Raw genomic sequence first — 72,089 nt, 5'->3', positions numbered from 1 at the left:
ATTCGTCCATAGATGATTGAATTGGTCTGATTTGTGAGTTATAATTTGTCACTCTAAGCTTTTAAGCATGAGTGTGTGTCTACTTGATTGAAGTTGTTAAGAAAGATCAAGTTTGTGTCCACTTGATTGAAGCTGCTAAGTAAAATCAAGTGTGTGTCTTTGAAGAGTGTCTTCTTTTCATAAGTAATTGTTGTTTAAAATCACAGGTGTGATTGAGGGGGAATGAGTGGGTTGTCATATCTAAGAGTTCTTAGGTAGAAATCACACGGGTAGAGATTAGGTGAAAAAGACTGTAACTTGTGGAGTGTACTGAGAGTCTTTGAACTGATTCTATTTAGTGGATTTTCTTCCTGGCTTGGTAGCCCCCAGACGTAGGTGAGTTGCACCGAACTGGGTTAACAATTGCTTGTGTTTCTTGCATTACTATTCTTTATCTTTATCTTGTTTGTTTTACTTAGATATTAGTGTCGTGACATTACCTTCGACATCTCATATCTGATACCAGAATTTCAAAACCATTTTGGAAAGAGTTAGATGCATGTTGACTAGTGTTGGGTTAAAGAATGTGTTTTGGGCAGAGGTTGTTTCGAAGGAAACATGTCTGGTAAACAGATGTCCTTCGATTGCGTTAGATATGAAGATACCTGAAGAAGTTTGGTCGGGACATCCACCAGATCTCAGAAAACTTAGATTATTTGGTTGCATAGCCCATTCTCATATTAGGAAAGACAAGGTCGAACCTAGAGCTCTCAGATGCATGTTCATGGGATACCTTGAAGGAGTCAAAGCTTATAGGTTATGGTGCTTAGAGCCAAGTCACAAGAGGTGTATCACCAGTTGAGATGTAGTTTTCAATGAAGCTGAGATGGATATCAAGAAAACTGATGACGTTAGTCGAAGTGCATAGATATCTGAAGAATAGCTGGAATAGGAAGAGATTCATGTTGTGGTGGAGCATATCGATGTTGAATTGTGTATCCCAGATCAAGTTGAAGAAGAAGCACAAGATGTTGAAGATACTGAGGAAGTTGAAGAGATTGTCGATGACTACCTATTGGCAATAGATAGGCAGAGATGAGTCATAAAGCCACCTCAAAGACTCGGGTATGCAGATCTCATAGCTTATGCATTAATCTCTGCAAGTGAGGTTCTAGATGAAGAAACTAGAGACTATAAGGAAGACATGAGGAGTCGAAATAAAACCGAATGGATAAAGGCCATGGAGGATGAGATGAAGTCTCTTCATGATAACCACACTTGGGAACTGATCAAGAAACCTGTTGTAGCCAGGTTAGTCAGCTGTAAGTGGATTCTAAGGTACTTAAATGAGTCTCTAAGCAGAGTCCTGATTTATGGTGGAACATGTGATGAAAATAGTAAGACAGAAATTAAAGGGTATGTCGACTCTGATTATGCAGGTTGTATGGATTCTAGAAAATCTATTTTTGGATATGTGTCCACTATGTTTAGCACAATAATTAGTTGGAAATCAACACTTCAGAAGGTTGTTTCCTTATCAACCACTGAAGTGGAATATATCTCCCTCACTGAAGCTGTGAAAGAAGCATTGTGGCTTGACGGTTTTGCTAAGGAGCTGAAACTTTAAGGCCAGGTTATCGCTGTTAAATGTGATAGTCAAAGTGCTATACATATGTCGAAGAATTCAGCCTATCATGAGAGAACCAAGCACATTGATGTGAGGCTGCATTTTGTCAGAGGGGTAATCGAGCATGGAGAATTCCAAGTGCTGAAGGTTTTGAAAGATCATAATGCTGCTAATACCAAGACATTATCAAGTTGCAAGTTTTTCCACTATATGCAGTTGATATAGTTTCATGAAGAAAGCTAGTGTGTTCCCTTGATGTTATATAGATTGTTCAAAGGTGGAGATTTGTGAGATATTATATCAAACTCTAGTATGGTCGAAGATAGCTTCTTGGTTCGACAATTCGACAGGATCTTAGCATGACGTCAAAGTCTGTTCACATGCGGTGGTCGAGATATGGTAGGATTGTTAGCATGTTGAATTAGGCATGCTTGTTATGCCTAATTATTTAAGTTAGTTTGTTCTCTAAGTTAGCTTGTGTAATGGACCCGTGTCTAAAATCCCATTAGTTTAGTATGTTAGCTTTCTTATAAATAACATACTAGTCTCTCATCATTGCATAATGCAAATCCTAATTAGGGGGAGAGAGGTTATTTGCTACTCTGTAACACTTGTAATCTTATTTCCAAGAAAGAGTAAAGAATATCAATTTATAACCAATTTCATTGTGCTCTTCTTGCTTCCCTCTTTTCTACCCTTGTGGGTTTCTTGTTGACCAATGAATCGATCAACATAATTTTTCACAATAAATTCGAAGTAAATAATATGAAAATAATGTCAACTAACATTTATCAACAACAACAACCAAAAAAACCCCATAAATTCTCGAACAAGAAGAAAATCACGTGAAACATAACAACAACAAAAACATACACGAAAATAAGAGAATAAGGAAGGAGAAGAATACCTTTATGTATGAAGAACCAAATTGAGGCTATACTGTAGAATATGAACGCTAATGACGAAGAAGAAGGGAGAAAATATATGATAGAGTTTTGCTGTGAGAGATATGACAATACTATCAAGAAGCAAAAGCTAATTCACTTATGTATGGGTAAACAATTTCACCACGGTCGTATTCAAAAATCGTGATGAAATGTAATGCCTTTCACAACAGTTGACATTATCAACCGTGATAATATATATATATATATATATATATATATATATATATATATATATATATATATATATAATATATATATATATATATATATATATATATATATATATATATATATATATAAGGACAACATTCATTATAATAAAAAAGTAGAAAATTGTTGAAGTTGAGATTCGAACTCTGTGACTCCATGAATGTATAATCACGGTTAATTGTTTTGATCATAATGCAATATCTTTTCGTAAATATAAAAAAAGTAAAACGCATCCAAAAATGAGGTATTACCACATTAGCTTGTCAGTCTCTTGTAATTTAGTGTTACCAAAGGTATATTTTATTGGACTGAATGCACCATGTACTAATACAATCTTAAATGTTGCAAACTTCGTGCATTTTTTAATGTTGTCTATTTACTGATTTGTCTGTGTGCTAATTTCATTTTTTCAAATGTGTTGATGTATTTATATTTTTGTCCAAGTTTAAAAATGGACATACCCAGTCCTATTAGAGGTAACAAAGTATCAACCATTTTCTCTATTAGGTAGGAGCATCACAAAAAATTTAAAGTGGACAAATCCAGACTATTTGAGCAACAACCTCATCCTAAACATAAGCCACAACTCGAAGAGCTTGAGATGTGGTAACTTGAGATTCAATATGATTCATATCCTAAAGGTGTGTATGACCTGCCAATGTTAAAATTATACAGGGATCATATGGATAGACATTTTCTCTATGTGTGTGTGTGTATGTGTGTGTGTGTGTGTGTGTGTGTGTGTGTGTGTGTGTGTGTGTGTGTGTGTGTGTGTGTGTGTGTGTGAGAGAGAGAGAGAGAGAGAGAGAGAGAGAGAGAGAGGTACAATACGCCTATCCATTTACTATTTTTTACAATACTTTTTCATTTCTTGTATTATATAAATTCTAATTTATTATATTTTTTTTAATTCCATAATGTAGCGGGGTATTCGTTACCATTAGAAATATTGGCTAAATCTAAGGTAAACCATACAAGTCGAGTCGCCACCGCACTTCTATTTATCCAAAGGAATGGTTAGAAAGCGAACAAAAACCTAAAAAAGTTTTATCGAGTCAAAAACTAGTAAAAATGTCAGAGATCGGGGTAAGGGGGTTGGTTATGCAATGGGAAGGTTTTAAGCACCCAAAACATCCTAGGTACTCCTAGGGAGCCCTTTTCAAATTTGTTGTAAGGTTGGTATTTTTGTGAAAATTTATTTGTGCAAACATGATTGAAGAGATGAAAAGAGAATATACAAGTTATTTACAATCTTGTGTTTGGATGGATAAACCCATTGCCTACGTACCATCTTAAAAAAGATCGGGATCAAAACCTCGTAGTTCGGGGTAAAAATCTCAAAACAAATTGGTGAATTGATTGGTTCAAAAGCCTTAAGGTCTTTTATTATCCAAGGGAGAAAACTCAGTCTAAAACCACAAATCCACCATGTGAGGATAGCTTCAACATGCTAGTGAGGGGTTAACCCTATAATAAGCATGGAAGTCTCATTGTCCATCACTAAGGATATAGGTGAGTATTACATCTACCTCAAGGATAACTCAAACCTAATAGCTAAAGGTTATGAAAAAGTTTTTAATAAGAAGTGGCCATTGAAACCACAAAAGTATTTGAATTAGTTATATTTACCAATGAAAAGTATGTACAAAATATGGTCAAAGTTGATTTAAAAGTTCAATTCAAAATAAGTGTTATGAAAAGAAAGTTTGAAAATCAAAAGCATAAGGCTTAGGTTTCTAATGTTTGAAAAGAAGTGTTAAATGTTTGCACAAAAGTTTTGGCTTGGGTTAGAGTGGAGGGAAGAAGAAGAATGACTAAAGTTTTAATCATACAAGAGATGAGAGATAAGAAACAAGACCACAAATGGAGTTCCTCTCTTGAGATCATATTGATGATCCAAGTAGCTCCCATCCTTTGGAATATGCAAGCAAAATAATTGTAAGCTCAAGCAATCAACATAATCAAACAAGCTCTTAGAAGATCTCCAATGTCTCTTGTATCTTTCACTTTGGATGAACATGGCAATGGTTCTTCAATTTGGCTCACATAGGATCCCCTAGCACAAAAGCACACACATCAAAGAATTTTATGAAGTAAATCAAGAATGGACAAGAGTGAGTTTAGAGGTTTGGTCCTTCTAATCCATCTTCAACATTGAGGTCCTTTTACTCCAATTTTTGCATAGGGAATGTCCTAGAAACTAAGTCCATTTGTCCATTTCTTTGCATTTGGTCCACAACAATCACAACAAAACACAAGCACAATAATATATATACACAATTATGTGATCAAGTGAGCAAAAGGCAAATTGCATTAACATAAACATGTGCTCAAATGAGCAAAGGAAAAAGCAAATGAATAATATGTACAAGAATAGTAAATTGCATAAATGTAAAGTGCAAGAAATAAATGTTAATGGTTAATAGTTAGTGTTAATAGTTAGTGTTAATACTTAGTGTGCCATAAGGCAAATTTAGCGCTATGTTAAGCAATCGTAATTGGACTTATCTAGAAGTCACAACTATCTGAGACCGGTCAATAATAATGTAGGCAACAACACAAGTTAGAGGTCTTGATTAGTGAATCAAACTCCAACAACTTGCCATGCCAAAAAGAAGATGAGAAATGATCTTGCATTGATTTAGGTTCTTTGCATGATTTATGAAGCAATCTATCCTTAATGCAAAGCCATTCACTTGATCCATGATCAAGATGAATTAGATTTGAATCAAGAAAGATTAAACCTCCATGTATCAATGCTAACCACCAATCTTTAACTCATTGATCAAAAAAAGAAAAGAAAAAAGAAGAAGAAGAAGATGAAGAATTAAAGTGCATTAATGGAAATAGTATGTATTAATCAACAAGCATTGACCAAAGATAGAGAAGATCAAGGTCAAACAATAGAAAACAGAAGCAAAATGAGAATTAGAAGTCAAGAAACAAATAAAATATTTTTGGCATTTTTTAATATAAAAATAAAACTTGAATTAAAATAATAAAGAAAGGTCAAACTTCAAACTCACTTCAAATCAACTTTGAAAAGTCCAGGTGAATTATCCCAAGTTCAACAAGGTCAAACAAAGTTTGACAAAAAATTTCAGCATTTTTAGAAGTCAGAAACTATTTTAAATCAATTAAAAATGCATAAAAATAACCTAATTGAACTAAAATCTCAAATGAATCTCAAATCAATTAATAAATTGATGAGAATATTTTTCATAGATCTATCATCATTCAAAGAGGTTGGAAAAATATTTTTGTATTTTTTGAATATCCAAAACTATTTTAAATGAATTAAAAATAACCAAAAAAGAGAAAATTGCTAAAAAATATCAAATGATAAAATAAAAAATATTAAAAATCATTTTTAGAAAGTAGAAATTAAAAGGAGAAGAATGAAATTGGTCCCATAATTTTTGGGCCAATAATGAGAGAGATATGAATTTTTTAAAATGAAATGGAATTAAAATAATAAAATGAAAATAAAATCAGAAAATAAAAATGAGGAAAAACGTGGAGCGTTGGATCCAGGCTCATTAATTGAGCTGGCACATCAGAGAGTCCACATGCGCGCGTCCACCAAACACCAAGGTCAATGAGATACACACAGCCTTTAAAACAGTCATAACATTGGACGCGTGAGATTCAATCTAGAAAACACAATGGACGCTCTTGATTGAATCTGGAGACCAGACGGTGGCCAGCGCCACCGTCTTCTCCGGCCAAACTCCGGCCACATCAAAAACTGCAGAACTTAAAATGGCAACCAAAATGCACGATCCAGGCATCATTCGAGAGCTGGGTGATGTACATCACCCCTGTACCACTCAATTCCATTCTAGATCTCTAGATTGAGAGAAATCAGAAGTGGAAATTTTATGGTGTTCATATGAACTTCATGATTTTCAAAAATTAAAAGCATAGCAAGGTTGCCTTTATGCAGAGGACTTCAGATCACACAACAACAATAATAGAACACTATACAAGCTGATTCGAAGCAATTAATAGTTGAAGTAAACCTTTGAATTGCAAGGCTTTAAGTCACAATCTTTGGATGCTTTTGCTTACAGTAGGCACTATGGATCAAGGAGAGAAGGTTTAGGAACTTTGAGATTTGAAGATTGATCAATGAAATCAAAATTCAGATCTAAAAAATTTGAAGAGAAATGAATTAGTTCCTTTAGTGATGGCTAGGATTTCAGTTCAGCAGCAACTGGGGCGCCTTAAGGTTGAGAAATTATGAAGCCAAGGCATTGTGTTTATAGCTGAGCAAAGCTGAGTTGCATGAACAAATCATGTGCATGGATGGAAAGGGCCTCCATGCATGGGCCTGTACAGGCGCATGGAGGGCCCAATTCCACTTGGAATTGCAAGCTTATGACAAAGGGAATGAGAATGGACGTGCAGAATGGACCGTGTTAGCTCATGCATGGCAATTGAAATGATTTTCCAAAAATGCACTATTACATTTAAGTCTTCGAAAATGCCATGTCCCAACTTGAAATGCAACCTTATGAGTAATGGTTGGAAATCTTATTGCATAAGGAACAAATGTTATGTTGATCAAAACTCCATTTGGGCCTTGAAAATTAATGAAAATTGAACTTGAAGTGTAGGGTGCAAAACATGCATATGTGAGATTTTCAAAATTAGCCAAAGTTCATGCCCTTCTTTCTCAGTGATGCAAGCTCCAAATGACAAAATCTTCAACATGAAAGTTTTAGATATTTTCAAGGAACTCAATTTGGACCTAAATTTTGCATCATTTGGATTTTTAATGAAGAAGTTATGGGCACTTGAAGTTGGACTTTTTCACATTTCAATGCATTTGGTCCAAAGTGACCTATAATGTTTTGCATTATCACATGTATTTATTTTGAGATTTTGAAATTTTGCTCAACATAAAATTTGAATTAGACATCTTATGCTTTCCAATGCATTTGATCTCACCTCAAAATCATTAAAAAAGAAGGAGTTATGTCCTTGGGAAGTTGACCCAAAATTAGGGTTTCAGTCAAAATGACCTATAATGTCTTGGAATGGATGATGACCTTCCAAGCTTCAAATAAATATTTGATAAAAATGAAAGTTGTTCATATGGTCCTTAAGAAATATTTTTCTCTTGGGGTCATCTCCATTTGACAAACACATAAAAAATTAGGTCTCAGTGTATTTCAAAATGGTCAGATGAATTGACTGATCAACTTCTCAAGTCCAAACTTCATATCTTGATGATTGATGATTGAGGACACTAAAATAATTTCAAATATGCATGAAATGATGAATTAAAGAACTTCCTTTGATTGTAATTGACCATGGGTCGAGGTTGCTTCATGAGCAAGGCACAATTGATGAACATATGGATTAGGGTTTCCTTGGGAAACAAGCCTCAAGCCCTTTGGTTTGCTCTGATCAAATTGACAAATTGAGATACTTGGGAGGCATTTTTTGATGGATGAGAGCTTTGGGAACCATTTCCATGCTTGCTTTCACCTTCTCTTGGCCATATCAATGCACATAGAGTCTCCTAGAAGCTTTAAACCTTGTGACTGCTCAAGCTACAAACAAAAGATGTTAGTGACATATTTTTGTGCTTTTGGTTAGCAAATAAAATGATACAAGCAATAATATACAATTAAATTATGCTTGGTGATCTCAAACCAAATCTCAAAAGTTCCCACCCAAAGGTTAGGAGCCAAGATGCTATGATCCTTGAGGCAAGATGCAAATGTTATGATGCCATGAGGGATCTTAGGGTCAAAATTGGGGTCTTACACATAACATGTCACTTAAACGTATCAGTAACAGTATAAGAAGGGCATTTATTTGATCATCTACCATCATAAATTACACTATAGTTAATGATGACATACTCATAATTTCCATGAAGAGACGACTGACTTTCATGTATTGATAGAAGAGATAACAATGCCATTGGATGAAGTGCCATGTATGCTACATCTATCCATCTAGGATCGTCTTCCTAACACTGTGGTATTGATCAAACATGATGGTTGAGTTGATGAGATCAAACCCAAAAGTTGCTTAGCGGGAAGTTGAAAAGATCAAGGGGTTCATGTATGATTCGACTTCAAGAAAGATGATTTTTAGAAACATATGAAAGTTGCAAGTGCAAATGATGATGATAGTGACATGGATAACCACACACATAATATGTCATCAGAGTGTGCCTCTTTTATTTGATAGGCTCAATCATATTCATAGACAAGATATCCTCCTACACATGTGATGTACTTTTAGTGTTTTAGGAATCTCAATATGACTGATGACTTTACTTAGTGCATTGTTACCCTAACTTACTTATATAGTGAACTTAGTGCTACCACAAAGTTTAAGACGAAGTAGATGACATGATATAAGACACTGCATAAGATAATACATTCATGTAAATATTAAATTATTTATAAAATTATATTTAATGTTATTTATTGATTAATATACGTTGATGCAAGCATAGATGTTTCAACATTTTTCTAGTATTATAGAAAAATATTATGAGGAGACCTACATGAAGACGACGCCGCGTTCTAATTACTTATATATGATTAAATGTTGTCTTATTCTAGAACCGTATAAAGAGTGTTTGGATCAGCCACTATCGTAACATGTGTTATTTTACTCCCACGCCATTGACGAGACACATGCCCGCTTGTTGAAATAATTTGTTAGATCATATGTCGATTGCATATGGTTTGGTACCTTCTAGAGCAAGTCTTATGTCAATTCAGATATATGCAAAGCATTCTCAGACATCTGACAGTCTCTATTAGGCATATGATTTGTCGGAAGCAGGTTGATTTGAAGTATGTTGAGTACCTAGACTACATGTTCTCTACAGAGAACCGAGGGAGTTGTACCAGGGACAGTTAAAAGACAAAGATGAGATACAATATGTTATTTTTTGAGATATCACATTTCTACCTGATTCTCACGCCAGAACAAGAGCTGTTTTGTACCAAGTGAGGGGAAACACTTGTAAAATAAATGCTAGAATAGGAGGGCGACAATACATGGTTGAATCCGATAAAATAAATAGTTTGTCTCTTGCATGATCACATATGTATTTAATTGATGTTTTTAATTTAAATTGATATATTATCATTGTTGTTGATGTATTATGTTGTTTATTGTAATTTAATTTTACATAGTGTTTATGTTCAATATGTTTGTTTAGAGTGTTTATCAAATTCAAATTTCAGAATCTAAATACTTGAAAAATATGTTACAAATTTTAGAAGTTGAGGGACAATCTGAATACTTGAAAGATATATTGCAAATTTTAGAAGTCGAAGGACGTTTTTAACAATATAAAGAACAACCGAGAAGATTGGAACAAACAATTTCAAAGACCATTTCTAATTTAACTCTTATGAGTGTATTTGGCCCAAACCAAAACTCAAATACCAAATTTAAATAAATAATGTCGAACTAATTTTGAAGTTCTAAACACTATCCAAACAAATTTGTAGTCTCTTTTAACTAAATTTAATGTTTTTTTTGAAAGAAAAAAAAACATTTCTATCAAAAAAAAATCAAACAAATCCCTCCTAACTTTTTTGTCCCATTGGAAAAACTTGTTTAGGGAAAAGGAGCAAGACATCATAAAGGCCAATAGTACTGCTATTCAAATCAAGTTCCACAATTCACCACAAGGGGAAAAAAGAGTTGGATGAAATGAAGAAAGAAAAAAGTGAGTGTAACTTTTACTACATCAATGAAGCAAAAAGTTGAAAGAAAGTTTGTGGTTCCATAATGGCACCAAACATTATTCTTATAAAAAAAACAAGCTTTAGTAAAAGTACAAAACCACCTCAATTTTGAATCTCATGATTCCCTTGTGTTTGTATAAGTTCCAAACACAAGCTTTTGGCATTTGGCTTTTAGCACAAACTTATTATTCCTTACCTTATATTTCAAACCTATCACAAAAACATTATAAAGAATGTGACATTCAGACCTTAAATAATTATGAAAAAAATCCAAAGTATTGTCTTGAATATGGTACACAGCGTGCCATACTATTTTCACGCAGATGCAGCTGGCTCTTTAATTATTTGTCCATATAAATATAACTCAAACCAAAAAGGGGGCATTACTCATTGCTTATTCAATCATGATATATATATATATATATATAATATATATATATATAGATATATATATATATATATATATATATATATATATATATATATATATATATATATATATAATAATATATATAATATATATATATATATATTATATATATATTAGATATAATATATATATATTATATATATAATATATATATATATATATATATATATATATATATATATATATATATATATATATATATATATATATATATATATATATATATATATATATATATATATATATATATATATATATATATATATATATATAATATATATATATATATATATATATATATATATATATATATATATATATATATATATATATATATATATATATATATATATATATATACACCACACGAACCGTTTGTTTCAGTGTTTTTTAAAATAATTTTTATATTATTACATATTTTTGGATAAAAAGCTTTTCATAAAAACTTAAAATATTAATTTAATTTAAATAGTTATTTTAAAATATTATTTTATTGAAACATTTTTAAATATCAAAATTTTTAAAATTACTTAATTTTGAAATTATTTTAAATAATTTTAAAAAAAAAATATTTTTCAGATACTACTTTTTTAAAAATTGGAATTTTAACCGTGTTTTATTTTTTAATAATATATATTTATGTTATAGAGTATCAAAAATAATTTTTTAATTTAAAAAAAAAATTTAAATTTTTTTTTGTTAAAATCATTTTAAAATATATATTTTTTTTAAAGATAAAGGCCTTCGTCATAAAAAAGAATGATGTTTGTTAGTGGACCTGGATTTTCAGTCTGGTGAATATTGTTAGAATTGGAAATGATGTTTGTTTCATTGTTGGGAAATAAGAAGCTATTGTCTCTTTATTTAATAGCTAGCCAAGCACATATTGGGGGGTGCAATCATTTGTGCTCTATCTTGGAGTATTTTGTTTTGTTACATAAAGGTTTAAGTGAGTTAAGCTCCAAGCTAATAGATCCTCACAACAATAGTATGAGAATTGAATATACAAACCTCTTGATGTATAAATAACTCTTTATTATCCTTATTAAGTGAGTCGATCTTTCTTAGCAATTTTAGTTTCATTTCATTCACCAAAAAGAAAGTGCAATTGGTAATGATTTTTTTTTAATTGTTTGGATGCATTAAACCAATTTTGATTTCTAGAATTGAGTTTACTTAAAAGCAGAAAATCTTAGTTTTCGAAATGATAAAAATCAATCCTGTGTATTATTTGTATATCAATTGGCACCAAGTCTTTCCTCTATTGTTCTTTTCTTTATTAAAAAGAATAGTTCTCTTTTAATAATTAAAATATTTTTTAATCTTAAATTTGTGAGACATTGTCAATATAATTTCTGAATACATTATAATTACAAACGTAAATTTAAATTTGTAGTTGTTGATACATTCATCGATAAGATGCCAAAATGATTGTTTGACATACATATTATATATAAAACCTATTTTTATAGTTATATGTTCAAAAACAATTTTAATAAAAACTAATCATACAACTGGCCCATTTATTAGTTTTAAAAAATTAAATTCATTTTTTTTGTATTTTTAATATTTTATAAATATATTAAAAAATTAAATATGTTTTTTTATAAATTAAAATACTAATTTTGACATCATGTAACAAATATATACATTATTAAAAATTAAAATATAATCGAAATCATAATTTAAAAAAATCTTTAAAATGATTTTTGTAAAAAACTATTTAAAATAACTCTAAACTTGAATAATTTTTCTGAAATTTTGATATCTAAAAAAGTTATAATATAAGGATAAAATATCTAAATAAATTTTTTAGAATAATTATTTAAACTAATTTAAAATTTAAAATTAAAAAAATATAGTAAAATTAAAAAAAATGTAATATTATAAAAATTATTTTAAAAAACAGAAATAAGCCCCATTAATAAAAACCATTCAAAAAATAAATTAATTTATATTCAATTCATATTCAATAAAAATTAATTCAAATAAAATTAATTTATTCAAAATCAATTCTTATAGTCACATAACTAAATACACACTCGGTATGAAACATGGATGTCAATGAATGACGGAGGCGAGAGATACATTTTCATCTAAAAACTTTACTCCATACCCTTACATTTATCTTCCACCCTTGTATTCTATGAAAAATTCTAACTTTTTTTCTTGTTTGATTTTAACTAATTTATCATTTTCTCTTTTACTATTAAATCAAGTTTTTCTAAAATTTGAAAGAGTTTATACCCTCACAAATATTTACCGGATAACTTTTAAAAATATCATCCGATATATATTTATTGTTTATCGGATAACTTGAAGTTGTGTTATCCAATTTACTTTTTGATTTTATTGAATAATTAAATTAGTAGTTATTTGGTTTGTATTTTTTTTAACTGGACCGAATATTTTTTATAATACTATTGGTGTATTCCAATTGTGTACCAGAATAGTTATTATTAAGTTACCTGGTGAATAACATTTTGTTAACTAGAAAACTTAAAAAGTAAGTTATCGTATAGTTGTTTTTCTAATATTTTTAAACTTTTTTTTTCATGTTGCAGTTATGGAAATTTCTTTAGAGATATGGGATAAAAAATCAAATAAGTGTAGATATCTTTGATGCATTATACATTAAGATTTGATACACGAGAAAATGTGATAAATGGATTAAAGAGATTGGAATTAGAAATGGAGATGTCGATGTTTTAACTAATCCCCGACACTCGTTGTGTACGTCGGGTCCTCCGGCTCTTGGGCTCTTGGCGAGACCCGGTCCACGTACTCCAAAAGAGCACTAAGCATCTACTTCGGAAGAAGATTTCTCTTACATTGCCAACGTGGACGGTGAGGCTCTCGAGGAGAAGTTATCAAATCTAACATATTATACCTGATTTGCTTCTTTTGTTCTAGACATTGGTAGGGCTGATCATTTGAGTGTTTTCTTGATTGATCAATGACGCAAGGAGACATGACTTCTAGGGGAGAGTATTCATAGTCTGGTGCTCCAACGGGATACGTACTTGTAAGAAATATAGAAAGCTTTTGTTTCTCTTACTAGGATATGCCTTGAATGCCATTGATCTTCCTGGCTCATCATTCGACCGGGTAACGCTCTTGGCTTGGGGCATAACAAGGAATGATAAAGCTCTGGATTTTCCACGACCTACTTTAGCTACAAAGAAGGTGTCCCTCTCTTTCGCTCATGGAGACCTTGAAAACTTGCATCTTGAGAATTCATATTGGCTCAAACATTAATTGAATCATCCACTGCTAGTATCACAACCATTTTGGAGTCCTTTGAGAATGCCTTATAATAGGTAGAGCTTTTCCACTCTCTTTTGTGTATTTTGAGGGAGCAAGTATGACCGGACCAGATGCTTAAGGATGGAAAAATCGTCTCCCTTAGGGATTAGCTATTCTTTTTTTAATTTTTTAAAAAAAAATTGTAATGTAATACCCTGCATTGTGAAGTGTGAGTCAAATTAAATTGACTTTGTGATATTGCTTTTACATGTTTAAGGAATATGTATTTGATCCTAAGTTAACTGCTCCAAATTTTGCGCGACGAGGTATTTCCTCGAAGTTTATTGGACGTCTCTAGGGCTGTATCCAACCAAGGGTCAGTACCCCTTCCTCTCAGGTGAAACCTGGTTTAAGGTTGACATGTGGCAGTCCCACAGACCCTCTAGAGAGGCTAGATGCAAATAAGGGGTGGCTGATTATATTCGTTTTTAGTGGTTTTTCCACTTTCTTTCTGTGTGTGCTTTTTGTTGTGGAGTTTTGATTATTGTAGCTATACACTTGTGGAATTTGTGATAACACCACTGAGTCTTTGTGTTGGGGTTTTGATCCCTTTGATCGAACCTCATACTTGTTGTTATAGATCTATGTGCTTGCAAGTATAAATCTGAAAATCTTGCAAAAGATCCTCTCTGATGTTTTAATGACAACAACATCAACAATTGTGATGAAGTCGATGACAATAGCTTTTAACTCTCTGAGGATGGTGCCCTAAATAGAGAAATATCTCAAGCCTTATCAATAAAAGAGACTTAAGATTGAAGTTCTTATATGATCGAGGTATCTTAAAAAGAATCTTATAAGCCTCAGAATAATGAAAGAAAGAAAGTGTGGAAGCTCGCCAGGTCGTGTCTATCTGAGTGACCCGAGTTTTGTAAAAGTAAGGAAGCAACTTCTAAGTGATAAGGCAACTCTCTCTCTCTCTCACACACACACACACACGCACGCACGCACACACACACACACACGCACACACACACATAAGCACATACGCACACACGCACACACGCACACATGCACATACACATACACACACACACACACACACTCACACACACAACACACACACACACACGCACACACACACACCTTTTAAATATTTTATCTTGAAAACTGTTTTCCAAACTAATCTAAGTGATTAATAAACTGTTTAATCTCTTTTCAAATCTTTTTTTAACTAACTAATCGATTTGATACTTAAGCAAATCGATTGGCGAAATTTTTCTGAGCCAACTATACGATTGGAGCATTAAAATAATCGATTGGAAAAGGAATAAACGATTAACCAAAAAATTAGGATAACACCTTAATAAATTAACACGACTCTATATCTGATATTTTCTTTATGGGCATGGTAATCGATTGGTCGATGGATTCGAGCATTATGCCAAAAGATTGGCTCATCAATTATTCCCATGGATCATTTCCTTTTCTTACTTTTCCAAATCCTATATAATGATGCTCGCCTCCAGATCATCTCACGTCACTTTCCAATTTTTTTTTTCATTTTCTTTGGAATTTTTCTCTCTAACTTCTCTCCCCGTCTCTCTCTAGAAAATATTTCTTTCACTCAAAGTTGTTGAAGTACATGTGAGTAAAGCTTGGCTTCCAAGGAAGAATTTTGTCAGTGGTCGTGTTGTTTGTTTAGTTCTTGGGAGTGTGATACTCTTGAGAAGAATTACTTTGGTTCTTAAGATAAACTAATCATAAAATGTCTACTTTGGTTTATTGAGGTTTGCCGGAAAAAGTTCTATTTTTAGTTATTGAGATCAACATGAAAATCTCTAAGAGGGTTTGTTAGCTTAGCCTGTGGTAAAATCTATCTTTGGTTGAGGATAAGCCTATAAAAATATCAAGCTCATATTGTATAAAGGTTCGTGGACATAACCTTTTAAACCTCAAAGTTTATAGTCAAACTCTCAAGAAGATCTCTTGGGGGCAGGACTAGTCCAACGTTCAGCCAAACCTGTATAAGTATCTAGTGCAATCTCTCTAACCCCATCCTTTTAATTTTTGTTGTTTATCGTTTTAATTTCCGCTACTATTTACTCTTAAGAAAATACTAACACAAATTTAAGTTTAATCGAGAAAAATATAAAAGTAATCGTAAATTTTAAATACCATAATTCACCCCTCCCTCTCTTGTACTTGAACTCACTTGTTCAACAGTTGTTACCTTACACGATCACAAAGAAAACAATATATTTAGGAACTTGTGGTTTGTTCATTAGTAGTGGAGAGATCTCACCGCACTTGTGAAGTGGTTAGTAGTACAAGAAATAATATCGAAGATAAATTGTAAATATAACTACTTGGGGTTTGCCACCTCTTATTCTCTATAGTCTATAGTGTGTCGGGTCAACCACTTCAGGCTATTAGGCTGGTATGATTTTCTCTTCTCGTAATAGGCTGGATGTTCACAGTCCTTAGTTGGCTTATGAGGAAATATATATATTGATCTCCATGGCCTTGTAATCCATTTGGTCATGATGTTGTTCTTGGTAGATTCTTCGAGCTCATTCGAGGTCAGCATTGATCTTGGTTGACTCACCATGAAGATTATGGAATTTGATCTTGAGGTGGACTGGTGACACCCCTATGTCAACAACCACTGCGAAGGGTCTACTGAGCATGCAATTTTAGACAATTTTGCAAGGGACTACAAGGAATTATGAGTCCACAGTTTTGACTTATTTTCTTTTCCCCGCAAATATCATTAGCTCTGTGTATCTGCACATACTAGTGGTCATGTTTTTGAATGCTTGCAAGTCTGACTCTTCATACGCCCATAAATTTTCTTTCTTGAGACCCATCTTCTCAAACAACTCTGAATACATTCTATTGTAGGAGCTTTCACCATTAATAAGTATTTTTGACTCCTCACAATGCCTGACTGTGGTCATTATGACCAAAGGGGAGATTTCTTTCGGGGTCCGTCCAACCTTTTCACTTTCCCAGAACCCGTGCATCATACTATCCAGAGTTTTGGCCGAGGCGCTCCTGTCTTTCTTATGGATGACCATCAATTCCAAAATCTTCCTCTTCATTATCCTCTTTGACAAGACGTTTTCTCGGGGTGCTCCACCAGTGATGGCCGCAATATGTTGGAGCTTCACCCTACTAACTTCTTTATCTCCACCGTTGGTCCCTTCACCATTATTAATGACTTCCACAGACTTGGATGGGGATTTTTTCTTCAGGGATTCTTCCATGTCTCTCTTTCCTCCCTTGGTATATTCGGACTAGCGGCCCCTTTTTGTCAAACCTTCGATGGGATCCTTCAATTGGATGCATTCATTGGTGGTATGGCCATATCCCTTGTGAAAGAGGCGGTATTTCGTCTTGTCAGTTTTAGAAGATTCTCTAATAGGAAAAGGGTTTATGATCCCGACCTTCTAGAATTCTATTTTGGCACACTCTTGGTATATCTTCTCTCTTGAAGTGTTCATATGGGGGTGTACTTATTGTACCGGCCACGAGTTCCATGGTCAGACTCATGTCTCCGCTTGTTGAAATGGGCGTCCAGTTTCTCCTCCAAATGGATAAAGGGTTTCACTCTTTTAGCAACTCTTTCATAGTACAAGCCTTTCCGCGCCCCACTTTCTGTCTGAATAAGTTATCTCGTAATAGGTCATTCTCAAATATCCAGCACTTGATGCCTTCTTGAGCTCCTTCTACTTCCACAACGACTTACGTGAAACGGTAGATGTATGATCATAAGCTCCATTTCTTCCCTTGTGTTATTCCGTTGAGGGAAGCTATTGTCACTAACTGCCTTTACTAGGTTGTGAAATGAGTGGTGAAGCTCTCGCACTAGACGATCCATGACTCAACGCTCCCATATGACAAAGATTTGAACTAAAGTATGGCATATCTCGTTGGAGTTAGTGAAAATAGCTTGCACTTGGCATTTTCATCAGCGTGGAAGTAGTTCAAACATTCATCGACTAGTTATTCGTGCTCATCGGAATCTCCTTTCCCACGATACGGGCGCAAAAAGAATGCTTTTGTAGATTCTTTGTCGGTAGTTTCTCTACTTCGCTGTTTGTTTAGATATTTCATCATTTTATAGAAAAAAATTGGATATCAAAATTTTAAAAAAAAATTACTTAATTTTGAAGCTATTTCAAATACCTTTTCATAAAAATCTTTTTTGAAATATAAGTATTTGAAAAAATTGCAATTTCGACTATGTTTTGATCTTCAACAATGTATGTTTATGTTATAGGATGTCAAAATTAGCCTTTCAATTTAGAAAAAAAAAAAAAATTATTATATTTTGAAAAACGGTTTTATAAAATTCATTTTTGAAAATACAAAGAAAAAAATCCATTTTTTTAAAAACTAAAACAAACATGCCCTAATTCTCGAACACATGAACTTGATCTTATTGTTCCTAGATAAACACCTTATGAAATCCTTAACTCCACAAGAAATCCATCAAAACATAATTATCCACCGCCACACTTAAAAAACTATATCTTTAACACATTCCATGATTCACGTAATCAGGCTCATCAATGAGTATGAGTTATCTATTCTCCAGTTCTATGTCTTTTTCTAATTGGTCCTCTTGGAACAAGTTTGGTTCTACATCTATAATCCTTGAGTTTTAATGATAACAAAGTATAAAGAACAATTTTGTAATCTAATAGCGTTGTTGAATGTGCAGAATTTAAACAAGCCAAATGCTGGATAAATCAGACTCTGAACAAGCTAGATGTTGGTTAAGCAGAATTTGAACAAGTCAAATACTGGATAAAGCAGTCTCTGAACAAGCTAGATGTTGGATAAAGCAGACTCTAAATAAGCCATATACTGGATAAAGAAAACTATGAACAAGTCAGAAGCTAGACAAATTAAGACTATGAACTCTGGATAAAACGACTTTGGACTCTGGATAGAGAGACTATGGACTATGAATAAATAGACTTTATACACCATCGAATTTTGAACCAAGGTTAGAATACGAAGAATTTCTCAACTAAAGTCATCTCTGTATATCTTAGTCAATGCTTCTGAAGCAAACAATCCAGACTTACTCTGATGAATTCAAGCCTCATTTTAACTAGACTCTGAACTCTATCATCAAGGCTCTAAATGTCGATCAAGCTTCAAATCATCTTTAATACAAAGCCAATGATTTATGATTGAAAGAATATTCTTGTTAATTACTTTGTGTATTTGCTTATTTATAAGCAATATTGTAAACACAAACCTTGTATTTAATAGTTGTTAAATTTCTTAAGGGACTAGGTTTTAGTCAGAATCCTTGAGAAGTTATTGATGAGTATTATTTGAGTTGTAATTCCTCAAGGGACTAAGTTTAGTCAGAATCCTTGAGAAGTATTTGACGGTTAGTCATTAAGATTTTAATCTATTTAATTATTAGATTAAGCCATGTTGAGAAGGCAAAATCACTTTGACGAGTTGACTGGACTGACCTAGTTAACGGTGAACTAGGATAAAAATATTTTTTCATTTTTATCATTTTGTTGTTATTGTTTTTGGGTCGCAAAATACTATCATATTTGAAACCCAATTCAGTCTCCCCTTTCTTGTGTTTCCTAAACCTTCAATTAACATTAGAGCTCTGATTTCGGTATTGACTACTTTGTTTCAAACACTTAATCGTGTAAGATAAAGATACATATTTTGAAACACATAATGGCACATCTAAACAATGATAAAGATAATTGTTCTTCCAAACCTCCAAATTTGATGGAGAAAAGTTTGACTATTGGAAAAATATAATTGAAAGTTTCTTCATAGGTTATGATGCAGATCTATGGGATATGGTAATAGATGGTTACACACATCATATAGATGCAAATGGTACAAATCTAGCTTGAAAGAAGCATAATACATGAGCAGCAAAAGAAGCTTCACAAGAATCATCATAGATCCAGAACTATATTGTTGAATGATATTTCCTATTCAGAGTATGAAAAGATTACAAATAGAGACTCTACTAAGTCTATATTTGATTCCTTAAGAATAACTCATGAAGGAATTGAGCAAGTAAAGGAATCAAAAGCCCTGGCTTTAATCTAAAATTATGAATCCTTCAGAATGGAAGAAGATGAAATGATTGAGGAGATGTTATCAAGATTTAAAACTCTTGTAGCTGGATTAAAAGTTCTGAATAAGAGCTATACCACTTTAGATCACGTAATGAAAATCCCTAGAAGTCTGCCAAAGAAATGGAAGGCAATGATGATAACATTTAAGGTGCCAAAGATCTGAACAACATGACTCTGGAAGAACTTATAAGTTCTCTAAGGAGCCACTAGATTGAGCTTTAAGAATATGAGCCCCAAAAGATAGTAAAGTGTGTGCCTCTGAAGTAAAAAGGCAAGCCTGAGAAGCCTAAATCTCTTTAAGTTAAGTAGAAGAGTTTGAAGAAAGCTTTAAATAAGAAGAAAAGTGGGTCTACTCTCTAAAGGGTCAATAAACTCTGGAAGCGAAGACACATGAAGTTGAGAGGCTACAAAAGAACATGTGGACACTCTGAGTCAACCTATGGGCAGAGAAAGTCTGGAGCTGACAAAGAGGTTATTTACTTTGAGTGCAAAGAGATAGGTCACTACAAAAATGAGTTTCCTAAAGACAAGTCTAATAATAAATTCTTCAGAGAGAAGAAGAAAGGGCTAATGGAAGCATGGGATGAATCTGACTCTTTTTGAGGAGGACTCTGAAGAAGAGCAAGCTAACATGACTCAGATGGATCACACTGAAGCATCTGAATCAAAACCCGAACCAGAATCAGACTCATACTCTAAAGAGGTATTTTCTCATCTCACTTGTTCTGAATTAGAATTATCCTTAGCAGAGATTCTTGAAAATAGTTAGAAGCTTGGGCAGAGATACAAGAATCTAAAACAGATTCATGTAGTCGATTATAAAGCCCATAGTGAACTGCTAAAAGAAAACTCTATTTTAAAAGAAAGAATTAATAGTTTAGAAAAATAAAACTCTACCCTAAAAAACAAGCGTGAAAAACTTGAAAAATAAATTCTTTCAGAAGCTCCTATGGACTCTGAATGTGCTTCCAAGAGATATGAAGCATCTTTTCAAAAATTCATAGCAAATAATAGAGATATAATCAAAATGACTTTGATGATCTATGGAGTAAGTGAAAATGGGAAAAGAGGCATTGGTTATGTTAAACCAAAGAACTTTAGGTTCAAGCCTAAACCCAAAGAGATTGTTATAAAGCCAAAAGCTTTATACTCTCATTTCACCTATAGTCATACACATAATATATATTATGCACATAGCACATAATATATATTCTTCACGTAAACACTGGGTTTATAGAACCTCTAGGATAACTAACCACAAAGGACCTAAAAAGACATGGGTACCTAAAAACAAAATGATATATGTTACAAATATCCTTATCAGCCAAGTTGAGACACCAGTCATGGTACCTGGACTCTGGGTGCTCTCGACACATGATGGAAAGAAGACATATGTTCCAAGAGCTGGAACTTAAGCCTGGAGGTTTTATAGGCTTTGGAGGAAATCAGAAGGGTAAGATCATTCATACAGGAACTATTGGTAATAGTTCCCTCTCCTATATCACTAATGTTTTATTAGTTAAAGTTATGATGCATAACCTCTTGTCCAAAACTCAATTAAGTGACAATGGTTATGACATTATTTTTAATCAACAATTCTACAGAGTTGTAAGCCAAAAGGATGGTTGTGTACTTTTCAGTGGCAAAAGGAAAAATAACATCTATAAAATCGGACTTTCATATTTATTAAAAAAAAGTTAAATGCTTTATGTTAGTGAACAAAGAGAAATGTACTTGGCATAAACAATTGTGCCATGTTAGCATGAGAAGAATCTCTAAGCTAAACAAACTCAATTTAGTCAGAGTCCTTCCAAATCTGAAGTTTGATTCAGATACTCTTTGTGAGGATTTCAAAAATATATTTCAAAGCAAAGAATGTTGTTTCTACCTCTAGGCCTCTGGAACTCTTGCACACTTATTAATTTGGACCAGTTAAAATTGTTTGTGTCAATGGAAAGAAGTAGAGGTTAGCTATTGTAAATGCCTTCAGCAGATGGACTTGGGTAATATTGTTAAAACACAAGGATGACTCATATTCTGTGTTTACTATCTTCTGCACACAAATGAAAAATAAAAGAATTTTAAAATTTTAAAAGTCAGAAGTGATCATGGAGGTGAATTTGAAAATAAATATTTTAAAAACATTTTTGAAAACAATGGCATTTTTCATGATTTCTCCTGTACCAGAACTCCTTAACAGAATGGAGTTGTTGAACGAAAAAATCGTACTTTGCAAGAAATGGTCAAAACCATGATCAATGAGACTAATATGGAAAAGAACTTTTGGGCAGAAGTAGTAAATGTTACATGTTATATTCATAATAGGATCTCGATAATACCGATTCTGGAGAAGACTCCATATGAATTATGGAAGAACAAAAAGCCCAACATGTCATATTTCCATCCATTTGGATGTACTTATTATATGTTTAACACTAAAGATAACTTGAAAAAGTTTTATTCCAAAGCTCAAAAGTTTATCATGTTAGGATACTCGGAACACTCAAAAGGCTACATAGTGTATAACACTGAAACCAAAATTGTTGCAGAATCAATACATGTTAAATTTGATGATAAGCTTGATTCTGAAAAGTCAAACCTAGTTGATAAATTTGCAGATTTAGAAATTGCATATTCAGACCATGAGGATAAAGCTTCTGGAGATGCTCAACAGGAAGCTAAACCATCAGAACCAGAAGTTTCTGATGTAACACCCTAAACCCCGGATAATAGATTTTAAATAAAAATAACAGGAAAAGGATGTTACTCTATCATAAATACTTCATAAATCATGAAACAACAGATGTTGCATAACATAAATTTATTTAGAAACACAATAAAACATGTTTGAATAGAACTATATCAATACATCATAATAAAAATCTCACAATAGTTGATTGCAAACAAATCAAAGTAATGAAAACAAACGCCCTTATCCCCAATGTTGCAGATCAGAGCATTCTTATTCGAAAACTAGAATATACGAAAGATAAAAGTCTTCTGAGAGGCAACAACCATCTCACTGCAACAACGAACATCAGTCATGCTAATCACCTGTGCAAAGCACACCACAAAACCAAGCAAACAAGAAAGGAGTGAGAATACACTTACATATAGTAATGGTGAAAGTTTCGGCAAATAATATGATAATCAAGAAACGATAATTCACTCAAAACATGAATGATAATCACGTAATCACAAACATAAAACACAACATCAAAACAATCATTCATCATAAGATACATCAATGTATGAAAGACTAATGTTCACCAACTTCATCATCTAAATGCACGTGATACCAAAAATATATTATGGAATCAGAGGAATGTTACTGATTTTATTCCACTAGTCCCTGGTCCTTCCCACCTAGACCAACGATCCCCATCAATGGATCTGAGCCTCGCCCTTGGTCTTTTCCACCAAGACCTACGATCCCCACCAATGGATATGAGACCACCAAAATAGACTGAAGTCTCACTTAACTCTGAAATAGTATGAATGCATGACATGTTATAAGGATTCAAACCAACATCCACAGAAAATCACCCAAACATCATCAAAGGTTGTATATTCACCAAAACTTGATATTTCATCATTATCGTCATAACAGGTTCCAAGTATGAACTCAAATATCACTCATAGGCATGAAGAATAACATCAGAACATCGTTAATTCCTCAAAAGGGTTTAATTAAATTAAATATAATATTTTTACTTAATTTAATTTTATTACGAAAAGTTAAATTTATCAAAACTAACATCATTAATTTTCCAACAAAAAGACTTATTTCAACTAAGAACAAAGATTTTGTTAGCTTTTGCTTTATTTATAAAAATTATTATTATTTACCTAAAAGATTAAACAAAACTTTGAAATTTATTATAATCAAAAGGTTAATCCATATGGCATTGTCAAATTTCTTTAAATACATAAAACAAAGAAACTCTAATGAGTCTTATGAGCTTTTAATCATAAACAAAATAAATAAATAAATAAAATAAAACATAAATTGCTAAAATTTCAGAAAATAGTAAAATATTGTTTTCGGAACTTAAACGAGCTTAAACAACTTAAAAACGAATAATCATTGCATAGTAGTGAGTTTGACTTCTAGGACGATTCCCTTTCCGAAAAGATATAATAAGAGTTATTCTAACATCGGACGCCAAATTTTCCCAAAATTCTGCTGAACGGCTCTGAAGCGCAACTTCTATACATGCAACCAACCCTCATACCTCAGATTTTCCAAGTTTTTTTCCATCTAAGGAGGTCAAATTCTTACAACATACAATTCTCATTGACAAATTCACAAAAGTTATGATTTTCCCCAAAAATTAATTTTTTGAGTTTTTAGATTTTCCCCAAAAGGGATTACGATTAACAGAACCATGAAAAGGACAAAGATTGACCAAATGAGATTATCCATATAAACACTTGTGAGATATTATCATATAGAATTGACCAAACGGGTTTTGAGAAAATCCAAATTCATATTATAGTGTGATTTAACATCAAAATTCAATTTTATTAACAAATCACCAAAAACAATTTTATTGATCCAAAAATCATATTGATCACCAAAAGTGACCATCCCATTTGGGCTCTCAAAAACCAAAATTTCAATATAAAATATATTATTCCTACAAAATCATACAATATGTGACCAAAGGGCTGTGCCAAACTCCATATGGTTAGAGCAAATCAGTACAATGAAATACTTGTGTTTTGATTCGATACATTTCATAGAGATAAAAATAACAATAATATGTCGTTGATGAGAGGGTAAGAGAACCACCACGATTATGTTACCTAAAACCCACCCTATAGTAAGAAATCTCCCCCTTACCTTATCGATTGAACTTTCAAGGTCTTGATGTTCTTCCCTCTCCAAATGGTCTTCCTAGACTCAGATGCGCCGTTTAGCGATATGCCTCAAACCTTAATTTTTTCCTAACTCTCATACTCCCCTTTACGATATATATTATGTTTAATCCAACTTTAAGATTAATTCTCAAATATTTAATCCCAAAAGAAATATTTATTTAATTGATAAATAAAATAAAATAAATCTTAAATTAAATAATTTTCAATTAAGCGTCCCACCTTTAATATTTAAACAAAATATTTATTTGATTTTAAAAGGAAAATATATTTTTAACATAATGTGTCACACTATATTTAAATAATTAAATTATTATTATTATAAATCTCAAATAATTATTGTTATTTTAAATTAAAATCTACCGCTCTCATTCAAATATTTTAATAATTATTAAATTATTAAAATACCCTCGAATACTCTAAAACATCATAAAACATCCAAAAATACACCAATATCACATAAATAATTTATCAAATAATTCATACAATGTTATAATTAAATAAAAACAATTAAATAAGTTGGGGGCGTTACAACTGACACATCAGAACCTCTGAGGAAGTTCATGCAGAGATCGTCTCATCCTAAATATCTGATTCTGGGTGACAAAACAAAACCTATCAGAAGCAGATCCTCATTTAGAAGAGACGAAGAAACGACTATGGAATTGGTGTTTGTTACAAAACTAACATCAATCGATGAAGCTCTTCAAGACTCTGGATGGATTCTAAAAATGCAAGAAGAACTAATCAATTCTCTAGAAATGAAGTGGGGACTCTGGTTCCCAGACCAAAAGGAAAACATGTCATTGAAACTAATTGGATCTTTAGAAACAAGATGAATGAGCAAGGTAAAGTGGTAAGAAACAAATTCAGGCTGGTTGCACAATTAGGCTATAATCAAAAAGAAGGAATTGACTACACTAATACCTTTGCACCGATGGCCATGTTAGAATTTATTCGTCTTTTAATATCCTTTGCAATTAAGCATAATATTATTCTATATAAAATGGACATTAAAAGTGCGTTCTTGAATGGATATATAATAGAGGGACTATATGTTCTTCAACCTATGGGTTTGAAAATCACAAAAATCCTGAATTTGTTTATAAACTTAAAAAATCTTTGTATGGTCTGAAACAAGCTCCTAGAGCTTGGTATGAATGGCTTAGAAACTATCTTATGCATAATCATTTTTTGAGAGGAAAATTTGACACAACCCTGTTATGTAAATCATTCAATAATGACATTTTAATAGTTCAAATTTATGTTGATAACATCATATTTGACTCTGCTAATTCTTCTCTTTGTCTAGATTTTTCTAAGTCAATGCACAGTGAATTCGAAATGAGCATGATGGGTGAATTGAAGTTCGTTTTGGGAATTCAAATTAATCAAGGTCCAAAGAGAACTTACATTCATTAGAGCAAGTATGCAAGATAACTTTTGAAGAAGTTCAAAATGGCCGAAAGTAAATATGCCAAGACTCCAATGCATTCAATGTGAATTCTGGAGAAGGAAGAAGAAAATAAAAAGGTAGAAAAAAAGGTATACAGAGGTATGATTATCTCTTATTTTTATTTAACTGCCTCTAAACCTGACATTTTGTTCAGTATGTTTGTGTACCAAATTCTAGTTAGATCCTAAAGAATCTCACTTAACAGTTGTTAAGAGAATCTTTAGGTATATGAAAAATAGTGGAAAATACTACTAATCTTGGTTTGTTTTATAAGAAATCATTAGATTACAAGTTAGTCAGTTATTAACACTGGCTACATTGGAGATATAATTGAAAGAAAAAATACAAATGGAAGTTGTCAGTTTCTGGGTGACAATCTAATCTCATGGTCCAGAAAAAGATAGTTAATGATTGCACTACCAACAACAAAGGTTGAATATATTGCAACATCTGGATGTAGCACGCATATTCTCTAGATGAAGAGTTAGATAGAAAACGATCAACATTATAAGAGTAACATTCTTATCCTTTGTGATAATACCTCTGTTATATGTTTATCTAAGAATTCCATTTTACACTCTAGAGCTAAACACATCGAGATAAAACATCATTTTATAAGAGACTATATTCAGAAGGGTATTATCATTTAAAATTTATTGGTACGGACCATCAATGAGCTGATATCTTTGCAAAACCAATTGCTGAAGACAAATTTGTTTTAATTTTGAATAATTTAAAAATGGAAATCTGCCTTGAGTAAAAATACAAGTCTCAATGTGTGCTGCCTATGGAAAGTCAAAATGAGAATCTGAGGAAACATGACTCTGAACCAACACAAGTGAAGTTGCAGATTTGAATAAACTCTCAGTTTGATAGCAGAGAGTTACTCTGCATAAATTCTTCTTCTTCCTCTATTTTGATAGAACCCTAATTCCCTTTCTTCCAAAAATTTCATCTTTTTATTTCTTCTTCCATTAAGAATTGTGTAGTGCAATCTTGCAACCAAAGCTGGTTGATTCACTTGAGTGAATAGTGAAGAACAAGAGGAATTAAATTGGTGTGATTGAATCTTGTTCATAAAGATTGCAGCGAAATTCTCCATAGGTTTTGGTGAATTTCCAACATATGGTATCTAGAGCACTGACTGAGCGATTCTTGGAAGCATAAAATGATGAATCATCTGAATGGATATTTTCTGACGAGTCTCCAAATTCTGAAGAATCATGATTACGAGAATTGGTGCAAGCAGATAAAGGTTGTCTTTTTCTATCAAGATCTTTGGTCTTGTGAAGGAGGGAGTGATGCCGCTTGTAGCAAACACGACGAATGAAGAAAAGGCTGGACACAAAGAATTGAAGAAGAAATATTATAAAGCTCTCTTTATGATCTATCAATGTGTTGATGCAGGCAATTTTGAAAAGGTTAGTGATGTTGAATCAACGATAGAAGTATGGGAAATTTTGGAAAAATCATTTGGAGGTGCAGAAAAGGTGAAAGAAGTGAGGTTACAAACTCACAAAAGAACGTATGAATTGCTTCAGATGGAAGACAATGAAAGCATAACTAATTTTTCACTAGGGTTACAAAACTGGTGAATCAAATCAAGGTATGTGGATAAGTTTTGACATCAAGATAAGTTGTTACAAAGATCTTGAGGTCACTGGCTCCAAAGTTCGACCACGTGGTAGTAGCCATAGAAGATTCAAAAGATTTATCAACATTGACAAAGGAGGAGCTTCAAGGAACACTTAAATTGCATGAACAAAGAATTGCTGAAAGAGCTGCAAGCAATTCGAAGAGTGATGTGGCTTTGTAGGCGTAATCAACAAGAGAAAAGAAAGGAAAAGGGAAGTGGTCCGACAACAAAGGTAGAGGAGGCTACAACAATTTGACTGGTCAAAAATCTACAAGAAGGAAGCTGATGGAATCCGAAAAAATACTCATACCAAAGCTACCAAAGATGTGGTGTTGCAGGTGGAGGAAGATGTGGTGGTCGAAAACTTGACAAAAGTCACATTCAATGTTTCAATTGTCAGAAGTATGGTCATTACTTAAGTGATTGTCCTGAAAAATAGAAGAATCAGGAAACTGATGCAAAGTTTGCAAAGCACGAAGAAGAAGAAATGTTGATGATGGTCACAACAAGAGATGAAGAAAGATTCCATGACCAATGATACTTGGACTCAGGATGCTCATCACACATGGTTGGTAGGAAATTTTGGTTTGTCAACAAGAAACCCTCAATGAAGAACATGGTAAATTTGAAAATGACAATACTTTAGGAGCTGAATGTATTGGTGGTGTTCTGATTATGAGGAAAGATTACAAGAGGTCAGTAATTTCTAATGTATTGTATATACCAAACATGAAAAGAAATTTTTTCACCATATGGCAGTTGGTCGAAAAGAACTACAAAGTGTCGATCAAAGACAAGATGGTGAGAGTTCTCAACTCAAGTGGAAGGTTAATCTTAAAGGTGCATATGTCATATAATAGAACCTTCAAGATTGAACTTAATGTGATGGAGCACAAGTGTGTTGCAACTGAAGTTAGAATGGATGAATGGATATGAAACTATAGACTTGGCCATCTTAATTTCAAAGATATCAGAGAACTGAAGAGAAGAAATATGGTTTCAGGGTTACCAGAAAACGACATTCCAAACGAAGTGTGTGAGGAATGTGTGAACGTGAAGCAACACAAGAATAGCCTCAGCAAGGATGCAAGAAGCAAGTTGAAGGAAATTCCTGGAGTCATATACTCTGATGTGTATGGTCATATCTAGGTGGATTCGATTGGAGGTAACAGGTACTTTGTCACATTCATAGATGATTTTAGTAAAAAACTATGGACTTAACTGATCAAGAAGAAAAGTGAAGTGATCGTTCCAAGTTTAAATCTACGATCGAAAGACAAAGTGGTCAAAAGCTCAAGACTATGAGGAATGATGGTGGTGAAGAATATGTGTCAAAAGACTTCGACAGGTTATGTGAAAAAAGAGGCATTATGCATGAGATGGTGCCACCCTACACTCCTCAACAGAATGGAACTTTAGAAAGGAAGAATAGAACCATCATGAATATGGTGTGAAGCATGTTGAAAGACAAGCATCTACCCAAAGAATTATGGGGAGAAGCTGTGTCGACTGCAACATACATCCTAAATAGATGTCCGCCTAAGAAGCTAGAAGGAATCATGCCAGAAGAGTGTTGGTCTGCTGTCAAGCCTAGCTTGAGTCATCTGAAGGTATTTGTATCTTTAGCATATAAACATGTGCTAGATCAGTTAAGAAGAAAACTTGATGACAAGTCAAGTCAGATGATCCTAATAGGATATCATTCGACTGGAGGTTACAAGTTGTTCGACCCAATGAACAAGCAAGTAGTGATCAACAGGAACATGACCATAGATGAGCTTAAGGAATGAGATTATACTGAAAATGTAAAGAAGGATTCAGTGAGAATCTTATTTGAAGAACCAGCAATTGAAGTCGAAAGAGAAGTTCGAAAAGAAGAAGTCAAAGGTCAAGCAAGCACAAACAAACCTCAAAGAACAAGCCACGTGCCTGCAAGGTTGCAAGAATGTGTGATTACATCATATGATGTAGTTGATGATGAAGGTGAGCTGGTACACTATGCTTTATATGCAGATGTCGAACCAATCAATGCAACAGAAGCATTGAAGGATTCAAAGTGGGTGAAAGTTATGAATGAGGAATTGGAGTCCATCGAAGTCAACAACACTTGGTCACTAGTCAAAATTCCTCAAGGCAAGAACAAAGTCGATGTGAAGTGGGTATAGAAGTTGAAGTTGAATCCCAAAGGATAAGTAACTCAACATAAGTCAAGGCTTGTGGCGAAAGGATTTCTTCAGAAAGAAGGAATCGAGTTCGACGAAGTTTTTGCACATGTTACTAAGATCGAAACAATTAGGTTGGTTATTTGTCTAGCAAACATGAACAACTGGCTCACATGTCATATGGATATGAAATGTGCACTCCTGAATGGTCCCTTAGATGAAGAAGTTTATGTTGTACAACCATTTGAGTTTGTGATACAAGGCGAAGAAAGCAAGGTATACAAGTTGCATAAAGCCCTGTATGAACTTAAGCAATCTCCAAGAGCTTGGAATAAGAAGATAGACAGTTTTCTAACGGAGAAATGCACAATTGAGCATGTAGTATATGTAAAAAGATGCAATAGTGAATTGCTTATATTATGTCTCTATGTTGATGACCTATTGATAACAGGAAGTTTCAAGAAGGAGATCAAAGACTTGAAACATGACCTAAGTGAGGTGTTTGAAATGTCAGACTTGGAAAATCTCTCATACTTCCTTGGTATCGAATTCTACAAGAGTAGTAGAGGCTTAATGATGCACCAAAGAAGATATATGGACAAAATACTCAAGAGATTTGAGATGCAAGATTGCAACCTAACTTCGACTCCAGTTGAGCCCAGATTCCAACTATCGACAGACACATATATGATGTTGATCCAATGCATTACAAAAGACTCATTGGATCACTTTGATACCTTTGTCACATAAGGCCTGGTCTAGCATGTAATGTAGGTATGATGAGCAGATTCATGCAGAAGCCAAAGGTATCAAATTTAGCAGCGACGAAGAGGACACTGAGGTATCTGAAAGGAACACTCGACTATGACATTTTCTTTTATGCAACTGATGAAGGAAAATAATGCAAGTTAGTGGGTAACACCGACTCAAGTTGGTGTAGTAATACTAAGGATCGAAATCCACAATTGACTATGTGTTTATGTTAGGTGGAACACCCGTTGCTTGGAGTTCAAGAAAGGAACCAATAGTGGCACTTTCATCATGTGAAACAGAATAAATAGTTGCTTCTTTATGTGCATGCAAGCAATATGGATGGTGAATTTGTTCGAAGAGATTACAGGGAAGAATCATGAAGCGATTACCATGAAGATCAATAACATGTCTGCTCTTAATATGGCGAAGAATCCGATAGTGCATGGACGAAGCAAGTATACCGAAATGAGGTTTCATTATCTTTGAGAGCAAGTAGTAGAAGTGAAGCTGAACTTGAAACGTTGCAGAAGTGAAGTTAGCCTCGACATGGATTTTTACTTAGGCCCAATTTTGCAGTGTTAACAGAATTAGGTATTTCGGTTTTGTTTGAGGAGCAAGCAAGTCCAAAATCTATAAATAGGGAATAACCATTACTGATTGTAAGATACAACACAACAGAAGTGCAGTTGCACAGTTGAATGAAATCTCGGTTTGAGAGCAAAGAGTTACTCTGCAGAAATTCTTCTTCTTCTTCCCTTATTTTGATAGAACCCTAATTCTCTTTCTTCCCAAAATTTCATATTTTTATTTCTTCTTCCATTAACAATTGTGTAGTGCAATCTTGCAATCAAGGTTGATTGATTCACTCGAGTGAAGAGTAACAAATAAAAGGAATTCAATCGGTGTGATTGAATCTTGTTCATCAAGATTACTGCGGAATTCTCCATAGATTTTGGTGAGTTTCCAACAATTTATACTCATTTACATTTACTGTTTTACTTAGAATAATTACTTTCAAACATTATTGTTAATTTTCATTTACATTACATTTGATGTGCATTTGAATTTCATTTAGACAATTAATATTAGTTAACTATATACATCATTACTTGAAACTCAGTTAGAAATTAATGCAAGAGTAATCTTTCTTTTCTTGCAAAACCACTTCATCTTTTCCCTTGAAGTGTGTGTGCGCACCAATGGAGTCTCACAATTAACTCCAACACCAAACATTTAATAAAACACGAGACACACAACTAATAAACCTCAGAACCACTCAATACTTGTTGAAGAAACTAAAGATGAAGAATTTATGTCTCCATCTGGTCACTTCCTACTTTTATTTCGCAACTATTACTTTGGTGGTTGTGGTAATAATCTTCAGCATGCATTATAAAATATGATCTGTTATTAATTAAAGATATTTTATCAAAATAAATATATGTGGCTGGTTGGTGTAGTATAGTCAAATCCAATATGTGTCTTTCCCATTTTATTTATGAAAAAGTATCTTTTATGGCTTCTGATTTTTTTCACTGATATTGTTATTGCAGAGGATTTTCAATACTCAGTTCAGCATGTTGTTCTGAATGGTGAATGCTATTTATTGGTTCTTGCACAATTGGTGAATAATGATTATTAGTCAAATTCATGTATAGTAGGTGCTTCTTATTTTAATTGTAAGTTATTTATAGTTCTGAGGCTGTTTGGTTGCATAAATGAATTGAAAGTAATTGCTTATAATGTTTGGAATTTAAGACCACGTTGTAATAATTTATTATCATCTCTGTTGTAGCACACCAAAATAACTTCATTTTATTTATTTGCATAGAAAGAAGATCAAGTAGAGATATAAGAAATACACCGATGATATTGAGAATTCAAATAAAATCAATTACTACATGTGGCTCTGTAGTCTATTATATTAGTATTTATTGTACAGGAAACTAAAGTTTGAGTTGTAATTTTTTTTAAAAGGACTATTTAACCGTAAATTAATAAATAAAAAAAATGTGTGTGAAGATCCTTTTTATTATAGATTAATCATAAAAAAGTATGAGATTGTAAGTTGTAAGTCGTCTTGCATACTCACAAAGACAGTCCGTTCTTGACATTTAAAATTGTTTAATTTTTATTGATTTGAACATTCAAATATATGGAGTGTGAAGATCTTTGTGTGATTTAAGGAGGTTGTCATAAATCTCTCATCAAGAGATGTTTTTTTGTATGTAGTATTGGGGAATAGGTGGAAGATGTTTGGGTGTAAGAACTCAAGTGGAGGCGCGACTTGTTTATTTGAGAGGATGAGCTTTTCGTTAGCATTGGAATGTCGTTCGTTTAAGGAGGTTGTCATAAATCTCTCATCAAGAGATGTTTTTTTGTATGTAGTATTGGGGAATAGGTGGAAGATGTTTGGGTGTAAGAACTCAAGTGGAGGCGTGACTTGTTTATTTGAGAGGATGAACTTTTCGTTAGCATTGGAATGTCGTTCGTGGGTGAGGTGAAGCTTGTATGTGCAAGACGACGAGTGGATGTGAAAGTTAGATATATAGTGTGGTTTCTCTATGAAGTCGACATTCGATTTGCTTACCGAGGTGTCTAAGAAGGAAGAGTTGCGATCGTTAGAGTGGTTCAGGTGTTAGCATTTGGTTGGAAGAGTTGGGATCCCTTTAGGATATGATTTCATCATGAGGTAATCTTATGAAGTGTGGAGTGTTTCCTAATCCTATCCTATGTATTTTGATCTAGTATAGTTAATGAATCATTTGTTAACTCGTTTCGACAATTTTATCTATAATTTATAGTTAGGTTGGCAGAGTTAGTGTCGATTCTGGTTAGGTTTTAGGAGAGAATTGACTTGTTTGGAGGGGATAAGAGAGTCATTTTGAGTCTTACTTTAATTTGATGTGAAATGATATGAACCATCTGAAAAACACCTAACAATTTTTTTTCTTTCGAAAAACTCAATTTTTTTCTTTTTATTTGTTCTCTCTTTTATTTATATTCTACTTGGTGGCTTTCCTAAAGATTGACTTGGTACATCTTGTACCTAATGTTTTTACTTGTTGTTGTTTCGTTTGTCGTTGTTCCATGCGCACACACACATGCACTCACACACTTAAAATAAAATATACATCAAAAATTAATTTTAACCATAAAATTCCTACAAAACTATCTTTTACAGACACACGGACACTTAGAATACAATATACATTAAAAAATAATTTTAACAAAAAATTCATACAAAACTATCTTTTACCGTAACCATTTGTTGCATATGGGAACTAGAATTGTGATTGATTCAAAGTGATTGTCTCTTGATACGGTAATTGGATCTCCAATATGGAGGCGCGGGGTGGAACTACAAAGTTACCTTTTCAACGGCTAAGTCAGTTAGAGAGTCCAAAATGGATAAAGTGTAAGTTTTAAAGGAGAGCTTGTACTTTATGCTTTACGTATGCCAATTATATATGATGGATAACTTTAATGGGCTTCATATCGTTGGACTTGGCATTTGGATCTTACCCGTATTGGAACTTTGGTCGGTACATAACAGTTGCCCCCAAGGCTTTCCGGGTGTTTTATTAGTCTGGATGTATTTCGAAGTCCAGGCTGGTATGTCATCATTAAAGTCGAGCATAAGAAGAAGTGGGAAGGTCATTAGGTAATTGAAATGTAGTGGAAAATAAGCACATTAAATGCACTTCCCATCATTGAGACGTTTCATTGATTTCCATGCACGTGGCCTTAGGCCTATTGGTTAGGGCGTAGTGTTCGCTTCTAGGGAATTCAAGTGCACTCAAGTTCAATTGTATTTACAAGGTAAAATATGACCATTTATCTCAAATTTACATCTTCCTTTTGATAACTCACTATTTACTCTTTCCATAAAAAGGTTTCTTGGTTATTTGGATGATTTTTTCACGACTTCTTCGAACCAAAATTCTATTTCATCCTTGCGATATCAATTTTTTCCCTTCAAAAATATTTTCATGAGGTCGTTTGATTCTCCTTGGAGTGGAGTATTCTTTAACTTACGTTTAACTTCTACTTTCTTTACTTACACTCATCCTTTCCAGGTATCATTCTCGCATTGAACTCATTTCCATGTTCTCAGTCTTTATTTTCATTATGGCTTATGTATATAATCACCATGTAAGTCTATCTAGTGATTCTAATGATAATAGTTCCCTTTCTTTCATTAGAACACTAACTCATACTATATTAGACCCCAACCCTTCGGTTACTAACAACTCTACTCTTGTCGTAATAAATGTGTTTGATAGTTTTGGATCAGAAAGGGTTTTTAGTGATTCAATTGATATGGAAGCTTCTTCTTATGAGTCTTCCTTCGACGATTTTTTCTCTGACGGAGTTGTCGGAGAGTCTCTTTAAGGTGATCGATCACTCGATTATACGTGTGCTCCCTCTATGGCCGTTATAAACTCTTATCTTCATGTTCTGACCCAATTAAAGGTAAAGGTTATTGATTTGAACAGGAAAAAGTTCACTCATTTATCAAAACTTATAGGACTTACTTTGGTCGAGATCTAAGAGAAGTAGATATTAGGGACCACCTCGAGCTTTGGACTCAATTTGCTAATATAAATTGGCTCGTGTCACCAAATGTTGGTTTGGCCAATAATGTGCCAAGAAGAAGTACCAGTCTTATAGAGACGATTGATGCAAGCAAATATACATGGGAAGATTTTGAGATATTGAGAACTACCCCTCTTATGAAAACTATGTGATAATGAAATATGCTAATATAGAAGTGTGTGGTCCTTCTAACTGGTAGGTTCTTCCTATGCAATAAAATAAAAGTATATGTAGTAACTTTTAGAACTACTCTATCCCTTTCTATGAGTTCATGCTTACATAGAAAAACTTACGGTGTTTGAACAAAAAACTTCACATTCTGTGGGTTTTCATGTTAACAAATTACTTAAAGAACAATTTGGTATACTAACATATGTTCAAGTGTGCATGATCATAAGCTTAGATTTCAACTCAGAATTGACCCTGATGAAAACATATGTAGAGAAGCTAAATGTCTCAGATTCTGAAGGATCAAAATATGATGACTCTGAATGTGTAGTTCAGCTTTTGAAGGAACAACAACTGATCATCGTATCCCTGCCTATGGTGACAACTCACACTCTAGAGACCTTAGCTTCAAGAGCTCAGCTTCTAGTATGTACTCTGTGTCCATATCAGACCTATTTTATCAACACTAGACTTATGGGAAAATTCAACTAGAGTCTCTTAGTGCAAGGCTCAAGGAAAGTTGATGTGACTTCTCTAGTACACCCCCAACATTTTCTTTATACCTAGTATGAAAAAGAAGTAGTGGACTATGTTATTACACATTGGTTGAAGATTTTAAAATGATTCATCTTCCAACGCCTCTCTCTTGGTATTGCTAATTTTCAAAGATCACATGTGCAAACAAATTTCCAATGACTTTTTTTCTTCCTCTATAAAACGAGGCTAAAGTTTTGAAGGAAGGTTAACAACTATAAAATAATCTAACAAAATGCATTGATTACAAAATTTGAGCTAAAGTTTTATCTGTTTATTGCAAAAGTTCTTAGGATTTCTTATATTTGTATATCTTAGAAATCTTAAGTGTTAAGAATCATTGTGGTTGTTATAACACTTCTATACATCTTATTATACATGAAAGTATAGTTGTAATCTTTTCTGCTAAACTGTTTGTTTAAAGTAGAGGAAGTCTCTTGCTAGTTTGCTTGAGTAGTGGAAGTCTCTTGCTAGTTTTCTTGAGAATTAAAGCCTCTTGCATGTGTGCTTGAGCAGAAGTCTCCAGCTGGATTGCTTGAGCGGAAGAATCTTTCTAGTGTGATTGAGCAGTTGAACTCTCTTGCTAGTTTGCTTGAGCAAAGTGTAATCAGTTTGATTGTAGTGAAAATTTCTTATTGGACAAGGGGGTTGGAGTACTCTCAGTTTAGGATGGGAGCCAGGATAAACGTTTTATGTTGCTATAATTTTTGCTTCTGATTATATTTTATTCTACTGCAAACTAACTCTATGTTCAGAATCTAACTTGTTCAGATTCTAAAGCTGGTTTTTCAAAAGTAGGAAAATAATTAACATACACAATTCAACCCCACTTTCTTGTGTATTTTTCTCACCTCCAGTTGGCATCAGAGCATTGTCTGTACTATTACACTTAACACTGGTGTAGAAAAGATCTTGAAAAAAATACATCATTCATCATGCCTGATGGTCTTGAAGTAACTAGTCCTAGAAATCCTAGTGAAGGTACTCCTAGAGGTTATAATATAAAGGTGAGAAAAGTAAGCAATAATAGGTGGTTAAATTGTGTATTTAATAAAGCATTCCAATTCTTAACTCAGAGCTACAGAGTCTGAAATAAGTTCAGAATTTGTTAAAATAAAGTGTAATAGCAGTGGAAAATAAGGTTCAGAAGTAAGTACAAATAACACACAAGTATTATCTGGGTTCCTCTCCTAAACTAAGAGTAGCCCAGTCCCCTTGCTTCAATAAGAGCTTTCCACTATAACCAAATTGATTACAAATTCTCAAGCCACATCTCAAGACTTCCTTCTCAAACACCTTTGAATGAAACTTCCTTGCTTAAGCCCCTACTCAAGACTTCCTACTTAAACCATATGGTTCAAGACTTCCTTGCTCAATCTACCTATAATGAGACTTCCTACTTAAACCTTCTAGTTCAAGACTTCCTTGCTCAAGCACGCAGGCGAGAGAATTCTTATACTTTAAACAAATTGTTTAGTAGACAAGATAACTACTACATTTTGATACACATCAGAAGTATAACAGTTTTGCAACAATCACAGAGGTTTTCAACCTTTATAAGATTTCTAAGATATATCTAAGATAAGAAATCTTAAGATCTTATGCTATAACAGTTACAAATAACAACTCAGAGTTATGCTAAGATCTTTTTGTATGTTGTGATGTTGTAACCTTCCTTTAAATATTCAGCTTCATTTTATAGAGATAGAAAAAGAGTCGTTGGAGGTGTGAACAACAACAAACTTAGTGAATAAGTATGCCAAGAGAGACATTGGAGAGTTGCTTATGGTCTGGAGCTTTATCCACTGAATAATAACATTGCCCTTAGTATCTTTCGTCGTACTAGGTATCTACCTAAAGGTAGAACGATATGAAGACGTCACATCCAGTTTTCTTAAGCCTTACAAAGCTAAAACCCTAGTTGACTACGTCTAGAAATCAGGGGATTTGATTAGATAAAACTATTTCAAATCAACATACGGATCAACTACTCTTCATACTGTAAGACCCCAATTTTGACCCTATGATCCCTCATGCTATCTCACCATTTGCATTGGCTTTGCGATCGCACCTTGGCATCCTCTTTACCCCTCATTCATTGGGTTTGCATTAGAAGAGATCACCAAGCACATTTGATTGTATAATACTTTATTTTTTCTTTGTTTACTAAGCAAAATACCAAAATATGTCTATGTATAGCTTGGTTTCTTTTGTAGGTAGCGTGTGCATCCACTTATGCCTCATCAAGCTCACAACTAGGGTTTGGGATGTAACACCCTTCTAAAATACCCCAATAATCAATTAATTCAACAAAATATAAATCAGAGTAGATATGCAATTTAAGGGTGTCACACTTGACATTTCACACCATTCACCATAATAACTTGTCATGCTCATTTATTAATCAAAATAAAACATTACACAATTCGCAGCGGATAGAGATCTAATCAATCATGCAAACCATGTAATCACGTTACATGTAAAACTGTTCAACAACCACAATTGAAAACAAAGTAAACATCCCGTCCCGATGTTACATATACCAGAGCATGACCCACTAAGGAACTACACTAGACTCCAAGCACTAGCTTCTACTCAATCACTGCTCGTTACCTGAAACATAGTTGTAAGGGTGAGTTCCTCAATCGATATAATAAGCATTATAAAATATCATGTAATGCTAAGTAATTTAACACATTTCATCACCCAAATCAGATCACACATTCAGCAACGACAACATCAACTCAAAATCATAATCATATCAACCCAACACAAAACACACGTCTAATATTGGAATACATCCATTCATATTATACGCCATACATACATTATGCAATGAGACTCCATGCATGCGGTACCGACTATTCGTGAACACATAGTTCAACCTCACCGATCAAACCCAGATACGGCTACCAAGCTCACTAGTCCCACTCATTTGAGACCTAGTGACTCACTCACTAATTCCTCACCATGGGAATTAGCTACCACCCCAAGGGCCATGCTATGCACGCTAAATCACCTAGCATGCAAACATCAACAACAATCCACAATAACTCACTCACTAATTCCTCACCATGGGAATTAGCTACCACCATAAAGGCCATACTATACACGCTAAATCGCCTAGCATGCAACATCAACAACAATCCACAATGGACATATGCTCACACTCTAAGTCATAAACAGTCCATTCACAATTGCATACATAACAGATACATTCACAGCATTATGCATACCATCTTACATCATCAGCATATTTATCACAAAATCATATTCATATCATGCCAAATAATAAATCACAGTATTAGCACACTCTACTAATACCTATACTGCTCAAAACAACGGGAAATGATCCCTACTATATCATACACCAATATAGGCCAAACGTCAAATATGTACACAATATTTGAATATCAATTTTCCACTTTCCAAACAGTGTTAACCGGTTAACGCCCTGGGTTAACCGGTTAACGCAACACAAAACACGCTTCCTGGCACATTTTAACAGTGTTAACCGGTTAACGCCCTGGGTTAACCGGTTAACGCAAGACAGACAGCAATTTCTCATAATTCATAACAGTGTTAACCGGTTAACACCCTGGGTTAACCGGTTAACGCAAGACAGAAAGCTGTTCCTGCGCTAACACGAACAGAATGCAGAATCCCCCGCATTTTTCGCCGTCGGAGGACTTCCGGACCTCCGATTTCAATTCCGTAAAAAGCTACACGTCCAAAAATTTACGATTCACCCACATATAGATTCAATTACAGTTTTAACATAACTTATTCATCATCATTTACAGCATTCCTCATCCCAATTAGGGTCAATTCAATGGCTTATTACTATCCATTACATGTTAACCCATAATACCCATTAAACGACGATAAACCCCCCTTACCTGAGTTAATCCGGCAATCCTTTAGCTTCAAGCTTTTCCCTTCTTCAACCCTTGTTCTCTTGCTCTTCCTCTTTGCCCTTTTCTCACTTTCTGTCGCTTCTCTGGTTTTCACGTGAAAAAACCCTTTTTACCAAATGGAACTCTTTATATATATTCCAACTTTATTATTCCAATAATAATAATCCAATAATATTCCAATTATTTAATTAAATTAATAAATATACTATTAACTTAATTTAAATAATTATCATATTTTATCGGGGTGTTACAACTCTCCCCCACTAAAAGAGTTTTCGTCCTCGAAAACATACCTCAAGCGAATAACTCTGGATAAGACTCCTTCATCTGACTCTCAAGTTCCCAAGTCACATTGCCACCTGCTGGTCCTCCCCAAGCTACCCTTACCAAAGCAATCTCTTTACCCCGCAACTGCTTCAACTCTCGATCCTCGATCCTCATAGGTGATGTTTCAACAGTCAGGTTATCTCTCACCTGTACATCATCTACTTGGACCACATGCGACGGATCAGGAATGTACCTCCTCAACTGAGACACATGAAAAACCTTATGCAAATTCGCAAGTGACGGCGGTAAAGCGATACGATAGGCTACCTCCCCTATCCTCTCCAAAATCTGATAAGGACCAATAAATCGAGGTGTCAACTTCTTCGACTTCAAAGCTCGACCAACCCCAGTTATCGGAGTAACACGAAGAAACACATGATCTCCCTCTTGGAACTCAAGTGACTTCCTCCTCTTGTCGTGATAACTCTTCTGAGGACTCTGAGCAATCCTCATCTTCTCCCGAATCATCTTAATCTTTTCCGTAGTTTGTTGAACAATCTCCGGTCCAACCACAGCACTCTCACCGGACTCATACCAACATAAAGGTGTCCGACATCTCCTACCATACAAAGCTTCAAGCGGTGCCATACCAATGCTCGAATGAAAACTATTGTTGTAGGTAAACTCAATCAAAGGTAAATAACAATCCCAAGCACCTCCCTTTTCCAAAACACAAGCCCTCAAAAGATCCTCCAGCGACTGAATCGTCCTCTCAGTCTGACCATCAGTCTGCGGATGATATGCAGAACTCAATCTCAGCTTAGTTCCCAAAGCCCTCTGCAAACCTTCCCAGAACTTCGATGTAAATCTAGGATCTCTGTCCGAAACAATACTCGACGGAATACCATGCAAACTTACAATTTTCTCAATATACAACTCAGCTAATCTCTCTAACGGATAATCCATTCTGATCGGAATGAAATGAGCCGATTTTGTCAATCTGTCAACAATCACCCAAATAGCTTCAAAATTCTTAATTGTCCTCGGTAAACCAGAAACAAAATCCATACTGATACTATCCCACTTCCACTCTGGAATAGCTAATGGTTGCATTAGCCCAGACGGCTTCTGATGCTCAATCTTTGACTTCTGACAAGTCAAACAAGAATAAACAAAACTCGCAATTTCTCTTTTCATTCCCGGCCACCAAAATAACTTTTTCAAATCATGATACATCTTCGTAGCCCCAGGATGAATGCTCAGGCCACTACGATGTCCTTCCTCAAGAATACTCTTCTTAAGTTCGGTAACATCCGAAATACACACCTGATTACCAAATTTCAAAACACCATTCTCATCAACTCTGAATTCACCACCTTGACCTTGATTCACTAGAGTCAACTTATCAACCAAAAGCACATCGGATTTCTGACCCTCTCTAATCTCATCCAGAATACCACTCGTTAACTTCAACATTCCCAATTTAACACTATTGTGAGTACTCTCACACACCAAACTCAAGTCTCTAAACTGCTCAATTAAATCCAATTCCTTAATCATTAACATAGACACATGCAATGATTTCTGACTCAATGCATCAGCCACTATGTTTGCTTTACCCGGATGGTAATTCAAACCAAAGTCATAATCCTTCAGAAACTCTAACCATCTCCTCTGTCTCATATTCAGCTCTTTCTGATCAAACAAATACTTTAAACTTTTATGGTCACTGAAAACCTCAAATCTTGACCCGTATAAGTAATGCCTCCATAACTTCAGAACAAATACCACAGCTGTCAACTCTAAATCGTGTGTCGGATAGTTCCTCTCATGAACCTTCAGTTGTCTCGAAGCATAAGCTACAACCTGCTTATTCTGCATCAAAACACCACCCAAACCCAACAATGAAGCATCACAGTAAACCTCAAATGGTTCCGACGGACTCGGTAATATCAGAATAGGAGCAGTAGTTAACCTCCTCTTTAACTCTTGGAAACCTTCTTCACACTTTGAGTCCCAAACAAACGCTTGCCCCTTTCTAGTCAACATCGTCAACGGTAATGCCAACTTAGAAAATCCCTCAATGAATTTCCTATAATAACCTGCAAGTCCAAGAAAACTCCTTATCTCAGGAACCGACTTCGGAGCTTCCCACTTAGATACCGCTTCTATCTTAGAAGGATCAACAGCAACACCACCTCTGGAAATCACATGACCAAGAAAACTAACCTCTTCTAACCAAAATTCACACTTAGACAGTTTAGCAAATAACTTCTTTTCTCGTAGAACTCCTAAAACCACTCTCAAATGTTCAACATGCTCTTCTTCAGATTTCGAATACACCAAAATATCGTCAATAAACACCACAACAAACTTGTCTAGGTACGGATGGAAAATCCTATTCATATACTCCATAAATACCCCAGGCGCATTAGTCACACCAAAAGGCATTACAGAATACTCATAATGTCCATACCTTGTTCTGAAAGCAGTCTTCTGAATATCCTCAGTTTTCACACGTATCTGATGATACCCCGATCTCAAATCTATTTTGCTGAACACACTCGCACCAACCAACTGATCCATCAAATCATCAATCCTCGGCAAAGGATATCGATTCTTGATCGTCACTTTATTCAGTTGCCTGTAGTCCACACATAACCTCATAGTACCTTCTTTCTTCTTAACCAATAACATTGGTGCGCCCCACGGTGACACACTCGGACGAATAAATTTCTTATCCAACAGATCTTCCAACTGACTTTTCAATTCAGTTAACTCAACAGCAGACATACGGTACGGAGCCATCGATATCGGCCTAGTACCAGGCACCAAATCAATCGAGAACTCAACTTCACGCTCTGGCGGTAATTCATTCACTTCTTCAGGAAACACATCAGGAAAATCACACACCACGGCTAGATCGCAAATCACCAGTTTATCTTTAGCCTCCAAAGTCGCTAACAGCATAAACAACTCTGCCCCATCTGCTACTGCCTCATTCACCTGCCTTGCTGATAGAAACAAACTCTTTCCTTCCTCAATCTCGGGAAAAATCACAGTCTTATCAAAACAGTTGATATAAACTCGGTTAAACACCAACCAGTTCATACCCAGGATAACATCAATCTGCACTAGTGGAAGACACACGAGGTCCATTCCAAAGTCTCTACCAAAAATACTCAAAGGGCAATTTAAACAAACTGAAGTAGTAGTCACTGAACCTTTCGCAGGAGTATCAATCACCATACTCCCATGCATCTCAGATATCTCTAATTTAAGTTTCACAGCACAATCCAAAGATATAAAGGAATGAGTCGCACCTGTGTCAATAATAGCTACAAGAGGAAAGCCATTAATATAACACGTACCTCGGATCAAACGATCATCTGCAGAAGTCTCAGAACCCGATAAAGCAAAGACCTTGCCTCCCGACTGGTTCTCTTTCTTCGGCTTAGGACACTGTGGACTGATATGACCCACCTCTCCACAGTTGAAACAAGTCATAGTCTTCAACCGGCACTCTGCAGCCAAGTGACCACCTTTTCCACACTTGAAACACTTCTTCTCAGCACTGGTACACTCATGGATACGATGTCCAGCCTGACCACATCTGTAACACTTAGCAGGGGCACTGGAGTCTCCCTCACTAGGTCTCTTCATCCCACTCTATCTCTGGAAACCTTTGCCAGCTGCATACGGTTTCCCACGATCATTCTGATTCTTGCCTTTCCTATCAACCCTCTGCTGATAGCTCTCCGCTCTGGCCTTGGTATCCTGTTCAAAGATCCTGCAACAGTCAACCAAGTCAGAAAACACTCTAATCCACTGATACCCAATAGCCTGCTTGATCTCGGGACGTAACCCGTTCTCAAACTTCACACATTTTGAAAATTCCCCAGTAGCCTCATCATAGGGAGTGTAATACTTCGACAGCTCTGTGAACTTAGCAGCATACTCAGTAACAGACTGGTTGCCCTGCTTCAATTCTAAGAACTCTATCTCTTTCTTTCCTCTGACATCCTCTGGAAAGTACTTCCTCAGGAATCTCTCTCTGAACACCGCCCAAGTGATCTCAGCACTCCTAGCAGCTTCCAACTCAGTGCGGGCAGCAACCCACCAATCATCTGCTTCCTCTGACAGCATATGCGTACCGAACCTGACCTTCTGGTTATCGGCACACTCAGTCACTCGGAAGATCCTCTCGATCTCCTTCAACCACTTCTGAGCACCATCTGGATCGTATGCTCCCTTGAACATTGGAGGATTGTTCTTCTGGAACTCACTCAGTTGACGAGCAGCTCCCAATCCCACAACATTCGGATTCCCTCCAAGTACTCCATCTAGCATACCCAGAGCCTCAGCAATCGCAACATCGTCTCTACCTCTTCCAGCCATCTCTATTCTGAAAACCCAACAAGCTAAAACAATAAGTACTGATAGGGTTACACAACACCTATCACGTATAGGGAAACAAAATAATTACGACTCGACTCGACCGACTATGCTCTGATACCACTAATGTAACACCCTTCTAAAATACCCCAATAATCAATTAATTCAACAAAATATAAATCAGAGTAGATATGCAATTTAAGGGTGTCACACTTGACACTTCACACCATTCACCATAATAACTTGTCATGCTCATTTATTAATCAAAATAAAACATTGCACAATTCGCAGCGGATAGAGATCTAATCAATCATGCAAACCATGTAATCACATTACATGTAAAACTGTTCAACAACCACAATTGAAAACAAAGTAAACATCCCGTCCCGATGTTACATATACTAGAGCATGACCCACTAAGGAACTACACTAGACTCCAAGCACTAGCTTCTACTCAATCACTGCTCGTTACCTGAAACATAGTTGTAAGGGTGAGTTCCTCAATCGATATAATAAGCATTATAAAATATCATGTAATGCTAAGTAATTTAACACATTTCATCACCCAAATCAGATCACACATTCAGCAACGACAACATCAACTCAAAATCATAATCATATCAACCCAACACAAAACACACGTCTAATATTGGAATACATCCATTCATATTATACGCCATACATACATTATGCAATGAGACTCCATGCATGCGGTACCGACTATTCGTGAACACATAGTTCAACCTCACCGATCAAACCCAGATACGACTACCAAGCTCACTAGTCCCACTCATTTGAGACCTAGTGACTCACTCACTAATTCCTCACCATGGGAATTAGCTACCACCCCAAGGGCCATGCTATGCACGCTAAATCACCTAGCATGCAAACATCAACAACAATCCACAATAACTCACTCACTAATTCCTCACCATGGGAATTAGCTACCACCATAAAAGCCATACTATACACGCTAAATCGCCTAGCATGCAACATCAACAACAATCCACAATGGACATATGCTCACACTCTAAGTCATAAACAGTCCATTCACAATTGCATACATAACAGATACATTCACAGCATTATGCATACCATCTTACATCATCAGCATATTTATCACAAAATCATATTCATATCATGCCAAATAATAAATCACAGTATTAGCACACTCTACTAATACCTATACTGCTCAAAACAACGGGAAATGATCCCTACTATATCATACACCAATATAGGCCAAACGTCAAATATGTACACAATATTTGAATATCAATTTTCCACTTTCCAAACAGTGTTAACCGGTTAACGCTCTGGGTTAACCGGTTAACGCAACATAGAACACGCTTCCTGGCACATTTTAACAGTGTTAACCGGTTAACGCCCTGGGTTAACCGGTTAACGCAAGACAGACAGCAATTTCTCATAATTCATAACAGTGTTAACCGGTTAACACCCTGGGTTAACCGGTTAACGCAAGACAGAAAGCTGTTCCTGCGCTAACACGAACAGAATGCAGAATCCCCCGCATTTTTCGCCGTCGGAGGACTTCCGGACCTCCGATTTCAATTCCGTAAAAAGCTACACGTCCAGAAATTTACGATTCACCCACATATAGATTCAATTACAGTTTTAACATAACTTATTCATCATCATTTACAGCATTCCTCATCCCAATTAGGGTCAATTCAATGGCTTATTACTACCCATTACATGTTAACCCATAATACCCATTAAACGACGATAAACCCCCCTTACCTGAGTTAATCCGGCAATCCTTTAGCTTCAAGCTTTTCCCTTCTTCAACCCTTGTTCTCTTGCTCTTCCTCTTTGCCCTTTTCTCACTTTCTGTCGCTTCTCTGGTTTTCACGTGAAAAAACCCTTTTTACCAAATGGAACTCTTTATATATATATTCCAACTTTATTATTCCAATAATAATAATCCAATAATATTCCAATTATTTAATTAAATTAATAAATATACTATTAACTTAATTTAAATGATTATCATATTTTATCGGGGTGTTACATGGGACACTTAATGCAAGAGATCAATCAAGGAAAGATTAAAATTGGTTCTAAACATCATATATGGATCCCCATGTTCTTTATTTGTCATTTTGATCAAGAATTCATCAAGACTTTGAAGCTTGTTTGTCTTGGAAGCTCTAATTCATCTGGGTATCTTGTGTGACTTCCTCAACAAGTTTCTTTAAAATTTGGTCAAATATTTCAAGGTATACTTCATTATATATCATCTTATGCATATATGATCCTCAATTAGTCCTAAAGATCAAGATAACTTCAAGTTTTCAAGTTGGTTCAAAGAGGTTGGCAAGAGAAAGTCAACTGGTCAAAACTGGGGTTCCCTAGACCATATCTCCTATAATATTTTTCATATGAAAATGATTCAAAGAGAAAATTTACTCTTTATGACATTACAAACAACTTTCATTTTGACATCAAGAGATCATTTTTCTTGGAAAGTCATTTTTTATGGTGAAAGATTATAGGATATTTTGTCTGTGCCCTAGTTAGGAGGTCAACTTCGAAGGACCATAACTTGCTCAATTTTTATGAGATGAAAGCCACAAAAGTTTCATGATTAAATCCAAGATGTACTATCCAACTTTTATTCTTTGATAAATGTCAAATTTAACTTGCAAGGGCATGTTCCAAGAGGAAACATTATAGGTCATTTTGAGCCATTATCATTGAACAAGCAATTTTCCTCAACTTCTAAAATGCATAACTCCCTCATTAAAAATCAAAATTATGTAAACTTTTTGACCAAATTTAATAGGGATGAAAGATATATAACTTTTTTTAAGAAACCGTTTTCATTTGGAGCTCATAGCAAAAGTTATTCAAGGTGGAAGAAGTGGCCATTTGACTTGGTACTTAGAAAAATTTAAATTATGTTTGATTTCTCAAACTTCCACCTTATAATTCATCATAATCCAAGATCGAAATGGAAAAGTGTTCAAAATCAAAGTTGTTCCCCCTGATGTCACCTTTCCAAAATGTCCAAGATCACCTCATTTGGACAAGAATTGAGGGACTTGCACATGGTTCCTTTGATGGGCTTGTTTTGGCAAGTTTTGAATTCAAGTGACCATTTCCTTTTGCATTCTTACATGTTATTGTTTCAGGATCCATTGTGCATGAATTTTAGTGAGATTACATCATGGATTATGCCCAAATCAATGCTCATGCATCCATGCATCAATGTTGCAAAATTTGGAAAAAATTTCAAGTGTGTGAAAAGCAATGCATAACCCTATAAATACATGTCCAATGTGATCAGAATGAGGATACCTTCTGCCCAAGTTTTGAAGCATTGCATCCCTAACCTCCATTAAAGGATAAAATTGAAGATTTCACTTGAAATAGAGTTTCAATTCTCCTTCTATTTTGAGATTTAAACTCCAATAATCCAAGCCTTTCATTGATCCATTTCACTTCCTGTAAGCTTCTAGAGTCGAACCAAGGCAAATTAGAAGCAAGATCAAGCTGAATTGAAGCTAACCGAAGGTAATTTTTCTTAAACTTCTCTTATTCGATTCTCCCTCATTTCTCAACTATTTTGATTGATTATTGGTTGGCTGAAGTCCTACCAATGTAGACTGTGACACCCCGATAATAATATGGTAATTATTTAAATTAAGTTAATAATATATTTATTAATTTAATTAGATAATTGGATCATTATTATTATTATTTTGGAATTATTGAATTATTATTATTATTGGAATAATAATTATTTGAAAATATATATATACGCTGGAATAAGTAAAAAGAGTTCATTTTGGAAAATAAGGTTTTCACGTGAAACTCAGAGAAGCGGCTGAAAGAGGCAGAGCAAGAGGAAGAGCTAGAGAGCAAGGGTTGGAGAACGGAAAAGCTTGAAAGCTCAAAGTTGCCGGATTAACTCAGGTAAGGGGGGTTTATCGTCGTTTAATGGGTATTATGGGTTAGCATGTAATGGGTAGTGATAAACCGTTGAATTGACCCTAACTGGGATTGTTGAATGCTGAAAATTGTGATGGATATGTTGTGTTGAATCTGAAATTGAATCCGTAATTGTGTGAGTCGTGTTTTCCCGAACGTATAGTTTTCTACGGAATTGGAATCGGAGGTCCGGAAGTCCTCTAACGGCGGAAAATGCGGAGAATTCTGCATTCTGCTTTGTGTTAGCGCAGGAACTGCTGTTTTGTCTGCGTTAACCGGTTAACCCAGGGTGTTAACCGGTTAACACTGTTACGAATTGAGAATTAGTGCTGTTTTGCCTGCGTTAACCGGTTAACCCAGGGCGTTAACCGGTTAACACTGATAAGTTTTGGGCAGTAAGCGTGTTTTGCCTGCGTTAACCGGTTAACCCAGGGCGTTAACCGGTTAACACTGTTACAGTATGGAAAAATTGTTAATTTAAATGTTGTGTACATAATCGATGTTTGGCCTATAGTGGCGTATGATGTAATAGGGATTAATTCCCGCTATTTTGAGCAGTATAGGTATTTGTAGAGTGTGCTAATACTGTGTTCAATTATTTGAGATGATATGATGTTTTGACAAATGTGTTGAGGATGTATGATGATATGCATAATGTTGTGAATGTATATATTATGCATGTATTTGTGAATGGGCTGTTGTATGGCTTAGAGTGTGAGCATGTGTCCATTGTGAATTGTTGTTGATGTTGCATTGCTAGATGATTAGCATGTATAGCATAGCCCTTGGGGTTGTAGCTAATTCCCATGGTGAGGAATTAGTGAGTGAATTATTGTGGATTTGTTGTTGATGTTTGCATGCTAGGTGATTAGTGTGCATAGCATAGCCTTTGGGGCTGTAGCTAATTCCCATGGTGAGGAATTAGTGAGTGAGTCACTAGATCTCAAATGAGTGGGACTAGTGAGCTTAGTAGCCGTATCTGGATTTGATCGGTGAGCTTGAACTATATGTTCAAGAATAGTCGGTACCGCATGTGTGGGGTCTCATTGCATAATGTATGTATGGCATATAATATGAATGGATGTATTCCAATATTATACGTGTGGTTGTGTTGACATTGAGTATGAGTATGATTGAGTTGATATTGCCGTTGCTGAATGTGTAATCTGATTTGGGTGATGAAATGTGTTATTTACTTAACATGACATGATAATTTATAATGCTTATTATATTGATTGAGGAACTCACCCTTACAACTATTTTTCAGGTAACGAGCAATGAGTTGAGTAGAAGTTAATGCTTGGAGTCTAGTGTAGTCTCCTTAGTGGGTCGTGCTCTGATAGATGTAACATCGGGATGGGATGTTTTAACTTGTTTTAAACGTTTTATTGTTAGTTATGAACCATTTTACATGTAAAGTTTTACATGATTGATGAGATTTCTATCCGCTGTGTTTTATGCAAATGTTTATGTTTTGAATTAATAAAGGAGCATGACCGTTATATTGGTGAATGGTGTGTAGTAACTGTGTGACACCCTTGATTGCATATTACTCTGATTGACACTTTGTTATTTTAATTAAATAATTGGGGTATTTATAAGGGTGTTACATTAGTGGTATCAGAGCATAGTCGGTCGAGTCGAGTCGTAATTATTCTGTTTCCCCTGTACGGGATAGGTGTTGTGTAACCCTATCAGTACTTATTGTTTTAGCTTGTTGGGTTTTCAGAATAGAGATGGTTGGAAGAGGTAGAGATGATGCTGCGATTGCTGAGGCTCTGGGTATGCTAGCTGGAGTACTTGGAGGGAATCCGAATGTTGTGGGAATGGGAGCTGCTCGTCAATTGAGTGAGTTCCAGAAGAACAATCCTCCAATGTTCAAGGGAGCATACGATCCAGATGGCGCTCAGAAGTGGTTGAAGGAGATCGAGAGGATCTTCCGAGTAACTGAGTGTGCCGATAACCAGAAGGTCAGGTTCGGTACGCATATGCTGTCAGAGGAAGCTGATGATTGGTGGGTTGCTACCCGCACTGAGTTGGAATCTGCTGGAAATGCTGAGATCACTTGGGCTGTGTTCAGAGAGAGATTCCTGAGGAAGTATTTTCCAGAGGATGTTAGAGGAAAGAAAGAGATAGAGTTCTTGGAATTGAAGCAGGGCAATCGGTCGGTTACTGAGTATGCTGCTAAGTTCACAGAGCTGTCGAAGTATTACACTCCCTATAGTGAGGCTGCTGGAGAATTTTCGAAATGTGTGAAGTTTGAGAACGGGTTACGTCCCGAGATCAAGCAGGCTATTGGATACCAACGGATCAGAGTGTTTTCTGACTTGGTTGACTGTTGCAGGATTTTTGAACAGGATTCCAAAGCCAGAGCTGAGAGCTATCAGCAAAGGGTTGATAGGAAAGGCAAGAATCAGAATGATCGTGGAAAACCGTATGCAGCTGGCAAAGGTTTTCAGAAGCAGAGTGGGATGAAGAGGCCTAGTGGGGGAGACTCCAGTGCCCCTGCTAAGTGTTATAGATGTGGTCGGGCTGGACATCGTGTCCATGAGTGTACCAGTGCTGAGATGAAGTGTTTCAAGTGTGGCAAAGGTGGTCATTTGGCTGCAGAGTGCCGGTTGAAGACTGTAGCTTGTTTCAACTGTGGAGAGGTGGGTCATATCAGTCCACAGTGTCCTAAGCCGAAGAGAGAGAACCAGTCGGGAGGCAAGGTCTTTGCTTTATCGGGTTCTGAGACTTTTGCAGACGATCGTTTGATCCGAGGTACGTGTTATATTAATGGCTTTCCTCTTGTAGCTATTATTGACACCGGTGCTACTCATTCCTTTATATCTTTGGACTGTGCTGTGAAACTTAAGTTAGAAATATCTGAGATGCATGGAAGTATGGTGATTGATACTCCTGCGAAGGGTTCAGTGACTACTACTTCAGTTTGCTTGAGCTGTCCTTTGCGTATTTTTGGTAGAGATTTTGGGATAGACCTTGTGTGTCTTCCACTAGTGCAGATTGACGTTATCTTGGGTATGAACTGGTTGGTGTTTAACCGGGTTTCCATCAACTGTTTTGATAAGACTGTAATATTTCCTGAGGTTGAGGTAGGAGAGAGTGTGGTTCTATCAGCGAGGCAGGTGAATGAGGCAGTAGCGGATGGGGCAGAGTTGTTTATGCTGTTAGCGACTTTAGAGGCTAAAGATAAACTGGCGATTTCACATCTGGCCGTGGTGTGTGATTTTCCTGATGTGTTTCCAGGAGAAGTGAATGAATTACCGCCAGAGCGTGAAGTTGAGTTCTCGATTGATTTGGTACCTGGTACTAGACCGATATCGTTGGCTCCGTATCGTATGTCTGCTGTTGAGTTAGCTGAATTGAAGAGTCAGCTGGAAGATCTGTTGGATAAGAAATTTATTCGTCCGAGTGTGTCACTGTGGGGTGCACCAGTGTTATTGGTTAAGAAGAAAGAAGGCACTATGAGGTTGTGCGTGGACTACAGGAAACTGAATAAAGTGACGATCAAGAATCGGTATCCTTTGCTGAGGATTGATGATTTGATGGATCAATTGGTTGGTGCGAGTGTGTTCAGCAAGATAGATTTGAGATCTGGGTATCATCAGATACGTGTGAAAACTGAGGATATTCAGAAGACTGCTTTCAGAACAAGGTATGGACATTATGAGTATTCTGTAATGCCTTTTGGTGTGACTAATGCGCCTGGAGTATTTATGGAGTATATGAATAGGATTTTCCATCCGTATCTAGATCAGTTTGTTGTGGTGTTTATTGACGATATTTTGGTGTATTCGAAATCTGAAGAAGAGCATGCTGAACATTTGAGAGTGGTTTTAGGAGTTCTACGAGAAAAGAAGTTATTTGCTAAACTCTCTAAGTGTGAATTTTGGTTAGAAGAAGTTAGTTTTCTTGGTCATGTGATTTCAAGAGGTGGTGTTGCTGTTGATCCTTCTAAGATAGAAGCGGTGTCTAAGTGGGAAGCTCCGAAGTCTGTTGCTGAGATTCGCAGTTTCCTGGGATTGGCTGGTTACTATAGGAAATTCATTGAGGGATTTTCTAAGTTGGCGTTACCGTTGACGATGTTGACTAGAAAGGGGCAAGCATTTGTTTGGGACTCAAAATGTGAAGAAGGTTTCCAAGAGTTAAAGAGAAGGTTGACTACTGCTCCTATTCTGATATTACCGAGTTCGTCGGAATCATTTGAGGTTTACTGTGATGCTTCATTGTTGGGTTTGGCTGGTGTGTTGATGCAGAATAAGCAGGTTATAGCTTATGCTTCGAGACAACTGAGAGTTCATGAGAGGAACTATCCGACGCACGATTTAGAGTTGGCAGCTGTGGTATTTGTTCTGAAGTTATGGAGACACTATTTGTACGGGTCAAGATTTGAAGTTTTCAGTGACCATAAGAGTTTAAAGTATTTGTTTGATCAGAAAGAGCTGAATATGAGACAGAGGAGATGGTTAGAGTTTCTGAAGGATTATGACTTTGGTTTGAATTACCATCCGGGTAAAGCAAACGTAGTGGCTGATGCATTGAGTCGGAAATCATTGCATATGTCTATGTTAATGGTTAAGGAATTGGATTTAATTGAGCAGTTTAGAGACTTGAGTTTGGTGTGTGAGAGTACTCACAATAGTGTTAAATTGGGAATGTTCAAGTTAACGAGTGGTATTCTGGATGAGATCAGAGAGGGTCAGAAATCCGATGTGCTTTTGGTTGATAAGTTGACTCTAGTGAATCAAGGTCAAGGTGGTGAATTCAGAGTTGATGAGAATGGCATTTTGAAATTTAGTAATCGGGTGTGTATTCCGGATGTTACCGAACTTAAGAAGAGTATTCTAGAAGAAGGACATCGTAGTGGCCTGAGTATTCATCCTGGAGCTACGAAGATGTATCATGATTTGAAAAAGTTATTTTGGTGGCCGGGAATGAAGAAAGAAATTGCGAGTTTTGTTTATTCCTGTTTGACTTGTCAGAAGTCAAAGATTGAGCATCAGAAGCCGTATGGGCTAATGCAACCGTTGGCTATTCCAGAGTGGAAGTGGGATAGTATCAGTATGGATTTTGTTTCTGGTTTACCGAGGACAAGTAAGAATTTTGAAGCTATTTGGGTGATTATGGATAGATTGACGAAGTCGGCTCATTTCATTCCGATCAGAATGGATTATCCGTTAGAGAGATTAGCCGAGTTGTATATTGAGAAGATTGTAAGTTTGCATGGTATTCCGTCTAGTATTGTTTCGGACAGAGATCCTAGATTTACATCGAAGTTTTGGGAAGGTTTGCAGAGTGCTTTGGGAACTAAGCTGAGATTGAGTTCTGCATATCATCCGCAGACTGATGGTCAGACTGAGAGGACGATTCAGTCATTAGAGGATCTTTTGAGAGCTTGTGTTTTGGAAAAGGGAGGTGCTTGGGATTGTTATTTACCTTTGATTGAGTTTACCTACAACAATAGTTTTCATTCGAGCATTGGTATGGCACCGTTTGAAGCTTTGTATGGTAGGAGATGTCGGACACCTTTATGTTGGTATGAGTCCGGTGAGCGTGCTGTGGTTGGACCGGAGATTGTTCAACAGACTACGGAAAAGATTAAGATGATTCAGGAGAAGATGAGAATTGCTCAGAGTCGTCAGAAGAGTTATCACGACAAGAGGAGGAAGTCACTTGAGTTCCGAGAGGGAGATCATGTGTTTCTTCGTGTTACTCCGATAACTGGTGTTGGGCGAGCTTTGAAGTCGAAAAAGTTGACACCTCGATTTATTGGTCCTTATCAGATTTTGGAGAGGATAGGAGAGGTAGCCTATCGTATCGCTTTACCGTCGTCGCTTGCGAATTTGCATGAGGTTTTTCATGTGTCTCAGCTGAGGAGGTACATTCATGATCCGTCGCATGTAGTCCAAATAGATGATGTACAGGTGAGAGATAACCTGACTGTTGAAACATCACCTATGAGGATTGAGGATCGAGAGTTGAAGCAGTTGCGGGGTAAAGAGATTGCCTTGGTGAAGGTAGCTTGGGGAGGACCAGCAGGTGGCAATGTGACTTGGGAACTGGAGAGTAAGATGAAGGAGTCTTACCCAGAGTTGTTCGCTTGAGGTATGTTTTCGAGGACGAAAACTCTTTTAGTGGGGGAGAGTTGTGACACCCCGATAATAATATGGTAATTATTTAAATTAAGTTAATAATATATTTATTAATTTAATTAGATAATTGGATCATTATTATTATTATTTTGGAATTATTGAATTATTATTATTATTGGAATAATAATTATTTGAAAATATATATATACGCTGGAATAAGTAAAAAGAGTTCATTTTGGAAAATAAGGTTTTCACGTGAAACTCAGAGAAGCGGCTGAAAGAGGCAGAGCAAGAGGAAGAGCTAGAGAGCAAGGGTTGGAGAACGGAAAAGCTTGAAAGCTCAAAGTTGCCGGATTAACTCAGATAAGGGGGGTTTATCGTCGTTTAATGGGTATTATGGGTTAGCATGTAATGGGTAGTGATAAACCGTTGAATTGACCCTAACTGGGATTGTTGAATGCTGAAAATTGTGATGGATATGTTGTGTTGAATCTGAAATTGAATCCGTAATTGTGTGAGTCGTGTTTTCCCGAACGTATAGTTTTCTACGGAATTGGAATCGGAGGTCCGGAAGTCCTCTAACGGCAGAAAATGCGGAGAATTCTGCATTCTGCTTTGTGTTAGCGCAGGAACTGCTGTTTTGTCTGCGTTAACCGGTTAACCCAGGGTGTTAACCGGTTAACACTGTTAAGAATTGAGAATTAGTGTTGTTTTGCCTGCGTTAACCGGTTAACCCAGGGCGTTAACCGGTTAACACTGATAAGTTTTGGGCAGTAAGCGTGTTTTGCTTGCGTTAACCGGTTAACCCAGGGCGTTAACCGGTTAACACTGTTACAGTATGGAAAAATTGTTAATTTAAATGTTGTGTACATAATCGATGTTTGGCCTATAGTGGCGTATGATGTAATAGGGATTAATTCCCGCTATTTTGAGCAGTATAGGTATTTGTAGAGTGTGCTAATACTGTGTTCAATTATTTGAGATGATATGATGTTTTGACAAATGTGTTGAGGATGTATGATGATATGCATAATGTTGTGAATGTATATATTATGCATGTATTTGTGAATGGGCTGTTGTATGGCTTAGAGTGTGAGCATGTGTCCATTGTGAATTGTTGTTGATGTTGCATTGCTAGATGATTAGCATGTATAGCATAGCCCTTGGGGTTGTAGCTAATTCTCATGGTGAGGAATTAGTGAGTGAATTATTGTGGATTTGTTGTTGATGTTTGCATGCTAGGTGATTAGTGTGCATAGCATAGCCTTTGGGGCTGTAGCTAATTCCCATGGTGAGGAATTAGTGAGTGAGTCACTAGATCTCAAATGAGTGGGACTAGTGAGCTTAGTAGCCGTATCTGGATTTGATCGGTGAGCTTGAACTATATGTTCAAGAATAGTCGGTACCGCATGTGTGGGGTCTCATTGCATAATGTATGTATGGCGTATAATATGAATGGATGTATTCCAATATTATACGTGTGGTTGTGTTGACATTGAGTATGAGTATGATTGAGTTGATATTGCCGTTGCTGAATGTGTAATCTGATTTGGGTGATGAAATGTGTTATTTACTTAACATGACATGATAATTTATAATGCTTATTATATTGATTGAGGAACTCACCCTTACAACTATTTTTCAGGTAACGAGCAATGAGTTGAGTAGAAGTTAATGCTTGGAGTCTAGTGTAGTCTCCTTCATGGGTCGTGCTCTGATAGATGTAACATCGGGATGGGATGTTTTAACTTGTTTTAAACGTTTTATTGTTAGTTATGAACCATTTTACATGTAAAGTTTTACATGATTGATGAGATTTCTATCCGCTGCGTTTTATGCAAATGTTTATGTTTTGAATTAATAAAGGAGCATGACCGTTATATTGGTGAATGGTGTGTAGTAACTGTGTGACACCCTTGATTGCATATTACTCTGATTGACACTTTGTTATTTTAATTAAATAATTGGGGTATTTAGAAGGGTGTTACATAGACAACAATATCGAGTTGCTTTGAGGTCAAATCGAAGCAACTCAGATCATGCACCTCAAATTTCAAATCCATGTATCTTTCAATATACTTGGAATTGGATGAAATGGAGGTCATATTCGAGCTCCTGAGCATTTTTCCTTTAAAATCAAGTCCTTACTTTTCATTTTGGTGGTGGTTGATGGTGGACCAATCCGGTGAGGTCCAGCGGAGAAGATGATAAAAAATAGGGCTCCGGTGATGCGCTGGAACATCCCAGGCCATCTGATCTCACATCCACGTTTTAATCCTGACCCTCCGTCTTGATTACCACGCGTGTACACGCGTTGACTGAGGAACATGATGAAAGCGCGCGCTTAACCATCAGATATGTCACCTCAATTGATGAGGGAGATCTGATGGCCCTTGTTTCTTTTATATTATATTTTCTAAATTTTCATTTAATCCTTTTATTTTGTTTAATTCATAGAAATTTCATTTTTAATCCATAAAATATGAGACTTTCACCAAAAATCTTTAAATATTTTTCTCTTCCATATTTTGAGATAAAATTATTTTTTGGATTAACTTTGGAATTTTTCAGGAATTAAATGTTTTTGTGCATATTTTTAATTGTTTTAAAATACTTATGACTTTCTAAAAGTTGTAAAAAAATTTGTCTAACGTCTTTTGACCTATGATAAATCTCTTGGCCATTTATTTGGTGTTTTGAAGGGATTTGAGGTTTTGACCAAATTAAAATGCATTTTAATTCATTTTTAATGAGATTTTTAATTGATTAAATGTTTAAAAATTATGTTAGGCCATTTCTATGGTCTTGGGATGTTTGACTTTCTGCCTGGGCCTTGGTCATGGTTGATTTGGCTTTTGTTTGATCAAAACCATTGGATTTAGGGGATTGATGAAATGTACATTTCATCTCCCACAATAAATGAATGGTATTGATCAAATGGAATTCCTCTAGAAACAATGCATAACCCTATAAATACATGTCCATTGTGATCAGAATGAGGATCCCTTCTGCCCAAGCTTTGAAGCATTGTATTCCTAACCTCCATTAAAGGATAAACTTGAAGATTTCACTTGAAATAGAGTTTCAATTCTCCTTCTGTTTTGAGATTGAAACTCCAATAATCCAAGCCTTTCATTGATCCATTTCACTTCCTATAAGCTTCTAGAGTCGAACCAAGGCAAATTAGAAGCAAGATCAAGCTGAATTGAAGTTACCCGAAGGTGATTTTTCTCAAACTTCTCTTATCGATTCTCCCTCATTTCTCAACTATTTTGATTGATTATTGGTTGGCTGAAGTCCTACCAATGTAGACAACAAGATTGAGTTGCTTTGAGGTCAAATCTAAGCAACTCAGATCATGTACCTCAAATTTCAAATTCATGTATCTTTCAATATACTTGTAATTGGATGAAATGGAGGTCAGATTCGAGCTCCTGAGCATTTTTCCTTTAAAATCATGTCCTTACTTTTCATTTTGGTGGTGGTTGATGGTGGACCAGTCCGGTGAGGTGCACCGAAAAATATGACTGGAGCTACAGCTCCGGTGATGCTCTGGAACATCCCAGGCCATCTGATCTCACCTCTACGTTATAATCCTGACCCTCCTTCCTGATTACCACGCGTGTACACGCGTTGACTGAGGAATTGAATCAAAGTGCGCGCTTGGCCATCAGATATGTCACCTCAATTAATGAGGGAGATCTGATGGCCCTTGTTTTTTTATTTTAATTATATTTTCTAAATTTTCATTTAATATTTTTATTTTGTTTAAGTCATAGAAATTTCATTTTTAATCCATAAAATATCGGACTTTAACCAAAAATCTTTAAATATTTTTCACTTCCATATTTTGAGATAAAATTATTTTTTGGATCAACTTTGGTATTTTTCAGGAATTAAATGTTTTTGTGCATATTTTTAATTGTTTTAAAATACTTATGAGTTTCTAAAAGTTGTGAAATTTTTTGTCTAAGGTCTTTTGACCTAGGATAAATCTCTTGGCCATTTATTTGGTATTTTGAAGGGATTTGAGGTTTTGACCAAATTAAAATGCATTTTAAATCATTTTTAATGTGATTTTTAGTTGATTAAATGTTTAAAAATTATGTTGAGCCATTTTTATGGTCTTGTGATGTTTGACTTTCTGCTTGGGCCTTGTTCATGGTTGATTTGACTTTCGTTAGATCAAAACCATTGAATTTATGGGATTGGTGAAATGTACATTTCATCTCCTAAAATGAATGAATGTTATTGATCAAATGAAATTCCTCTAGAAGCAATGCATAACAATATAAATACATGTCCATTATGAGCAGAATGAGGATCCCCTTTGCCCAAGCTTTGAAGCATTGTATTCCTAACCTCCATTAAAGGATAAACTTGAAGATTTCACTTGAAATAGAGTTTCAATTCTCCTTCTGTTTTGAGATTGAAACTCCAATAATCCAAGCCTTTCATTGATCCATTTCACTTCCTGTAAGCTTCTAGAGTCGAACCAAGGTAAATTAGAAGCAAGATCAAGCTGAATTGAACTTACTCGAAGGTGATTTTTCTCAAACTTCTCTTATTCGATTCTCCCTCATTTCTCAACTATTTTGATTGATTATTGGTTGGCTGAAGTCCTACCAATGTAGACAACAAGATTGAGTTGCTTTGAGGTCAAATCAAAGCTACTCAGATCATGTAACTCAAATTTCAAATTCATGTATCTTTCAATATACTTGGAATTGGATGAAATGGAGGTCAGATTTGAGCTCCTGAGCATTTTTCCTTTAAAATCATGTCCTTACTTTTCATTTTTGTGGTGGTTAATGGTGGACCAGTCCGGTGAGGTCCACTGAAAAAGATGACGGGAGCTAGAGCTCCGGTGATGCGCTGGAACATCCCAGGCCATCTGATCTCACATCCACGTTATAATCCTGACCCTCCTTCCTGATTACCACGCGTGTACACGCGTTGACTAAGGAACATGACGAAAGCGCGCGATTAGCCATCAGATATGTCACCTCAATTAATGAGGGAGATCTGATGGCCCTTGTTTTTTTATTTTAATTATATTTTCTAAATTTTCATTTAATCTTTTTATTTTGTTTAATTCATAGAAATTTCATTTTTAATCCATAAAATATGGGACTTTCACCAAAAATCTTTAAATATTTTTCTCTTCCATATTTTGAGTTAAAATTATTTTTTGGATTAAATTTGATATTTTTCATGAATTAAATGTTTTGGTGCATATTTTTAATTGTTTTAAAATACATAGTTTCTAAAAGTTGTGAATTTTTTTGTCTAAGGTCATTTGACATTGTTTGACCTAGGATAAATCTCTTGACTATTTCTTTGGTGTTTTGAAGGGATTTGAGGTTTTGACCAAATTAAAATGCATTTTAAATCATTTTTAATGTGATTTTTAATTGATTAAATGTTTAAAAATTATGTTGAGCCATTTTTATGGTCTTGTGATGTTTGACTTTCTACTTGGGCCTTGGTCATGGTTGATTTGACTTTTGTTAGATCAAAACCATTGAATTTAAGGGATTGGTGAAATTTACATTTCATCTCCTAAAATGAATGAATATTATTGATCAAATGAAATTCCTATAGAAGCAATGCATAACAATATAAATACATGTCCATTGTGAGCAGAATGAGGATCCCCTCTGCCCAAGCTTTGAAGCATTGTATTCCTAACCTCCATTAAAGGATAAACTTGAAGATTTCACTTGAAATAGAGTTTCAATTCTCCTTCTGTTTTGAGATTGAAACTCCAATAATCCAAGCCTTTCATTGATCCATTTCACTTCCTGTAAGCTTCTAGAGTCGAACCAAGGTAAATTAGAAGCAAGATCAAGCTGAATTGAAGCTATCCGAAGGTGATTTTTCTCAAACTTCTTTTATTCGATTCTCCCTCATTTCTCAACTATTTTGGTTGATTATTGGTTGGCTGAAGTCCTACCAATGTAGACAACAAGATTGAGTTGCTTTAAGGTCAAATCGAACCAACTCATATCATGTACCTCAAATTTCAAATTCATGTATCTTTCAATATACTTGGAATTGGATGAAATGGAGGTCAGATTCAAGCTCCTGAGTATTTTTCCTTTAAAATCATGTCCTTACTTTTCATTTTGGTGGTGGTTGATGGTGGACCAGTCCGGTGAGGTTCACCGAAAAAGATGACGGGAGCTAGAGCTCCGGTGATGCGCTGGAACATCCCAGGCCATCTGATCTCACGTCCACGTTATAATCCTGACCCTCCTTCCTGATTACCACGCGTGTACACGCGTTGACTGAGGAACATGATGAAAGCGCGCGCTTGGCCATCAGATATGTCACCTCAATTAATGAGGGAGATCTGATGGCCCATGTTTTTTTATTTTAATTATATTTTCTAAATTTTCATTTAATATTTTTATTTTGATTAATTCATAGAAATTTCATTTTTAATCCATAAAATATCGGACTTTCACCAAAAATCTTTAAATATTTTTCTCTTTCATATTTTGAGATAAAATTATTTTTTGGATTAACTTTGGTATGTTTCAGGAATTAAATATTTTTGTGCATATTTTTAATTGTTTTAAAATACTTATGACTTTCTAAAAGTTGTGAAATTTTTTGTGTAAGGTCTTTTGACCTAGGATAAATCTCTTGGCCATTTATTAGGTGTTTTGTAGGGATTTGAGGTTTTGACCAAATTAAAATGCATTTTAATTCATTTTTAATGAGATTTTTAATTGATTAAATGTTTAAAAATTATGTTAGGCCATTTTTATGGTCTTGGGATGTTTGACTTTCTGCTTGGGCCTTGGTCATGGTTGATTTTACTTTTGTTTGATCAAAACCAATGGATTTAGGGGAATGATGAAATGTACATTACATCTCCCAAAATGAATGAATGGTATTGATCAAATGAAATTACTCTAGAAACAATGCATAACCCTGTAAATACATGTCCATTGTGATCAGAATGAGGATCCCTTCTGCCCAAGCTTTGAAGCATTGTATTCCTAACCTCCATTAAAGGATAAACTTGAAGATTTCACTTGAAATAGAGTTCCAATTCTCCTTCTGTTTTGAGATTGAAACTCCAATAATCCAAGCCTTTCATTGATCCATTTCAATTCCTGTAAGCTTCTAGAGTCCAACCAAGGCAAATTAGAAGCAAGATCAAGCTGAATTGAAGTTACCCGAAGGTGATTTTTCTAAAACTTCTCTTATTCGATTCTCCCTCATTTCTTAACTATTTTGATTGATTATTGGTTGACTGAAGTCCTACCAATGTAGACAACAAGATTGAGTTGCTTTGAGGTCAAATTAAAGCTACTCAGATCATGTACCTCAAATTTCAATTTCATGTATCTTTCAATTTACTTGGAATTGGATGAAATGGAGGTCAGATTCGAGCTCCTGAGCATTTTTCCTTTAAAATCATGTCCTAACTTTTCATTTTGGTGGTGGTTGATGGTGGACCAGTCCGGTGAGGTCCACCGAAAAAGATGACGGGAGCTAGAGCTCCGGTGACGCGCCGGAACATCCCAGGCCATCTGATCTCACATCCATGTTTTAATCCTGACCTTCCTTCCTGATTTCCACGCGTGTACACGCGTTGACTGAGGAACATGATGAAAGCGTGCACTTGGCCATCAGATATGTCACCTCAATTAATGAGGGAGATCTGATGGCCCTTGTTTTTTTATTTTAATTATATTTTCTAAATTTTCATTTAATCTTTTTATTTTGTTTTATTCATAGAAATTTCATTTTTAATCCATAAAATATGGGACTTTCACCAAAAATATTTAAATATTTCTCTCATCCATATTTTGAGTTAAAATTATTTTTTGGATTAAACTTGGTATTTTTCATGAATTTAATGTTTTTGTGCATATTTTTAATTGTTTTAAAATACTTATGAGTTTCTAAAAGTTGTGAAATTTTTTGTCTAAGGTCCTTTGACATTGTTTGACCTAGGATAAATCTCTTGACCATTTATTTGGTGTTTTGAAGGAATTTGACGTTTTGACCAAATTAAAATGCATTTTAAATCATTTTTAATGTGATTTTTAATTGATTAAATGTTTAAAAATTATGTTGAGCCATTTTTATGGTCTTGTGATGTTTGACTTTCTACTTGGGCCTTGGTCATGGTTGATTTGACTTTTGTTAGATCAAAACCATTGAATTTAAGGGATTGGTGAAATGTACATTTCATCTCCTAAAATGAATGAATGTTATTGATCAAATGAAATTCCTCTAGAAGCAATGCATAACCATATAAATACATGTCCATTGTGAGCAGAATGAGGATCCCCTCTGCCCAAGCTTTGAAGCATTGTATTCCTAACCTCCATTAAAGGATAAACTTGAAGATTTCACTTGAAATAGAGTTTCAATTCTCCTTCTGTTTTGAGATTGAAATTCCAATAATCCAAGCCTTTCATTGATCCATTTCACTTCCTATAAGCTTCTAGAGTCGAATCAAGGCAATTTAGAAACAAGATCAAGTTGAATTGAAGCTACCCGAAGGTGATTTTTCTCAAACCTCTCTTATTCGATTCTCCCTCATTTCTCAACTATTTTGATTGATTATTGGTGTGCTGAAGTCCTACCAATCTAGACAACAAGATTGAGTTGCTTTGAGGTCAAATCGAAGCAACTCAGATCATGTACCTCAAATTTCAAATTCATGTATCTTTCAATATACTTGGAATTGGATGAAATGGAGGTCATATTCGAGCTCCTGAGCATTTTTCCTTTGAAATCATGTCCTTACTTTTCATTTTGGTGGTGGTTGATGGTGGACCAATCCGGTGAGGTCCACCGGAGAAGATGATCAGGACTAGGGCTCCGGTGATGCGCTGGAACATCCCAGGCCATCTGATCTCACATCCACGTTTTAATCCTGACCCTCCGTCTTGATTACCACGCGTGTACACGCGATGACTGAGGAACATGATGAAAGCATGCGCTTTACCATTAGATCTATCACCTCAATTAATTAGGGAGATCTGATGGCCCTTGTTTTTATTTATTATATTTTCTAAATTTTCATTTAATCTTTTTATTTTGTTTAATTCATAGAAATTTCATTTTTTATCCAAAAAATATGGGACTTTCACAAAAAGTCTTTAAATATTTTTCTCTTCCATATTTTGAGATAAAATTATTTTTTGGATTAACTTTGTTATTTTTCAGGAATTAAATGTTTTTGTGCATATTTTTAATTGTTTTAAAATAATTATGACTTTCTAAAAGTTGTGAAATTTTGTGTCTAAGGTCTTTTGACCTAGGATAAATCTCTTGGCCATTTATTTGGTGTTTTGAAGGGATTTGAGGTTTTGACCAAATTAAAATGCATTTCAATTCATTTTTAATGAGATTTTTAATTGATTAAATGTTTAAAAATTATGTTAGGCCATTTTTATGGTCTTGGGATGTTTGACTTTCTGCTTGGGCCTTGGTCATGGTTGATTTGACTTTCGTTTGATCAAAACCATTGGATTTTGGGGATTGATGAAATGTACATTTCATCTCCCAAAATGAATGAATGGTATTGATCAAATGAAATTCCTCTAGAAGCAATGCATAACCCTATAAATACATGTCCATTGTGATCAGAATGAGGATCCCTTCTCCTCAAGCTTTGAACCATTGTATTCCTAACCTCCATTAAAGGATAAACTTGAAGATTTCACTTGAAATAGAGTTTCAATTCTCCTTCTGTTTTGAGATTGAAACTCAAATAATCCAAGCCTTTCATTGATCCATTTCACTTCCTGTAAGCTTCTAGAGTCGAACCAAGGCAAATTAGAAGCAAGATCAAGCTGAATTGAAGCTATCCGAAGGGGATTTTTCTCAAACTTCTCGTATTCGATTCTCCCTCATTTCTCAACTATTTTGATTGATTATTGGTTGGCTGAAGTCCTACCAATGTAGACAACAAGATTGAGTTGCTTTAAGGTCAAATCGAAGCTACTCAGATCATGCACCTCAAATTTCAAATTCATGTATCTTTCAATATACTTGGAATTAGATGAAATGGAGGTCAGATTCGAGCTTCTGAGCATTTTTCCTTTAAAATCATGTCCTTACTTTTCATTTTAGTGGTGGTTGATGGTGGACCAGTCCGGTGAGGTCCACCTAAAAAGATGACCGGAGCTAGAGTTCCGGTGATGCGCTGGAACATCCCAGGCCATCTGATCTCACATCCATGTTTTAATCCTGACCCTCATTCCTGATTACCACGCGTGTACACGCGTTGACTAAGGAACATGATGAAAGCGCGCGCTTGGCCATCAGATATGTCACCTCAATTAATGAGGGAGATCTAATGGCCCTTGGTTTTTTTATTTTATTTTCTAAATTTTCATTTAATCCTTTTATTTTGTTTAATTCATAGAAATTTCATTTTTAATCCAAAAAATATGGGACTTTCACCAAAAATCTTTAAATATTTTTCTCTTCCATATTTTGAACTAAAATGATTTTTTGGTTTAACTTTGGTATTTTTCATGAATTAAATATTTTTATGCATACTTTTAATTGTTTTAAAATACTTTTGACTTTCTAAAAATTGTGAAATTTTTTGTCTAAGGTCCTTTGACCTTTTTTGACCTAGGATAAATCTCTTGACCATTTATCTGGTGTTTTGAAGGGATTTGAGGTTTTGACCAAATTAAAATGCATTTTAATTCATTTTTAATGTGATTTTTAATTGATTAAATGTTTAAAAGTTATGTTGAGCCATTTTTATGGTCTTGTGATGTTTGACTTTCTGCTTGGGCCTTGGTCATGGTTGATTTGACTTTTGTTTGATCAAAACAATTGAATTTAAGGGATTGGTGAAATGTACATTTCATCTCCCAAAATGAAGGAATGGTATTGATCAAATGAAATTCCTCTAATGATCAATTTGTGTTTCTATTTCCCTTTCCCTCTTCATCTTCATCCCTATTCTTTCCCATTCCCTCATTTGACCAATGAAATCTCTAATGTCTAAAGGCTAATTGATTCATCAATGGCCTTGTGTCAGATGAATCAATACAAATTTGACTGAGATTGGTCCTTCCCGTTTTTTTTAGTGTGTGTTATGTTTTAAGAGTTTGGTTCTTTGTACCAAATCTTTAACATGCATTAACACCTATATTTTTATTGCCCGACCTCAGATAGTGTTGACTTATACATAAGTCTAATTATGATTGCTTAACATAAAGCTAAGTTTGATCAAGAAGGCATAACATTCTAGTAATTGGGATTATATGTCTCCAATTCTTCATGGCATTATGTGGAAACTTGACCTTTTTTCCTTTCATGAGAGTTAGTGGCATACTTGTTGAATTATCCAAGTTGGAGTCCTTCTCATGGAAGATGTCTTGGTTTAAGGATTCATACTTGTGAATGAATGGTTGAGTGTTCTCCAAAGAATGACTTAATCAATTAAAACTCAACACTAACATTTGACTAACTCTTATTAATATTGCTTTATTTTCAAGTCACTTACTTTATGGACTTTAAATTTCAAGTACCTTTATCATTCATTGCCCTTTACATTTCATGCAACTTGGTTATGTTTCAAGTCCTTTTCACTTTGCTCATTTGAGCCATATCTTTTGATTGTATATATTGTTTGTTTGCCTTTGTTTTGTTTGTTGGTATTAGGACCTTAAAACATTTAATAATAATAAAAAACCCTAAAAAATATTTATTGGACTGTTGGGACTTGATCTGAACTTTTGGATTTAGAACTAGGCAATAATCCCTGTGCTAAAGTACTTGGCAAATGCTAACATTTGAGACCGAATTATCTTTGACTATGCCTTTATCTGATGCAAGACCTTGGATCCCTTTTATTCATATGTTACTCTGTCTTTGTGCTTAATGGTTATTTTGTTATTATTGTCTATGTCTGATGTTTTGTTCGGAGTTGATCAAGGAATATTTCATCTGCTACATTGAAAGACACTGAAGACTGCTAGCTATTGGAGTGCTTGCTTGGATATGACTATCTTTATTTGATGCCTTGGTTTTCACTTGATTCTTGGATGTTGCTCATTTCTTATTGCTTATTGCTTATCACTTATCAAATTCCAAAGGAAAATGGGTTTCTATATGACATTCTTATTTGTTGGATTGCGTCTCATTGGTCAGATCTTTTCAACTCTTAAACTTTTAAATTTTTGCTTAGTGTAGTCTCTTCATCTCCTCCCACTTTCTTTAATTTAAAATCTCTCCCTCTTTTCAAAAACTTTCTTTGCTTGAGATTTCAAACTTAGACATGCTTTAATGATTATAAACTTTGGCCTTACGCCATTGAATTTTTAAACTCCTTTTCTTAAATCAAGTTTATAAATAAACTTAACTATATTGACTTAAATTTTAAAATGCAAAAAGAACTAACAACCCCATTCAAATCTTTGGCCTTTTGTGCCTTTTAATTTAAACCTTTGTTAAAATCAACTCACCAACTTCTTTGAAATTTTTACGACGAACTACAGAGTTTTTATCCCTCATTTTTATGTTGGTACGTAGGCATAAGACCAAAGGTCTTGTCAAACACAAAAATATAATCATTGAATTCTTTTCTCATCCCTACACTTTTATTTTATCAAACATCATTTATACCAAAAACATATGCACATAAAAAGGGCTCCCTAGGAGTACCTAGGACACTTTGGGTGCTAACACCTTCCCTTTTTGTAACCAACCCCCTTACCTATAATCTCTGGTATTTTATTTGTTTTGATTTGAAAACTTCTTATCTTTGGGTTTTGTTCGTACTGTTCCCTTTTCCTTTGGAAACAATAAAAGCGTGGTGGCGACTCTGGTTTTACTGATGTCAAGTTTATCCATAGCTTGATGGTCACGAATTTATCGCTACACATACCTTCAGAGTCTGAGCTGTCATCAAAAGTTGGGTGATAAGGCTAGAGTCTGATGCCTTCAGAGGCGATGAACTAGTTCATATTTTGATCAATCAGAATCAGACTTTACTTTTTCACATATGTTAACAATTAGGATTGGTTCTATACTTGTGATCCTGCGCACTTAAACAAAATGTTAGCAAACCTTTTTTTCTTTAAATACTTTGTTACCATCTAAATATTTTAAGGGGATGAGAAAATCTTATTTTAACAATCTTCCCCTTTTTGATGATGACAAACATGGTTGATGATTTAATTAACACGGTATAACACAGAGTCTGAGGCTTGTAAGCTCCCTATGAGTTAAACAATACCTTAACATGAGGTTTATAAGCTCCCCCTAAGTTCTTAAGGTGAGGTTTGTAAGCTGCCCCTAAGTCTGATAATTCTTTTCAAGGTTAGGTTTGTAAGCTCCCCTTTAATTCCTTATCCATGTTAATCTAATCTTAAATTTAATTATTGTAGTCTGACTTCAGAGTTTAAGGTTTGTAAGCTCCCCCTCCATCAGACAATTCATTAAGGTGAGGTTTGTAAGATCTCCTTAAGTCCTTTTCTTAGTAAATTAAATATACCTTTTAAGCCTAGTGATATTAAATTCATTCAGAAGAAATTAATATCAAAATAATATTAAATGAATAGGGTTCAGGATTAATTAAAAGCATTAAGAAATACTTTTAACCTTCTTAAATATTCCCATAATTTTCTCCCCCTTTTTGTCATCAACAAAAGGACAATAAATGCATAACCCAATGAAAAATATGCACATGAACTACAATTTCCAAGATAGTCAAAGACAGATTCTGACTTCATAGATTTCAAGAAATAGTAAGTTCATAGGCATAAGACTTAAATAACATAGTTTTTAAGATAGGTAAGATATTATCTAGACTCTATAAAAGTAGATGTAAAGCACATCAACAAACCACACAGCTTAATAAGAGTCACAAGAATGGTCAGAAAGAAGAGAACATTCAAAGTAGAGAAGAGGGATTTTGCAAAAGAATATGTAACTCAATGAGTAAGGATATAGAAATTCAGAAAACCACAGATGAAGGTACATCTGGTGGAGTTGTTGAGAAAAACACACTTCCAACAGTGGAGGAAGATGATGAGTCGGATGAAGATTACAAAGATTTCTTGAAAACGTACAAGAGAAAATGAAATCAAGAAGATTATGACGGAAGACCCATGTAATAATTTTTTTAGGAATGAACTTGTAATCTCCCTTATGAATAAAGTTCCTTTACCACTTTAGTGAACATAAACAGTCTTTTAATTCCTTCAATTATGTTTATGCTTATGAGTAAATTAGTAAGATAAACTAATCAAGATAAAATATTCATAGAAGAATTCAAGACAATAGTATTTGCTTTAGAACCATTTCAATAAACGGATAACTAAGCATAAGATGATGACAGAGGGGAAGATTTATAGAAAATAAGAAGTTTCACATCACTACCCAAAAGTCTATACCAAACAGATACTATGAAATACAATTATCAAACATGTGATTGCAATCTAAAGCAATTAATCCACCTCTAGAGTCTCAGAGTCTGATAATTTGTCAAAAGCCACTTTTTATCCGAGGCAGTTTCCTAGCCCTCTTGTTTGGAGTTACTTTTGATCAACATCAAATTTCAATACTCTGGCTAAACACAAGCATTAATCTTCAACATAGACCATGTTTAGATTCATTTTGATGAAATTAAACCTTTCAATAGCCAAGGGTTTTGTAAATATGTCATCCCATTAATGGTCAGTATCAACGAACTTAATCTCTATAACACCCTTATAAACATAGTCTCTTATAAAGTGATGTTTAATCTCAATATGCTTTGTTCTGGAGTGTTGAACTAGTTCTTTTATTTGACGGATAACAACGGTATTATCATAGAAGATAGGGATATTGTTACCACAAATCTGATAATCCTCTAATTGATACTTCATCTAGAGTAGTTGTGTGCATCCTTTAGCAGCAGATGTGTATTTAGCTTCTGCTATAGAGATATACCAATAGTTGTTTGTCTCTTGATAGCCCAGAATACTACATTTTCCCCTATGAATTGACAGTTACCACTAGTGTACTTCCTCTAAATTCTATCCCTAACATAGTCAACATCACAAAAACGAGTCAACATATAATCTAAAGATTTCTTATAAAGAAGTCCCAAATTTGATATTCCTTGTAGATACCTAAAGATCTTCTTAACATCAATTGAATGAGTCTCTCTAGGATATGATTGAAACCTTGCACATAGGCACACACTAAATAAAATATCAAGCCTATATGATATAACATAAAGCAAAGAACCAATCACACCTTTGAACAACTTTTGATCGACTTTTGAGCTGTTTTCCTCTTTGTTCAGGCTACAGGTAGGATGCATAGAAGTTGCCATAGTTTTACAATCTTTAAGATTAAACTTCTTCAGAAGCTCCTATGTATATTTGGATTGATGAACATAAGTTCCATCATTGCCTTGATTGATTTGGATTCCCTGGAAGAATTCCAATTCTCCCATCATGCTCATATCGAACTCAATCTGCATGGTCTCAGAAAATTCTTTGCATAGAGATGCATTAATGGAACCAATGTATGATGCCATCAACATAAATCTGAACAATTAAGAAGTCTTTGTTTAGAGTCTTCCTAAATATAGTGTCAACCTGACCCTTCTCAAAACCCTTTTCCAACAAAAAAATACTCAATCTCTCATACCAAGCTCTAGGAGCTTGTTTGATTCCGTAGAGTGATTTCTTGAGTTTAAACACAAAATTTTGGTGGATTGAGTCCTCAAACCTAGGGGTTTGTTTTACATACACTTCTTTATAAATGACTCTGTCCAGAAAATCACTTTTAACATCCATTTCCTAAAGAATAATATCATGATTGACAACATAAGAGACAAGAAGTTTGATTGCCTCTAACCTTGCCACAGGGGAAAAGGTTTATGAGAAATCTATACCTGTATGCTGAATGTAGCCTTGAGCTACCAGTCAAGACTTATTATTTGCCACTAGTCCTTGTTCGTTCAGCTTGTTTCTAAACACCCACTTTATTCCAATGATGTTCTTCTTACTTGGTCTTGGGACCAGATCCCACACATCATTTCTTTGGAACTAGTTTAGTTCTTCATGCATGGCCATAATCCATCCATCATCTAATAGGGCCTCATCCATAGAAGTTGGATCGATCAAGGAAATGAAACCTAGCATGCAGTTATCATTTCTAAAAGTTGGTCTAGTTCTCAATGGATCATCCTTGTTTCCAATGATTAGATCTTCTAGATGTGAGTCTTTATATTTGAAAGACTTCTTGGATTATGCAAAAATTACTGAATCATCTTGGGCTTATTCTAAATCCTCCTCTTCAGAAATAGGTTCAGATACATGATCAATTTCTGGTATAACAGCTTCTGACTCTTTGACTTCTATGATATTAACTTCTGAAGATCCAATATTTGGATGTTTTTTAGAAATTTATAAATCTTCAATACTTTCAACTGGCTTTGACGTATCATGGTCAAATCTTTTGTCATCGAATTTGACATGTATAGACTCTTCAACCATTTTGGTTTCAGAGTTATACACTCTATATGCTTTAGAGCGACCAGAGTATCCCAAGAAGATACCCTACTAAGCTTTAGCATCAAATTTCTTTAGATACACCTTGTTATTCAAAATATAGTAAGTACATCCAAAATGATGAAAGCAGGATATACTTGGATTTATTCCTTTGAATAATTCATATGATGTTTTGTTTAAAATAGGTATGATATAGATCCTATTTTGAATATAACAATAAGTATTAATAGCTTCTGCCCACGGATATTTAGGAAGATTATTTTCATGAATCATGGTCCTAGCCATTTCTTGTAATGATCCGTTCTTTCTTTCTACAACCCTATTTTGCTGTGGAGTTTTAGGAGAAGAGAACTCATGGATAATTCCATTTTTATTATAGAAGTTTCAAATGGCTCGTTTTCAAATTCACCACCATAATCACTTCTGAATTTCAAATTTTTTTCCAAGTCAGACTG

Source organism: Lathyrus oleraceus, chromosome 5 (genome assembly GCF_024323335.1).
Source record: "Lathyrus oleraceus cultivar Zhongwan6 chromosome 5, CAAS_Psat_ZW6_1.0, whole genome shotgun sequence".
NCBI classification, from domain to species: domain Eukaryota; kingdom Viridiplantae; phylum Streptophyta; class Magnoliopsida; order Fabales; family Fabaceae; genus Lathyrus; species Lathyrus oleraceus.
The sequence above is the reverse complement of the archived record's forward strand: the minus strand, read 5'-3'. Positions refer to the sequence as shown.